The sequence below is a fragment of the Martes martes genome (genome assembly GCF_963455335.1).
Source record: "Martes martes genome assembly, chromosome: 4".
NCBI lineage: Eukaryota > Metazoa > Chordata > Mammalia > Carnivora > Mustelidae > Martes > Martes martes.
The window spans coordinates 166873505-166931611 of record NC_137891.1 but is presented as its reverse complement, the minus strand read 5'-3'; the positions used below and the strand labels follow the sequence as shown (position 1 = coordinate 166931611).

The 58107-nt window shown below is 48.3% G+C and overlaps 1 protein-coding gene across 1 annotated transcript; it reads left to right on the top strand.

The window, feature by feature from the left end:
- Positions 1-8973: 8973 nt before the first annotated feature.
- Positions 8974-47559, top strand: AZIN2 (antizyme inhibitor 2; the record flags this gene model as incomplete). The annotated part of the gene is made up of 9 exons (XM_080800749.1): positions 8974-9078; positions 10609-10782; positions 17742-17914; positions 18819-18953; positions 19703-19868; positions 21231-21393; positions 22575-22687; positions 41741-41955; positions 44557-47559. The coding sequence occupies 9 exons, from the start codon at positions 8974-8976 to the stop codon at positions 44693-44695; spliced, it is 1383 nt and encodes a 460-aa protein (XP_080656875.1). The 3' UTR covers positions 44696-47559.
- Positions 47560-58107: the final 10548 nt, after the last annotated feature.

Here is a 58107-nt window from a genome sequence, read left to right as displayed (position 1 = left end):
GGAAGCACCCCCTCCCCACTCTCCTTCCATACTGATCCCATCTTCTATCTGGGGGGGAGGGGTAGCTCTAGACCCAGGCCTGGCCAATCAGAGACAGGGCTGAGGAGACAGTCCTGGGGTCCAGGGCTGGTGGCAGGGTAAGAGCGCACCTGAGGAGGAAACCAGTCCCGAGGAAGGCAAAGCTAAGACCCGAAGCAAAGTCTGCACCTGAACTTTGTGCCCTCCAGTGGCTTCAGTACGTGAGGCAAAAAGAAATTCACTTTTTGCTTGAGCTGGTGTGAGTGGGATTTTTTCTTACTCTCAACAAAAAAAATGTGTTGACGGCTCCCAGGTGTCGGGGACAGCCTCTCTGAAGAAAGGACATTTACGCAGGGACCTGGAGGATGAGCAGCAGTGGGGCAGGTGAAGAGGTGGGGAAAATGACCCCGGCAGAGGGACCAGCAAACACAAAGGCCCCAGGAAAGGAATGGGCAAAGCGGTTTGGAGAAGCTGTGGGACAGTGGCCATGGTGGTGGCAGGGAGAGTGAGGAGCTGGGCAGAGAGGAGGCTGGAGGTGGGTCCCTCACGGAGGGCCTCACAGGTGTTGTCAAGGATCGGGGACTTGATCCCACTAGTAACAGAGAAATCTGGCAGACTTAATTTGCATTTTGACAATATTTGCATTTTAATAACATGCTGGGGGCTGTGTGGGGACTAGATTGACAGGAGGGAAGAGTAGTACAGGGGGATTATTTGGAAAATTATTGCAGACCTCCAGGCTAGAGATGACGAGCACGACTCAGAGTCAGGGCAGTGGGCAGTACAGAGACTGGATGGCTTTTGGGGCAGCTAGGCTCCCAAGACGGCCCCGAGGAACCAGCCTCATCCCACACTGAATCTGGGACAGCTCTATGACCCACTTTAGCCAACAGAACGCAGAGGAAGTGACACTGTGCCTTTCAAGGGCAAGAAGCCTGGTGTCCATGTCATCAAGGACAGCTATGTGACCTCTGTGAAGGAGCCTACCCAAAGGACCCAGAGTCTCTCCCAGACTCGAGGTGAGAGTAGAAGCCTCTGGCTCCCTCTAGAGTAGATTCCATTGACCCTGACTCTGACCTATCACCTGAGCACAGTCTCCGTGTCTCTGATTGGTGCGTTCACTGGAGGCCTAAGGATGTGGGGATGTTTAGTCAGCAGTGGGGGAGGGGAACAGAGCGCCCTGAGGTATGACATGGCTGCCTGGTTCCACTCTGCCTGGGCGTGAGTGAGCAGTTTTCCAGAGGAGAACATGACTACTACGGTAATTTAGAAAGAGGCCCAGCTTGGGTCAGCCTGGCATGACTCAGTGCTCAGCACGTGGGCCTGGGTTCCAATTTCTTGGGGAATGGAATGGAATTCCACCACCCACCCCCCACACTGGGCTGACTCTCCCTGAGCCTCTGACCCCTGGTGGGTGTCCCTTAGCCCATGTCCCCAGACAAAGCTCCCTGTGGAGCTGCTTCTCCCACCCTGCCCCAGCAGGGTCCTTCTGATACATTTCCAGATTTTCTCCTCTGACCTCCTGCACCCCTGGCTCGGGGTAATAATATTAACTGCTACCACTTAGAATGCATTTGTGAATGTATGTGCCAGGCACTAGGCAAAAGCTTTTACATCCTCGTGAATTCCTTACACCAGTTCTAGGAGGTAGGCATGCTTGTGCCCAGTTCACAGGTGAATAAAGGGAGGCTTCACGCAGGATAAGTAAGTTTGCCAAGGTCACACAGCCAGGAAATGGACTGAAGCTTATCCACCCCTGAAATGCATTCTCTTGTTATCTAGAGATGGTACAACCATTCAGCCCAGGATGGTTTTTGCCCATCCTGCCGCTGGGGATGAAAACCTGCTGCCCTTCTTTCAAGAGCACTCAGCTTTGACCTCTTTGCCGGCTGTGCCTCAAGTTCACTGAAGCAGGTGTTCTCAAAGTGCAGTCCCTGGGACAGCAGCCTCAGCGTGCTCTGGGAACTTGTCAGAAATGCATATTGTCAAGCCTTCCCCTGACTTTCCGAATCTGAAACTCTGGGGCGAAGCCGAGCCATCTGCTCCCACCTGAGAGCCGCTGGAGACGGTGGGAGAGGCCACAGCCTTTTCCATCCCCTCCCAGTGGCTCCAGGGATGGTAGCTGGAGAAAGAGTTTTCCCCTGAGTAGTTTTTATTTGGTTGTTGTTGTTTTCCTATCACATTTTCCAGAAATGACTCAGGTCCGGCTTGAGAGAGGGTGTGTGAATTCCTTAATTGTCACACACTATTACTATTTTTTCACATTTCTGTTCAGCCTGAAAGAGAGTGGAAATAAACATAAAGAGATCCAAACTACCAAATTCAGCATCTCAGCACCTCATTTGTCTAGGGAAGAGGTGTGACGATAATCCCACAGGCAGTCACCACACTCGAACCTCGCCTCCTCAGTGCCTCGTCCTGGGCCTCTGTCCCACCTGCCTCTGTGTCAGGGGACACAGACACCTCACTCATAACTAGAATTCTGGGTCCCCAGGGATGGGGGCCAAGGTCTGTTCCCACATGACCCTGGGCTACATGGTTCCAGTTTCCTCACTGTAGAGCCTTGAGGTGGAGTCCAGACTCTGCCGTCTGCCTGCTGTGTGGTCTTGGGGAAATCACTTGGCCTCTCTGGGTTTCAAATTCCTCCACTGTGAAATGAGAGTAATAATTCTCACTTTGCAGGCTTGTTGTGAGGATGGAGGAAATGTATGTAGCCTGGTGGTGCCTCACGCTCGTTTTGGGACCTTGAGGAGATTAGCCTCTCCTTCGTGTTGCCTCCCCTCTAATACCAACGGCACACACCGCATCAGGCGGCTGTGAGGTTAGGGGTTATATCCATCTTATAACAAGGCCACGTGATGGCAAGGACTCTGGCCATGTTATCATTAATGCATACTACTGTGCCTGGGGCCTAGAAGACGCTCAATCCATGGTGGCTACTGGTATTACTGGTTTCCATCCCGAACTTGAAGACAGCTCTGACCTTGCGATGCCAAAGGTTGCTTCCAGCTTCTGGTTGCTTCAAAGTCTCCATCTCACTGATGCCTCCTGGGAATTTGCCGTTCGTGCCCTTTCCGCCAGGTCAGCTCGTGTCTGACTCTCCGTTCCAGCCTCTCTTGGGTCTCCTGTTGTTTGCTCTTGACCTGGTCTTCACCTTCTTTGTTCTGGCTTCCTGCCCCATTCCCAGGGCCTGTCTTATAGGCATCAAGTATGCCAGACCAGAGTTAAGTCCCAGCTCTATTACTCACTAGCTGTGTGACCTTAGACAAAGGATTTAACCCCAATTTTCTCATTTGTAAAGTGGGACTAATAGGGACCCCTGGGCGTCTCAGTCAGTTAAGTATCTGCTTTGGGCTCAGGTCATGATCCCAGGGTCCTGGGATCCAGTCCATCAGGCTCCCTGCTCAGCCAGGAGCCTGTGTCTCCCTCTTCCTCTGCCTCTCCCCTTGCCCTTCCTCCCTGCCGGCATTCTACCTCTTGTTCTGTCTCTCTTAAATAAATAAAATATTTTTTAAAAAATATTTTATTTATTTATTTATTTATTTATTTATTTGAGAGAGAGAGAGGGAGAAAGAGAGAGTTAGAGAGTGAGCATGGGGGGAGGGGCAGAGAGAGAAGCAGACGCCCCGCTGAGCAGGGAGCCCAATGTGGGACTTGATCCTAGGACTCTGGGATCATAACCTGAGCTGAAGGCAGACACTTAACCTACTTAGCCACCCAGGTGCCCCAAATAAATAAAATCTTATTATTATTTTTTAAATAAAATCTAAAAAAAAAAAGAAAGAAAATAAGGTCTTTACATAGGTAAATCAAGTTAAAATGAGGTCATTTGGGTGGGTCCTTACCCAATATGACTGGAGTCCCTATTAAAAGGGGAAATTTGGTGGGACGCCTGGGTGGCTCAGTTGGTTAAGCAGCTGCCTTCAGCTCGGGTCATGATCCCGGCGTCCTGGGATCAAGTCCCACATGGGGCTCCTTGCTCGGCAGGGAGCGTGCTTCTCCCTCTGCCTCCGTCTGCCAGTGCTCGCTCGTGCTCTCGCTCTCTCTCTCTAACAAATAAATAAATAAAATCTTTAAAAGGGGAAATTTGGACACAGAATCAGATACAGATACAGGAAGATGATGTGAAGAAGCACAGTGAGAAGACAATCATGCGAGCAGGGGAAGAGTCTCCCCTAGGACCATCAGAGAGAGAGCATGGCACAGCGGACACCTTGAGCTGGGACTTCCGGCCTCCAGAACTGTGACAACAAATGTCAGTTGTCTTAAGCCATCCGATCTTTGATACGTTGGTACAGCAGCCCTAGGAAGTTAACAAATGTGCGATTTGGTGATGGCGACCTGAGCGAGCTTTCCTGGTGACCGCACCGTCCAGCGCTGGTCCTTAACGTCGGGAACAATCACAGGGAGATGGGCACCAATCAGTCGGTGTTACTGGTTATATGTTAACTCTGGGAATGCTCCTGCAGCCATTTTGGGCCATGAAGCCAGAAGCCAGGAGATGAGGATGGCAGAGTTAGAAGAGAGGGGGGAGCCTTGGTTCCTGATGACCTGTGGAGCTGCCATACCAGGCTTGGCTGCCCACCTCCAACGTTATATTAAAGACATAGCAGAATAGACCTGTGTTTGTTCATGGCCTCGTGAATTTTTTTTAAAGATTTTATTTATTTATTTGTCAGGAAGAGAGAGACAGAGAGCACAAGCAGGGGGAGCAGCAGGCAGAGGGAGAAGCAGGCTGCTTGCTGAGCAGGGACCCCCCATGCAGAACTCGATCCCAGGACTCTGAGATCATGTCCTGAGCTGAAGGCAGATGCTCAACTGACTGAGCCACCCAGACGTCCTGCTTTGTGAGTTTTGCCCTCTTATGTTCCTCAGCCAAGCCTAAATTGAACTGATGTCCAATCCCGTGAAGCATTGGGAACCCTGAATGAAATGATGAACCAGAAAGTATTTTGTAAACTCTTCAGTTCTCGACACATGTAAGGCATTTTTATTTCTGCGGTGGTTGTGACTATAATTATGATTGGTTTAGGAAGAATGGGTTGAAATAGCCTGACATGATCCTGGCCAGAGAAGAGAGGCTCTTTGTCCTGCTTCAGCAACATGTTTCTGTGGGCTGTGCAGGGATAATAGCGATACAGGAGCCTGGCAGAAGAGGAGCGACCAGCCTCTTGTCTGGATGCCAGCAGGATGACTGGGTGATGTTTGGTGATCTGGGGCCCAAACGCTCAGGCACTGGTTGGCAGGAAAGCATAAAGGCTGAATTGGAACAGATGGGTTTAAATCTGGACTCCCCCTTTACTTGCGATGTAACCCTGGGCAGGTTGAATAACACAGATACTGAACTTCTCTGAGTTTCAGATTCGTCATCTATAAAATGCGAACAATTATAGCCCCTATGACATAGGGTTGTCATGGAGATTCAGTGACATCACATACCCAGGAGGGAAAAAGATAAATCTATAGCTTATCTGTATCCAGCCCAGGGATACAGATTTTTCTGCTCTGACTACTAACCCACGACAAATTACAAATGGACAGGGTGGATCGGGCTTGTTCCTTCTTACCTTTTTTGATTCATTGAGTAAGAAGACTGAATGGGCCCACTGTGCACTTAACCATGTACCAGGTGATGAAAAGAGCTAGTGAGGCAGACTTAGACCATAGTATCCAAATATAGCCAGCTCAATGAATAATTAAAACAAAATACAGCCAGTTTGTTAGAGTGTCCACACCCTTCTCTTGCTGTCACCTTTTCTTGAGGGGTCCTTTTGAGGTTTCTGCCATAGCTATGTTGGATGCTTAGTCTCAGGAAGACCTCAGTCACTAATTCACCTTATGGTGCAAATGACTACAAATCTCTTAAACTACAGACCTGCAAGGATCTGCCGATGACCCATCCCGTCAAGAGGACTGCCCCTGAAAGGCTGCTGCAATGCATAGAGAGCAAGACAGTTCCAGGCAGAAGGGCCTGGAGAACTCACTCAGTCTGAACCCTCTCAGTTCACAGCGGGGAAACCAAGCTAGGCAGAGGGAACCTTGGTCGAAGCAGAATGACCCAACCAAGGACACTCAGCAGTCATGTGGTCAGGCTGAGTGGGGAGCAGAAAATGGGTCTTCCACACTCCCACAGTCTACACCATATGTATGCTGAGTGCCTTCCAGTTAGGTTGTGCATGATGCCCTAGGGAGGTACTGAGGCAGGACAAGAAGTGCTTCTGGCTTTCAGGAAGCCTACAGCCCGACAGAGAACATAAACACGTATTTTAGACTAAAGAGCCTTTTGGTCCCATGGATTTGAAATGCTGCCCCCATTACCTATCAGATTCTATAATCTGCATGAGACTGTTCTAGACTCTGTTCTGTTCTGCTGTCTCTTCCTGCACAGCACCATGTTTTAAAGACTATAGCTTATAAAATATTTTGATATCTGATCTAAGAAGTCTTCTTTTTTTCTTTTCTTTCCTTTCCTTTCCTTTTCTTTCTCTCCTTCCTTCCTTCTTTCCTTCCTTCCTTCCTTCCTTCCTTCCTTCCTTCCTTCTTTCCTTCCTTCCTTCTTTCCTTCCTAAGAATGTCCTGGCTATGGGATGCCTGGGTGGCTCAGTTGGTTAAGCTGCTGCCTTTGGCTCAGGTCATGATCCCGGGGTCCTGGGATCGAGTCCCGCATCGGGCTCCTTGCTTGGCAGGGAGCCTGCTTCTCTGGCTGCCTCTGCCTGTCTCTCTGCCTGCTTGTGTGTACTCTCTCTCTCTCTCTGGCAAATAAATAAAATCTTAAAAAAAAAAAAATAGAATGTCCTGGCTATACTTGTACAATCACTGTTTCAGATGGACTTTTGAAGCAGTTTTTGAATAACACAGATACTGAATCGTCTTTGGCACTCTTGTTTACAGCAGGCACTGGATACTTTGAGGAGTCAGGCCCTCATTTCCTGCCCTTGGGAGATCACACAATAGCTGGGAAGTGTAACCAAGCAAGAAGTGTAAAGCAACAATAGGATTCTCATGCTCTGGTAACAAGAGCCAGATGAGTGAGGAGTGCACACAGATATAACCGCTGTGAGTTCCATTGTCCCTCCAGCCAAGGAAAGTCTTGGACACTCAACAGGGAAGGTCACATTATACTGTACTTTGATAGGTGAGCAGGAGTTTGTCAGGTGTAGAAGAGAAAAAAAATGCATTGAGTTGAGAGGAAGTCAGAGAATGCATCTTGGAGGAGACATTTTATTTGAAAGTGAGTAGGAGTTTGCCTGATTCAGAAGGTGGGATGAAGGGAGAGATTGCCCTGAGCTGGGAAAGTCACGTTTTTTAAGACATTTTAGCTGGGTTTTGAGTTGGAGGAATCAGAGAAGATGCTGGGAGAGGTAATTAAACAAGAAGGATTTTATTAGAAAAGTAACACAAGGAGATGACATTTGACCTAGGCTTTGAGGGATGAAATGAGGAGATCACCAAGAGGAGAGAAGAGAGGCACCCGCGAGAGGAGGTAGTCAGAGATTTCCCAGAGCAAATAGAAAACCTCCTGGCTTCCTGCCCGCTCGCTAAGATCCATGATCCAGGACCTAAGCTTCCCAGCGTGTAGGCGCTCGAGATTCTGAGGTGGCGGTTCTGCAGTTCCCATTTCCCAGTGTGGGGTAGCTGTGCAGCCCGCCCAGCTGGGAGGATTGAAGCTTACTCGGGTTTGCGGAGCAGGGTGGCAGAGCTGAATGCTTTATGTCGGAATCGACCAATAGGATGGCGGCACCCGGTTGCCCGGGCTACGGAGGCGGCCGAGAGGGGCGGGGCCTGGGCGCCAGGGGCGGGGCCTGGGCGGGGCTTATATAAGTAGGCGGCAGGGGGCAGGCGGGGCGTGGGGTCGGTGGCTGCTGGGCGGGCGGGGCGCAGGCCGCGGGGCCCGAGCCGGGGGGAGCGGGCGAGCGGAGGCGCGGAGGATCCGATTCACTCGCTGGGGAGACCTATGGGCCGAAGCCGTGTAAATGCGTTTTAAGGCGAGTGCGGGGAGTGGCTCGGGGAGCCTCCGGGGGCGGACGCCCTCGGCTCCAGTGCTGACCTGCCCCCGGCCCCCTTGCCTCCTCTCAGCAGGGGCCTCGGCTCCGCAACTGCCACTCCTCCTTGGGGTGTTGCACAAGTTTCGAGGTCACCGGCGACCCCCCCTAGCAGCGCGCCTGGCTCTGGCCCCCGCGAAGGAGGACGGGGCTTGGTAAGGTGATGTGGGGGGCGGGTCCTTGGCCCTGCACTCGGGAGGGCTCACCCGGGCAGTACCTCAGACTTCGGTTCCCGCCCGGGAGCCCGCGACCCCTACCCACCATGTGGCCCCATGCAGGCTTAGAATCCTGGCACGTCAGGACGTGCCCGCCAGCTGCCCCCCTCCCCCCCATTTACAAACGGTGAAACTGAGGCTCGGAGAGGGGACAGGGCATAGCCAAGGTCACGGAGCGGAGGGGGGACTCGAACCTAAGCTCCTGCTCTGGGGCTGAGACTCCTTAGTGGGGCCACCCCCAGCCTTTTTAGTTGGGCGTGGTCAAAACTGGGGGTCCCCTGAAAACTTCCCCACCCGAGCTTCTTGGTTTTTCTGCTCCCTCTCGTTCTTTCCCTTTTTGCTAAAACCCGAATTTCATAACTGGCAAGGATCTCTAAAATATCCATCCGTTTTGCAGATGGGAAAACTGAGGCTCAGAGAGGCAGTGACATCTAGGCATGTTATGCCTTGTCTCAGTCCAGGATTCCTGATCGTCCCCACCCTTCCCAGGGGGCCTAAGCTCTCCAGGCTTGAGCTGGCGGTAGGGTGTGACAGAACTGGGCCGCCGGCTTGGGGAGGTCAGAGGGGCAGTGGAGGGCAGCCGTCCAGCGAGCCCCCTCACTTTACTCCCTCTTCCCCCGCAGTGTGTTGCATACTTTCTAAGGCGGCGGGCGGCGGGGCAGCGGCTCCATCCAGCCCAACGGCTCCTCCTCCTCGGCATGGCTGGCTACTTGAGCGAAACAGACTTTGTGATGGTGGAGGAGGGCTTCAGCACCAGAGACCTGTTGGAGGAGCTCACTCTGGGGGCCTCACAGGCCACCGCGGTGAGGGACGGGGAGTTGGGGTGGGTCTCTTATTCCCCATGCAGGCCCAGCTGCCTTTCCTGGAAGGACTCCTTCATATCTGGCATTCAGTCTTTGCTGTTGACCAGAGATGGGCTCATTTGACCCCCATTTCCTTGTTTTTGCCCCAAACGTTGTCCTTCTTGCCTGCCCTGCCCTGATGAACAGCACCACCACCTTCTACCCCGCCCTCTAGGTCAGAAACCTGGGAGTCTGGCTTGCCCCCCTCCCCAGGGCACCACCAAGCTCATTACACCACCAGCCTGCCCCCCCGGGGTGCTCTGCTGGGCCCTGGCTTTGTAGTTCAGACCTCATCTCTCTGGGGGCCCACTAACCTCGTCCCTGCCTCCTCTCACTAGCCACCCCCAGCCCAATCACAGCCATGCTCAAACTCAGAATCGGTGGGCGGTCCCCAATCGCTTGCAAGGTCAAGCCGGAGTTCTGCCTTCAGAGCCCCGCGGCCGCCTGGCTCTGCCCAGAGCGGATCATGCTTGATCCCCGCCAAACCACTGCCGCTTCCTGAAGATGCCGTGTGCTGTTATCGCCCCTCGGCCCAGGCTGTTCCCTCTGCCTGGAATGCCCTTCTCCCAGCCTGTCTCACTCTTACCTATTTCCGTCCTTCCTCCTTACTCATCAGTGTCACTTTGTCCTAATCTCCCGGGCTGATTTTGTATTTCCTTTTCTCTGTGGCCTCTACCTCGTTGTGGAGAAACTCCGGGAGAGCATTTATTGAACGGGCCTGTCATCGCTCGGAGGGTTGGTTGCCTTCAAGACCCAAGCGCCTACAGGGCCAGAGCCCTGTCTGGTCACCTGTGTCCCTTAGCATCACGTCAGACACCAAGTGGGCTTCAGTAAAAAAGTGTAGCGTAAAAGGGAAACTGAGTTCCAGTGAGGCTTGAAGTAAATGCTTTCTTACCCGGAGCCTCGTACAGGTTTTGCCCTTAGCAAATCTGTGGTGATCCGTTGCTCACAGGCAGGGGTCGCAGTGGAGGTGGGACTCATGCAAGGCTTCAGCGGGCGCCTACGTGTGGAAGGCCGCGGGCCGCAGGCCATAGCTTTGGCCTGCAAGGAATCTATCTTTTTCTGGAGAAGACGAATGTATATACAGCTCTGATACTTTGAAAGCATGTGTTACATGCAGCGAGAGCCCTAAAGGCAGAGTGGCGTTATTGTTTCGCGGGAGGTAGCCTGTGAGGGGAATCTTGAAGGTAGACTGGGAATTTGCCAGATCCGAGTGGGGGCAAGTGTATTCTGCGCCAAGGGCATGGTGGGAACGAGAGCTCAGAAGGTTTGAAGCTGGAGCTGGAGCTGCAGCGAGGGGAGGAGGGGACTTGAGCCAGATCACAGAACCCCCAGTGCAGCTGGCCTTCTGTGCAGAGAACGGTAGAAGTAGAGCCGGGTGGCTTGGTGGCCAGAGTGGGGCCTGGGGCAGGTTCCCTGGGAAGATGGCAGATGGCACGCACCAGGAGGGAGGTAAGCAGGGGGGGTCTCACATTCACTCTTCTCGTGCAGGGTGACGTCGCTGCCTTCTTCGTGGCCGACCTGGGTGCTGTGGTGAGGAAGCACTTCTGCTTCCTGAAGTGCCTGCCTCGAGTCCGGCCTTTTTACACGGTCAAGTGCAACAGCAGCCCGGGTGTGCTGAAGGTCCTGGCTGAGCTGGGGCTGGGCTTCAGCTGTGCCAACAAGGTGAGCCCCTATCCGCCCCCCACCCCTGCTTACTGACCCTCTCTGCCTGCTCAGCACACAGGAGGCTGGGGTGCTGCCATAGGCCCCCACCCCCTGGGACAGGCCACCCACTTGGAAGAGGGCTTGAAGGCTTGAGGGAGGGAGAAACAAGCATGGAGGTTCTGAATGGGAAGTGGTGTGTGTGTGTCTGGGCAGGTGGGTCACCTTATTCATGGAGATTTTCAGGCTTCTTGGCTTAGAGCTCTGCATGGTATCCTTCTAATTAAAACAAGACAAAACAAAACAAAAATACCTTCTTATCATCGTTTTTTTTTCTTTTATAGTCTTAGTAATGTGTGACAGTACCTTTTCTCAACTAGTCCTTTGAGAATTCTGTTGTGTTGCCAATTTTGCTGCCTTTCTAATGAGATTACTACTGTTGTCTGAATTCCCCTCCTGCTCTCTCTAGATTTACTCTGCTTACTTACTATCGTTCTCTGTTCGTCGGACTGCAGTGTGCGGGTCAGTGTGTAACTAGGGTTGGCAATCCAGTGTTGAGTAAGACAGGCTCTGTCGTCTGCGGGTTGAATGCTTCGCTCATCTCTTCTCTTCCTGTTCTTAGTTGATGACAGTCTTCAAGCGTATAAAGTTTCTCAGAGTACTGCTTTGGACACATTTAGTCATTCAGCAAACCTTCCTTGAGCACTACCAGAGGGCCCATTTCAGGTGGGGATTTAGCAAGTGAACAAACCAAACCAAACCAAAAAGGCCCTTTTTCATGGAACTTGCTTTCTAAAAAACAAACAAGTGAAACGATGAAAATCTATGTTGTTTTAGATGGTCATTGCTAGGGAGAAAGTTAAAGTGGGGAAGGGAAGTAGGGAATGTTAGGAAGGAAGATTGTACTTTCATGTAGTTTGGCCAGAGAAGGCTTTGCTGAAATTTGAATACGGACCCAAAGGAAGCAAAGGATCAAGTCAGGTGGGTAACTAGGGGACGTGCTTCCAGGCAGAGGAAACAGCAAGTGTAAAGGCCCTGAGGTGAGAACAAACCTGGTGGGCGTTGCTTTGTGAGGTTGTCATTACTGTTATTTTTTTAATGGTTAGTAATGATTGTTTTGAAGGGAACTCGTTTGAAATCCTGTCTGGCAGTGTGGCTGAGTGTTAGGAGGAGGAGGATTCTAGAAAGGGACCCTGGAGGAGAAGGGAGAAGAGCTAGCCTGGGCAGGATGACAGGGTGGAGGGATTCTGGGTGGGAAGGAGGTGTGCACCATGGTGGGATGGTGAGAATAAGCAGGTTAACCTTTCTCAAAGACAATGTTAATGCTCTGAGTGATAGATGAGTCTCTTCCTATTGTCATCGCAAAGCCTCTTGGCATTAGCTCTTCCTTTGCACACCTAGCTTCATGCGTGTCTCACGTCAAGCCCATGAGGAGCGTAGGAGAGAGATCGCCATTTTACAGTGGAGACTGGGGCCAACTGTGTGCAGCTTGCTGGTAGCAGAGCCTGGATGTCCCCCTGCAGGCCTGCCATGCTGGGGCTCGGCTCTGGGAGAGGAGGGAGGGGCTCCTTTCCAGGCTTCTTGGTCTAGGGGTGAAGAAAAGGAGCCAACCCCCCTGACAGGTCCTATGCATCTGGAAACCCAGAGGTGGGACACTGTGCTTGACCATCTGGCCTCAGAGCTGGCCTCCAAAGAGCAGAGTTAGAGGGGGTTAGGGCTTAGACTTTGAAGTCCGCAGGGACGTTAAAAGTATGTACTGCTGTTGAGTGCTTCTGTCCTATCAGGCATTTTGCCAAGTGTTTTCTGTACATGATCTCATTTTATTCTCACAACAACCCTGTGAGGTAATTATTATTACCCTGATTCTGACAGCAGCCCTGTGAGAAAGCACTTAACAGACCGGGAAAGGGGTGCAGGACATAAGTGACTCACTGGGGAGTGGCCACGTGTATAGTGTGGCCAGTGGTAGTGTGGGGTCTCCAGCTGTCTCACTGCATCTGTCCATGTCCTTGGGGAGGGGATGGCAGAGCTAGGCCCCAGCTGGTGACGATTGCCTTTGCTAACCCCCAGGGCTGAGAGGGGCCATGGCTCCCTCCCTGCAGTTGAGATGATCCCACTTACTGAGAGGTGGCTCTGGGAAGCACAGCTTTTCTTGGAAGGCCAAGACTGCCCTCTTCTGGTTGGCCATCATTAGTGGCTACACTTAACATCACCATGTCCTTGGCCAACATTGACCTAGGATCTGGTGTGAGCGGTAGGCTGGGTGTAATTATGCCATGGACAGGTCAATGGCACAGGCCATGCCTTGCGTGGGGCTCTCGTCCACCCACCCACCTTCCCAAGGACCTTATGTCATCTCCCCTGCCCCCATTCTGCCTTTTCTTGCTGTCTCTATCAGCATCCTCCCATCTTTTTTTTTTTTTTAAAGATTTTATTTATTCATTTGACAGACAGAAATCACAAGCAGAGAGGCAGGCAGAGAGAAAGAGAGGGAAGCAGGCTCCCTGCTGAGCAGAGAGCCCGATGCGGGGCTCGATCCCAGGACCCTGAGATCATGACCCGAGCCAAAGGCAGACGCTTAACCCACTGAGCCACCCAGGTGCCCCAGCATCCTCCCATCTTAAAAAGACTTCCAGGGACTCCACACCACCTCCTGTGCAGTCCTGTGCTCTCTTCATGGCCAAACAGAGCTGTCTACACCCGCTTGTCTGTGTGCACCTGGCTCTTACCTCTAACCCCGGCATCTGAGCCATGCGTCCCCATTTCCACTGTCACCACTCTGAGGAATCTCTTACCAACTTCCCCAGCGATCTCCCAAGACTCAGTAAGCACTTGATTTTAAACATGCATTTTAAATTATTTGAAGAATACATTGATTCATTCACGCACACACATCATGTAGGCCATCAGCTTTGTGTCTCCAGAGATAATCACCATTATCTCTGTTTGACTTTGGTGGGTATATGGTGTTTAAAAAATGCATACAAATATGATCCATAGAAAATATACAAAACATAAAAGATGTTTATGTGGTGGGGACTGTGTCGCAATAGCTTTAAGCTTGGCAGGTGTTGGAGATCTGTCCGTGTAGATGCATTTAGACCCTGTCAGGGGCACTCTTTGGTTCTCTTATTATCCGGACTCTCAGCAACATTCAACACGTGACTGTTTGTTTTTGGGGTAAGAACACTTAACGTGAGGGACTCCTGGGTGGCTCAGTTGGTTAAGCATCTGTCTTCAGCTCAGGTCATAATCCTGGGGTCCTGGGGTCGAGTCCCACGTCAGGTCGCTTGCTCAGTGGGAAGTCTGCTTCTCCCTCTCCCTCCGCCTCTCCGCCTGCTTGTGTGAGCACATGTGCCCCCCCCCCCGCTCAAATAAATAAAATCATAAAAAAAGAACAACACTTACCACGAGATCTACCCTCTTAACACATTTTTAAGTGTACAGCACAGTATGATTGATTGTAAACGTGGTTCAGCAGATTTCTAGAACTTCCTTCATCTTGCAGGACGGGAACTTTATACACAGTAAGAGCTACTCCCCATTTGGGACAGATTCTTTTTAAAAACACTCAACGATAACCTATGTTCCTAGTTTAAAGATTCCAGAAGTAAATGAGAGGAACTGGAGTGCTGCTCTGCACCTGCCCTCCCTGCCCCACCCCCCCCCCCCCCCCCGCACCTGTGAGAGTTGACACCCTCCTTCTGTATGGATAGGAGTCACAAGATAAGGTTTGCCACGACAAGACTATATAATCTAGGTCTTGTTCCCCTTCTGGATGAGTCCTTGCTCCTCCCCTCTCTGCAGGTCCTGGGTGCCCGACTTCCCTCTCTCTCAGTGGGAGAGCGCCTTCGGATTCTGTCTCAGTCTCCCTTTCTCTTGTAAACTCTCCCTCCTCTTAGGGAATTTCATCTCCTCCCACTGCTGTAGATACCATCAGTATGCCACCACCTCCCACATTTCGATCTCCAAACCAGACCTTATATATCCAGTGGCTGCCTGGATCCCAGAGGTCACCTAGAACCCAGTGTGCTCCAACGCTCTCACCATCTTCCCCTTGGAGAAGGGCTGCTTGGCCTGCTGGGTGTGGAGTCAGACAGCCCCAGGAGCTAGCCACCACCACGCTTGCCAGCCCTGCCCCTGGAGTACCTCTCTCCCATCTGTTTCCTCACCTCGGGAGATTGCCACCAGTCCCCCACAGAATCCTCTCGGTCCTTCCTGAGTCTGTGCTCACATGGTAGCCAGTGATGTGCATTTAAACCTTGCAGTTCAAGTGCAAATCCTACTGTGCCATTTCCCTCCTCGAAACCCTTCCAACGGATTCCCTTGAGTCGCAGGATAAAATAGAAATCCACATCAGCCTTCTCGGTCTCCCTGTTGGCTCTGCCCACCTCCCTGACACCTTGTCTTCCCCCCACGGTGCTCCCCCTGCCCAGGCCACTCCAGGGTCCCCTGGTCCTCGACCAGGCTGAGCACATTCTGCCTCAGGGTCTCGGCAGCACCTTCTTCCTGCTACCAGAAAGTTCTTTCCTTCCCTCTGGGCCTGGACGAGGCCTCCTGTGGAGCTCAGCTTCACTTTCTGACCTTCAGAAAGGCTGTCCTTGATTCCTCACATCCAGGTCCCCCGTCGGGCTCTCTAGTATCCCATGCCTTTTCCCCACACTCTGCTCGTGTTTGTAACTCCTTCGTCATTCAGTGCTCATTTGTTCTTGCCTCTCCCCCCCCCCCCACCCAAGAAAGCTCCATGGGGTCAGAGATTTTCTGCTTCTCTCACCACTTGTTTTCTTTAGCATCTCAATTGATGCTCCAGGAACACTTCTCCGCTTTGAGGTTGAATTCTCCATCGCAGTACTGTGCTAGAGAGCTTGTGTACCGAAGTCTGACAGTCCTGGGTTAGAATCCCAGCTTTGCCGCTTACCAGCTGTGTGACTTTGGACAAGTCACTTTACTTCTGAGCCTCTGCTTCCTGCCTCATAAAATTATTATGAGACTTAAATACAAATGAATATGAAATATTTAAGGTGATGGCTGGCCTGTGGAAATCCTTCAATGAATAACAGTCGTTACTGTGTGTTTATAGCTAAATCACACGCCCCAGATTGCCACCGTGGCTTCCTCCTCATGTGGTGAAGTCAGGAGCAGAAACACATTTGCACGTCCACTCGGACTCAGGGTCTTTGGAAGCCAGCTGTGAGGGCAGCAGTTCCAGCTCCATTCTGCTCTCTTCCTTAGTGTTTCTGCAGGCAGGTGGGCTTCTCTGAGCTCTGTGTGGTCCTCTGTAAAGTGTGGCCAATGCATATGTCACAGGACAGTTACAGGCATCATGCGAGATAATGCACGGAAGTACCCCATGTTGAAAAATTGCTACATTAAATTAGAGACTTATTATAAACTCAGAATGGCTAAAAATGGCCCTGTGTCGCCTACATTTTTTCGGAGATGGCTTCCTCTTCATTTCCTGCCCTCCATCATAGAGAGTCAGACTTGAGTTTGAAAGCTGGCTCTGCCCCCTGTCTGCTTTATCTCTCCGCTGAGTACCAGTTTCCTTCTCTCTAGAATGGAGTCAGCACCCCTCAGACACTGATTAGTGCAAGGAGTAGATAAAGTAGTGAATCCAAAGCAAGGGTTGGCCGATGATGGATGGTTATCAAAGCCAGGCCACTGCCTGATTCTCTCAGGTTCTATCAGATCATAGCCGTGCTCGTTCACTTGGGCCCTCTCTCTGGCTGCTTTAGTGTTGAGCAGATGTCAGGGAACCTCTATGGCCGGGGTGCCTGGGTGGCTCAGTCCATTGGGCACCTGGCTCTTGGTTTTGGCTCAGGTCATGATCTCATGGTCATGAGATCCAGCTTGGCCTCAGGCTCTGTGCTTGGCCTGGAGTCTGCTTTGGATGCTCTCTTCCTCTTCCTCCCCCTCTGCCCCTCTGCCCCTCTGCCCAGCTGCCCCTTTCCCTGTCTGCTCCTCTCCCTGCTCATGGCTTGCACATGAGCACACAGGTCCTCCTTCTTCCTCTCTCAAAATAAATAAAATCTTAAAAAGAAAAAAAGGAACCTCCGTGGCCCACCAAACCTAAACTATTTGTTCTCTGGCCCTTTTTCTGACATCTCATTCAGTGCCTGCTTGTGGTAGGTGCTCAGTGACAGTGGTTGCTCTCGTCACCACCATTGTCTGTACCATTAATGCCGCAAGCCAGTGGAACTGTGTTCTGTAAAGGTGAGGAAGAGGAGGCCCCTCATGGAGAAGGGCTGGCCAGAGTCACCCAGCAGAGCACCATGCACACAGCAGGCCTTGGGATGTGGGATGATCTGTGTCAAAAGGACTCTTGGTCTGGTGAACTTGCCAGTACATCAAGGAATATTCTTCTTTTTTTTTTTTTAAGATTTTATTTATTTATTTGAGAGAGCATGAGCGTGTGAGCTTGCACAGGTTGGGGGAGGGGCAGACAGAGAGGGAGAGGCAGATTCCCCTCTGAGCAGGGACCCCGGGATCATGATTTGAGCTGAAGGCAGATGCTTAACCAACTGAGCCACCCAGGTATCCCCACCAAGGAATACTCTTTAAACATTAAGTCTGTCAGGAAAATGTATCGTGCCTATTGTTAGGCCTATCATGACTCTATGTAATGTCTTTGAGTGAATTAGAATATATATATATATATGACTTTGTGAGGCTAAGATGCTCTACTGCAAGGAAGTTATAATAACTATATAAATCTATCATGGATTCTCTGTGACTGGGACCTCCCTCACCTCGGTTGTACAGTGCACCACCTGCCCAGCTGTCTGTGGCAGCCTTGTCTGTCAAAGAATGGCGAACTGGCATGAGTCCTGATTTCCGCATATCTGTTGTGTAAAAATGCTGCCCACTTCTTAGGGACCTCCCCAGGCATACTATGACTCTGCCACTCATTTGTGCATCCTCGACTTCTGTGGATCTGGTAGACCCTGAGCCTCCTCACCATCACCTTTGGGATCCCACAGGCAGAAATGGAGTTGGTCCAGCGTATTGGCGTCCCTGCCAATAAGATCATCTACGCCAACCCCTGTAAGCAAATTGCACAGATCAAGTATGCCGCCAAGCACGGGGTCCGGCTGCTGAGCTTTGACAACGAGATGGAGCTGGCAAAGGTGGTAAAGGGCCACCCCAGTGCCAGGTAAGCTGAGGACCGCTCGTGGGGAGGCCTGGGCTGAGTGTGAGGGCAGAGGAGGAGGGAGGGGGAGCACTGGAGCTGAGGACCCTGAGCTGGCCCGGGCCATAGTCCCAGGAGTCTGGGGCGGGCGCTCCTGGGCCAGACCCAGGGAGCTGGGGCCTGATGAGGACCAGGGCAGAAATACCCGTGACAGCCTGGGCAGAGCATAGCTGCGGTATTCTGGAGGTGGGCCCGGTCAACAGTGTATCTGGGTGAACCGCTTAAGCAAAGAATGCGAGGAGGTCAGAAGCAGCCCCGGGGTGTTTGAGGAATGAGCAGAAATGTGGGGTGGCCAGAACAGACCCTGTGTGAGGGCAGAGGGCAGCCGTGAAGGCTGGTCAGTCACGGTCCCAGGGCAGAGACCTGATGCACGTGGGCTTTGGCGGGGGTCAGGGCTGGATGTTTTGCTCCGGCTTTGGCTTTTGAGCGGTCGCCTGATGCCATAGGGGCTCCAGGGAGGGCCACCTTGGGGTGATGGGGGACTGTTCTGGTTCACCCAAAGCATCTTCCATTTTGTTGGTTTTACGTGATATCGGGGTTCTCAGTAAGACTGTGTTTAAAAAACGGTTCCCCTCATACAAGAAAAGTTGGAAAACCCTGGCCAGTGTAGAGGCTGATTTGGAGGAAATGGAGCTACCTGGGAGAGCTGGTGAGGTTGGGGCCAGGGCAGCGTTCACAGGGCTGGGCTCAGGGATGTTTAGGGAATGGACTGGACAGGCTCCAGAGGCTGACTGGCAGTGCAGGTACAGGAGGGAGTCAGGGCCCTGTGGGGTGGGTGGCTCTGAGCTTATGCCCCTGTTCTCCGAGAGGATATAATTGGGGTGGGGGGTGGGGTCCCCCCGCAGAGGTGCGCTGCGTGTCTCCTCAGGATGGTTCTGGGCATTGCAACTGATGACTGTCACTCCCTGAGCCCCCTGAGCTTCAAGTTTGGAGCTTCACTGAAATCCTGCAGACACCTGCTTGAAAATGCCAAGAGGAGCCACATGGAGGTAGTGGGGGTGAGGTGAGTGCCCGGAAACCCCACCATCCCTGCCAGCCCCCTGCCTCTTTCCCAGAAATTAATCAGTTCTCTATGAGATCTTCCTTCAGGGTCTGCAAGGAGGGCCTGTCCTCAGGCATAGAATCCTGCCATTGGACAGTTTCCTCTCTTTGGAAAGAAAGTTCAGAGTGTCCCACTGCCTCAACTCCATGGTCCCCAGATCTTGTCCCCAGAGGCTCCAGGAGGGAGACCTGGCTTGGCAGGAGCCATACACACCTTTGCTCTGTCTCTTTGCATGCAGGGATATGGAAGAAGTCATGATAATGACCTAATAATATAGTTTTCATTTATTCTGTGCTTAAGATATGCCAGGCACTGTGCTAAATGCTTCAGGTACATTATTGCACAGCCTTGTGGGATCTTAGCCCCACTTTATAGCTGGGGAAACTAAAGCACAGTGCTGGCTGGGAGGGACCTACGGACACAGCTGACTCTGGGGCCCTGCTCCTCATCCCAGGGGGCTCAGCCCCAGTGGCAGCATGAAGGGATGGGAGGGACACCAAGTGCCAAAGGACCTTGGATCTAGTCTCCTGTCCACACCTCACTTGCCCCATGACCTTTGGCAATGCATTTAACCTCTGGGGCCCTCAGTCACTGTATCTGCAGAATGGGCATGATGCCCATTGTGCCTGCCCAAGGCTGCTCCTGGCTTGGGCTGTGGCCAAGGCACCTGGGGCCCTGCATGTAAGCCGAGGGTCTTCCTCCCTTCCCAGTTTTCACGTTGGCAGCGGCTGTCCTGACCTTCACGCCTACGCTCAGTCCATCGCAGACGCCCGGCTTGTGTTTGAGATGGGTGCTGAACTGGGCCACAGGATGCACCTCCTGGACCTTGGTGGTGGCTTCCCTGGATTGGAGGGAGCCAAAGTGAGATTCGAAGAGGTAACCCTAGGCTGTGTGGGAGGTGGGGTTGGTGTGCCCGGTGCTGTTGAGTGGGTCCTAGGTGGTGCATGCCATGCTAGGTGCTTTTCCCGGATCAGCTTATTATTAGCCCCATGTTACAGCTGAGCAAACTGAGGCTCCTCAAAGGTCACTTTCTGGTCTAAGGCAGAGCTGGCAACACACCCAGCTCTCTCTGACTCTAGTCCATGCGTGTATTTGAAGCTTAACCAGGCCTATTTGCATAAGTTCTGAAACTCTCTGAGGGCCTGGCCTGCTCTATTCTCCCTTAGGTGAGCTGATGAGAAATCAAACGGGAGGACAGGGAAAAGAAAGGCCCACCTTCTGTCTGCTCCTTTCCATGTGAGATGAAATCAAGAAAAATGTCCCCCAGCAATCCCCACTCCAACCACTAGGGGTCGCCTCTCCCTAGTAAGAGCCAAGTCCTGGGCGCTCACATTGGGACTGACCCTAAGAAAATAAACCCCCACGGGCACAAAGAGTTAGCCTCAAAGGGGAGCATTGTAGCAGTGTTCATAGCAAAAACCCAGTGGACTTTCGTGGTCCATCTAACACTCGGGAATTGGTTAAATGATGGTACATTCATATGACCTCCTTGTGAGGTCATTCCCAGAGTCTGTTGCATAAAACAGGTTATAAAACATGTATAGCCTTGTCATATTTATAATGAAAAACTGTGTTTGTGTAGAAAAAGAATTAAAGGAGCTACTCCAAAAAGTTAACAGTAATTAACAATCTGGATGATAGAATTAAGGGTGATTTTGATCTTTGTTCTTGTATTTTCTGTGAAAAATGTGTCCTTTAACAGATTGGTCACTTATGAAAGAAAGATATGCATCAGGGCTTCTAGAATCTGAGTACCAACTATTACGTTAAGAACACCTCTTCCCTTGGGACGCCTGGGTGGCTCAGTTGGTTAAGCGGCTGCCTTCGGCTCAGGTCATGATCCCAGCGTCCTGGGATCGAGTCCCACATCGGGCTCCTTGCTCGGCGGGGAGCCTGCTTCTCCGTCTGCCTCTGCCTACCACTCTCTGCCTGTGCTCGCTTGCTCTCTCTCTCTAACAAATAAATAAAAAAAAAAAAAAAAAAAGAACACCTCTTCCCAATTTGGGAGTGTTAAGGAAGTTGATTGACATAAGTGTAAGGGTCTTCACACTGCTCCGTCTGCATCCTGCCTTCCCTGCCAACTGTCAGGAGTCACCAGTTGGGGCCTTAGCAGCAGCCAGATGCTTCTTTCTGAAATCAAAGACGCTTTCAAGAAATAGACTTGAAGCTATAGGAAGTCCTCAGTACGTTAACCCCACATTTCACACATGTCATTGTCCCCCATCCCTGTCCCACCAGATTGCTTCTGTGATCAACTCAGCCTTGGACCTGTACTTCCCAGAGGGCTGTGGCGTGGACATCCTTGCCAGGCTGGGGCGCTACTATGTGACTTCGGCTTTCACCTTGGCTGTCAGCATCATCGCCAAGAAGGAGGTTCTTCTGGACCAGCCTGGAAGGGAGGGTAGGTTCCAGGTGGGCAGCAGAGCCCCATTTTTTCCCGAAGCTAGGGACAGTGGCTGGCTGAGCAAGGTCTAGTTTTAGGGCATGGAGAATCTGGAGGATGGATCCTTGCCTTAGGGAAACTTATATCCAAGTCCTCTTAACCCCCGAGACACTTGGTGTCAGTTTTTCCTATGTATGTTTATACTTTATGAAGATTGAGGTCAAAACAACCTTAGGGAGAACAAATAGTTTATTAACCGATAGTACAGATAAGAAAATTGAGAGCCAAAGAGAATATAAGTAAATTGCTTAACAGTAAAAAGTAAAGCCTGCATTCGACCCCATGTCTGTCTCCTCTCTAAAGGACAGGTTCTTACTCATCCTACTGCTGCTCATAACATAAGGAAAATAATTAATGACAACTTATAATTGTCTAAGCCTATTTTATAGATGACAGAACATAGGCCTGGAGAGGTTGAGTCACTCGCCCAAAGTCACAGAGCTGGTAGAGGCAATGCTTGAATCCAAGTTCAGGCTGGGCTGACTCAGGGTTCTCTGCCCACACTGCAACGTCAGCACTCTTTCCTGCCCTTCCAGAGAAATCAGTCCTTCCAGCAGCCCCTTGAGTGAGTGGGGTCAGAGGCTCTGATCTTGGGGCTTCACCTTCTGCTCCGGGGTCCCAGGCAGGGGAGCTGAGGTCTGTGTGTCTTCCCCTGAGAATCCACTGGGAGGGGTGGTGCGCTCCAGGTAGAATGTCTTGTGTGTGTGTGTGTGTGCAGAGATGACATTCTTCTGGCTTCCTTTATAAATCTGGCTCACTACCCTATCTGGTCCAGCCAGGAGACCTGCTTTCTCATTTCAGCTCATGCTGTCCCATTGTGTGCCTCTGAGTGAGCAGCTTAACCTCTTGGGGTCTCGAGCTTGGGTGAGCTGCTCTCCGGCCTTTGCTGGGGCATCCAGGGGCTCAGCTGCAGGCAGGAAGTGTGTCCTGCGCAGGGGTGCCCAGCTGCAGGGGTGAGGGTGCATCACATGAACCTTGTGTCGTAGGAGGCAGCAGGACCCACCCCAGAGCTGAGGAAGGGGCAGCCTTTGGGCTTCGGTTACCCATCATCCTTGCCAAGCCTCCCAGTGTGCCAGCGCCCCACTCCCGCCCCCTCACACTGCTGCCTATGCTGCCCCTGACCCCTGCCCTCCCCACAGAGGAAAATGGTTCCATCCCCAAGACCATCGTGTACCACCTCGGTGAGGGCGTGTATGGGATCTTCAACTCAGTCCTGTTTGACAACACCTGCCCTACCCCCATCCTGCAGAAGGTAAGCCTACCCCCACGTGGGCCTGTTTTCAATTGTGTGTGTATGTGTGTGTTTAAATAACATTCTGGGGGGTGTTTTTATCTAATTTTTAAAAAGTAACACATATTCATTGTAGAAAATGGCAGGATGACGAAGATCACCCAATCCCACCATGTAGAGATAGACCCTTTGACCATTAGATTTCTTCTTAGTCTTTAAAAAACTGTACTCTGTTTTCAGAAATAAAGTTGGATTGTATTCCTTTGTAACTGCTGTTTTTCCACTCATTATGGGGTATAGCTCTTTCCATGCCATTAGCTCACCTTTGACAACTTGCATTTTGAAGAATATGTAGTATTTTAACCCATCTAACCTATGGCGGGTTTGCTGTTTTGAGTGTTGTGAGTATATCTTGACATCCATCTCTGGTCAAGCCCTAGAGTGAATTTCTAGAAGCAAAAAGAAACAGTTCATCTTTGATGGGTTTTTCCAGGGTGACCAGGGAACAGGCATGGACAAAGAGGGGAAAGACGATCAGACACACTGTTGTATTTTCACATCTCCAGGCCTTTGTGTGGCCCTTTTTCTGGAAGGGAACTTCAGCGTCTAGAGGGACCTAGACCATCGTGAGCTCTCGGGGTGTTTTTGTTTTTCTCTCTTTTTCCATCCTGTCTCGTTTTTCAAGACCCACTCAAAGGTCATCTCCTCTGTGTAGCCCATCCTGCCCCTTATCTGTCACAGGCAGAAGGAGCCCCCCCAACCCCAACGCCCACCTCCACGTGCCCATGCCACGACTTGAGTATATCCTCATTCCAGAGCTGGGTTGTTCAACGTGATTTCCTCCGGCTAGTCTGAGTAGGCCTCCCTGATGTGCTCAGGAATTCGGTTTTCCGCCGTGATATGCTAGCCCTGACTGCATTCTTGTGGTTTCCCACATCCTACTGCACTGAGAAAGGACAAGGCCGGCCTAGGCCAGCCACGCCCCAGGTCACACAGCAGGCAGCAGCTGCTTCCCAGGTCCTGTCCCCCTCCAGACCCCATCTGCCTTCCAGTACCCCTCTTCCTGTCGCAAGCCGTCCCTGACCCACGCCCCATTCCCTTCATCAGTAACTCAGATGAGCAGGACTGTGGGCCCCGCTCATTACCACACCCCCCATCCAGGGTTGGTTTTCTCGACCTCATCAGGGTTGATTAATCTCTGGTTGGTATTCCTGCCTTGGGCCCCAGGATGTTACTGCCCTGCTTTGTGATCAGTCCTGTTTTCCTCTGGACGCTGTTAAAGTTTCTTCCTTGGGGCTGTCAACCACTTACCAAGTCCAGCTCTGTGACCAGATCCGGGGTGGGGTTCCTGTCTGGTGGTGGAGACAGATGACCACACACACAGTAAATGAGCTACTGTTGTGGTGGGCGTGTGTCAGAGGGACCCGGCCTGCCTGCGGTGGCGTCTACACCTCCTTCCCCAAGGAAGGTCCCCTTCACGAGTCTCGGTGGCAGGTCTGCATCCCTGCTCTTCGTTCCCCGGGACTTTGTGTTTGGACGCCAGGCACAGAGAAAGTCCTATTAAACATAATCAGTCCTTGGTTCAAAGTATACTTCTTATTACCGGAGCCTGCCTGGCTCTTTTTTGTTTGTTTTCTTTCTTCCTTTTTTTTTTTTTTTAAATTTTTATTTATTTATTTATTTTTTAAAGATTTTATTTATTTGACAGGCAGAGATCACAAGTAGGCAGAGAGGCAGGCAGAGAGAGAGGGGGAAGCAGGCTCCCCGCCGAACAGAGAGCCCGACTCAGGGCTAGATCCCAGGACCCTGGGATCATGACCCGAGCGGAAGGCAGAGGCCTCAACCCACTGAGCCACCCAGGCGCCCCTCTTTCTTCCTTTTTAAAAACTCAAGAAACATTTGGGTATTCTCGCTATGCAAAGCTCCTTACTGAGGCCTGCACAGGACAGTAGGTGAGACAGAATTGTCTGTGCTTTGGAAATGCTGTCCTGCTGGGTACGGGAGTGTGCGCCTGTGTGTGTGTGTCTGTATGCGTGTGTGTGTGCGTGCGTGTGTGCAAGTGGTGAGCTGTATACAGGCTTCAACAGTGTTGTGAGAAAAGCACAGAAAACTACAGAACAAGTGTTATTGGAATTTTTTCAAAAATATTTTGGTATATTGGGGTGCCTGGGTGGCTCAGTGGGTTAAGCCTCTGCCTTCAACTCAGGTCATGATCTCAGGGTCTGGGATGGAGCCCTACATCGGGCTCTCTGCTCAGCAGGGAGCCTGCTTCCCCCCCTCTGCCGGCCTCTCTGCCTACTTGTGATTTCTCTTTCTCTCTGTTAAATAAATAAATAAAAGATCTTTTTAAAAAATTATATTTGTATATATCTTTAAAAGGAAAGGACTTTAGAAAAGTCATGATGCCATTATCAAATTAAAAATAAACAATATCCCCCATCATCCTGCCTCATAAATGGTTTTTCTAGTTGACTTGCTGAAAGCAGCAGCCAAAAAAAAGTCCATATACTGCATTTGGTCCAATGTCTCTCCTTAACCTACTGGTTTCCCCAAACTCACTCCTGGTTTGTTTGTTTGTTTGTTTGTTTGTTTTAATTATTTGTTGATGAAACTGAGTTGTTGGTCCTAAAGTTTCCTGCATTCTGGATTTTTCTGATTGGTGGATTCCCTGGATTTCCCTCTGGTGTTATCGACTATGTTGTTGTGTGCCCTGTATTTATTTCTTTGAAACTAGGTAGTTTGATTTCATGGTTTCGGGTGGATTCCTAATCAGTTTTAGGGTAAAAACATTTCCTGGGAAGACTTGTCTTTCTTTTTAGTGAAATAAGCATTCTTACATTATTTATTCTTTTTCTGCCGCATTCCTTTTGTCTCTTCCCATGGAAAGTACCCACTGTTTTGACTCAACTGCTACCGTTTTTTTCCATATGGATTTTTTCTTTTTTTTTTAATACAGTTTTTTTTTTTCCTATTGTGGTAAGAACATTTAACAGAAAATCTCCTCTTGTAACAGATGGTTAAGTGTACGATGCGTTACTATTATCTGTAGGCACACGTGGTATAGCAGATCTCTAGAACTTGTTCATCTTGTAGAGCTGAGATTTTATGTCCATTGATTATTGACTTCCCAAATCCCCCTTCCATCAGCCCCTGGTATCCACACTTCTAGTCTTTGTTCCATGAGTTTGACTGTTCGATACCTCAAATAAAAGCAAGTGTGCAGTGTGTGTCTTTCTGTGACTAGCACATTTCAGTTAGCATCACGTCCTCCATGTTCATTCATGCTGTGCATGCTGCAGTATTTCCTTCTTGGATAAAGATGATAATATTCCATTATAAGGATAGACTGCATTTTAAAAATCCATTCATCCATCCTTGGACGTTCAGGTCTTGGCAGCTGTTGACAATGCAGCAATGAATATGGGACTGCTAATCCCTCCTAGAGATCCTGATTTCAGTTCTTTTGGATAAATACCCAGAAGTAGGATGGCTGGATCACATTGAATTTTTTGAGAAACACCATCCTGTCTTCCAGGAAGCGTCTGCATCATGAGGCATTCCGTCCAGCGGCATAACAGCATTCCAGTGTCTCCACGACCTTGTCAATACCAGTCGTCTTTTGTTTTTTGATAATAGCCTTCCTAACAGGTGTGAGGTGACATTTCATTGTGGTTTTGATTTGTGTTTCTTTTATGACTAATGATATTGAGCCTCTTGTCATGAGCCGGTTTGCCATTCATCTGGCTTCTTTCATGTAGTTTTGTCACATCAAAGCTTATTCCTCAATGTATTATAATTTATTTTATTTTATTTTACTTTACAAAAAGGATGTTATGACATATGCAACATTTTTGGACTTCTTGAAAAGTGTACTCTCACAGTCTAAGCTGCGTCACTGCTGCTGTGTGTCCCTAAGGCCCACACCGTGGGTGAACATGCTGCGGCCAGTCTGTTTGCTCTCCTCTGTAGGCGCTGGGCTGTTTCTAGGTCTTCGCTACTGTGAGATCTGCCACTCTGAATACTCTTGTTTGTGACTCTGTGGAGTTGCTGGGCATAGATAGGGCACCTGATTGTTCTGCCTCATGAGATCATGCCGGATGGTTTTCCAAAGTGGTTGTACTGCTTGGTGATCCCCCATCCCTGGTAGAGGCTGGGTAGATCCGCGTTTTCCCCAGCGCTTGGCATCATCAGACTTTCAACATTCTCCTGGTGGAATGGATGTGAAATTGTTTCTCCTGTCTTGATGTGCATGTCCCTGATTACTAATGAAGTTGGATATCTCTTTGTGTATTTATTGGACACACATATTTTCTCTTCTGTCAGAGACTTTGTGACCTTCCCTTCAGTGACTGCTCTTTGCGTCTGAACCTCTCCAGCCAGCGGCCTGCACTCGCTACCCTTGCTTCCTCGGCTCTCACTCCCTCTTCGAACCTTCCCGGTGGGATATCGATTGCGTGAACCTTCCTGGTGGGATATCGATTGCGTAGCTGTACAGAAGATGCTCTTGAAAGTTCCTTGCACGTGGCCAGCCCAGGGGTGGCACTTCCATCTTCAGCAGCTGATCTTTCTCCACCTTCTTGTTCTCAGCTTTGCCTCCTCTCCTCGGTCATTCCCACCTTCTCTCTCCAGCACTTTCCCCATGGTGTCACCCCCTGAAGGTTGACTCTCAGGCCTCCATTCTCCATCTTCTTCTCTGCCTACCTACATGCATTTCCTAGGTGAGCTCTTCCAGACTGAGGCTTTCAATATCTTCAATGGTCTCATCATTTTTGTTTTTAAAAGATTTTATTTATTTATTTGACACAGAGAGAGAGAGAGAGAGAGAGAGATTACAAGGAGGCAGAGAGGCAGGCAGAGAGAGAGAGGAGCAAGCAGGCTCCCCGCTGAGCAGAGAGCCCGATGCGGGGCTCGATCTCAGGACCCTGAGATCATGACCTGAGCCGAAGGCAGAGGCTTAACCCACTGAGCCACCCAGGCACCCCGGTCTCATCATTTTCAAATTTATATCTCTAGTCTGAATGGTTCCCCTGAGCTCCAGACTTGTGTATCCCTCTACCCACTTGCCATTTCTGCTGGATATTTCACAGGCACTCGAATTTAACTTGTTCGGAAATGAACTCTTGATTTCCAACCCAAACTTCTTCCTTCCCAAAGTTTTCTCCTAGGAAACCACCACCAGCCAGCCAGCTGTTCAAGCTGTAACACTTTGGTATTGTTCTCGATTCTTGCTTTTTTCTCTTCCCACAGGCAGTTCACCTGCAATTTTTCAGTACAATTCCAAAATACACTTGGAATCCATCTAATTTCTTCCCCGCCACCAGGGCAGAGTGCAAGCTGCCATCACCCCCCTTCCTAGGCTAGCGTAGCAATCACTCACTTACTGGTCTTCTCGTCCTGACTCCTGCTTCCTACTATCTAATTTCCACACTGTAGACAAAGTGATTTTTTAAAAAAAGAGATTTTATTTATTTATTTGACACAGAGGGCAAGTGAGAGAGAGTGAGAGACACGCACACGTAGGCAGAGCGGCAGGCAAAGGGAGAGGGAGAAGCAGTCTCCCTGCTGAGCAAGGAGCCTGATGTGGGACTTGATTCCAGGACCCTGGGATCATGACCTGAGCCAAAGGCAGGCACTTAACCAACTGAGCCCCCCAGGTGCCCCCAATGTGATTTTTTTAAATACCCAAAGATCATCTCTCTCTTCTTCTTAAAACTTTTGGTGCCTCCCTGTTACTCTAAGAATAGAATCCAGGCTCCTCACCGTGACTGGCAGGGCTCCTGCCCACGTCTTTAGCTGCATCAGTCCCCACTGAATCCCTCTCTCACTTGCTCCAGTCCCAGTGACCTCCTTTCTGCTCCTGGAACAACTAAGCTCCCTCAGACCTAGGAACCATTGTATTCGCCTGCCCGAACACACTTCCCCTTGCTCCTGAGATGACTTCCCTACTCTCCTCTGGTATGTCTCAGGTTGGATGTCACCTCTTTGGGGAAACCTTTCCTGATGGCTCATTCTCAAGGGCGTTTGCTCCTCACTATCAGATAATACTGTCACCCTGTGGATTTTCTTCGTTAATACGTCAGAATCTGTAATTATTCCTATTGGGTTTTGTTTCCTTGCTTATCATCTGCCTTCCCCACTAGTGACAGGCTCTGTGGGTGTGGCCACAAGTGTGTCTACTTGTTACCTTTGAATTCCTAGCACCTGGCGCAGTGCCTGGCACCTAGTAGGTGCTCGATAACTACTTGTTGAATGAAGGATGAATGAATGCATCACCCACTATACTGGGAGCCCCTCGAGGGCAGAAATTGTTTCCCCAGTATAGGACCTGGCACATAGTAGGTGCTCTATGTTGGAATGGAATCAGTCTTTAAAAATTATGGGAGTGGGGCACCTGGATTGCTCAGTCCGTTGGGCATCTGCCTTCGGCTCAGGTCATGGTCTCAGGGTCCTGGGATCAAGCCCCGCATTGGGGTCCCTGCTTGGTGGAAGTCTCCTCCTCCTTCTTCTTCTCCTCCCCACTCATGCTCTCTCTGTCTGTCTCCCTCTCAAATAAATAAAATCTTTAAAAAAAATTATGGGAGCAACTTAAATTTAAAGGAAAAAGGAGGAAGAAGCTCTGCGGTCCTCTACCCCAATTTATTCATAATGTCACCCCTCTTCCATGAGACACACCAAGTGGCACATGGCTGTGAGCCTCACACTTAGTGGTGGCGGCTGAAGCCACCGTGCACTTACTGTAGCACGTGCTGTACAAAGCACTTTACGTGGCGTTACTCACATAATCTTTATAACAGTTCTATATGGTGGATACTGTTATCAGACCCATTTTACAGATGAGAAAACTGAGGCATGGGGTGAAGCAACTTGCTCAAAGTCCCAGCTTTATAAAGGGTATTAATCACAGCTAATAAAGGGTAGAATTTTTATACTGCAGACTGTGAGGTGCCTGGGGGTAGGGTGCATAGCCTCTTTGTTTTTGATTAGCTGGGTGTCACCAGAGAACAAGCTCTTTGCTACTTTCCTGTGAAATTGTTGCCTCCAGATAAAATCTTCTCACCACTGGGCATTTGGATATTGCTAATTTTTTTGGAAAATTTATTTATTTATTGGAGGGAGAGGAGGGAAGGGCAGAGGAAAAGGGGAAGGGTAACAGACTCCCTGCTGGGTGCAGAGCCTGATGTGGGGCTCGATCCCACAATGCTGAGATCATGACCTGAGCTGAAACCCAGAGTTTCGCTCAGCTGATTGGGCCATTTAGGTGCTCCAGCCATTGCTAATTTTTGGTTATGTTCATTCATGTGTCCATGAGTCATACCTCTGTCTAGGATGCACTTTGTGAGTCTCTGTGTGGCTGACTCAAGTTACACACTGAAAGTGGGTTCCCTTTAAAAAACTGTTTTATGATGAGCCCCTAGAATAGAATTACCAGGTAAAAAGATAGGAGCCTTTTTAGGTCTCTTGATACATATCGCCAGATTGTTTTCCTCAAAGCTTGGCTCAGTCTATACCGTTAGCAGCTGCATGCATTTCATAATAAGCTCACTCTCCGTGCATGCTGTGACTTTTTCTGGTTGGCTATTTTATCTGAAATGGTATATATCTCAGTATTTCTTTCATTTCTGTCTTCTTGACAAGGATAAAGCATTTTATTGTTTTATTTCCTTTGATGTCAATATCTTTTTATATTCTCCAGTTACCTAATTTGGAGTTTTTTCTTACAAATGAAGATGAGCTTGCATATGCAAATGTGTGGGTGTTTCATATAGTATTTGATACAAGTAGCTTTTTCATCAGTCTGTTGGTTTTATTCGAGTTTTGTGATTCTTGGTTTTTCTTTCACAGAAGTTTCAACATACTCTCATGTGTCTTAACTAAGTGCTCTGCAATTAATAGTGAGGGAATTTGTTCCTCTGTACCTTTTGTGCTCTGTGGGTTATAGACCACCTTTATGTTATACATATGTTTTCCATTGTAGAAATAGAATGTGTTGTGCTCACTTTGGCAGCTCATATACTAAAATTGGAACGATACAGAGATTAGCATGGCCCTGTGCAAGGAGGACATGCAGATTTGTCAAGTGTCCCATAAATTAAAAGAGAGAGAGAATGTTTATTGAGGAAAATCTAGTACAGACAGCCATATAAAGTGATCCCTTAATCCCACCATTCAGAGATGATTATTGTTAAAATTTACTTTGATTCCTTTTTTTTTTAAAGTGTCATAGTACACACTGTTTTTAACTTAAAAAAGTGTATATTGGGAGATGTGTTTTTCTTTAAATACTGATATGTTAGGTGGACTTTTTAATGTATAAACACTTTAAATGTTCATTGAGTGGTCTAAAATGTCATATACTTAGGGTTAAAGATACAATTTAGTAACTGTGTATTGGCACCTCTTAAATGCAAGGTAGAGTGGGGTGTGGGGAGGGACCCAGATGGGGCAAGTACCCTGGGAATTTTATAAGAATCTTGGGAACCGGGGCGCCTGGGTGGCTCAGTGGGTTAAAGCCTCTGCCTTCAGCTCAGGTCATGATCCCAGGATCCTGGGATCGAGCCTCGCATTGGGCTCTCTGCTCAGTGGGGAGCCTGCTTCCCCCTCTCTCTGCCTGGCTCTCTGCCTACTTGTGATCTCTCTCTCTCTGTCAAATAAATAAATAAAATCTTAAAAAAAAAAAAGAATCTTGGGAACCAAAAATTCAGGATACAAGCTTCCATCACTCCACTCTGTCTGGATCCCCTCTCTCTGTTGACAGGATTGGGCTTTCTTACTTGCTATTGTATTTTATTCTAGTGATTTGTGGTTACAAAATGTGATTCTGTCTTGTGTATTGTAATAGCGTTTGTCAAGCATGGATCTGATTAGTTCTTAAGAATTCTTAAGAAATGATCTCTAATGCTTTTTTGTTTTATTACTGCTTTGCTGTACTGTACACTAGTTTTATTTTTTTCATCTCTTGTCTTTATCCTGTCCTTTTGATATTTTTTTTTCTTTGTTCAGCCTATTCCATAGCATTTTGGCAATAGCTTTGTGCTGTGTTTAGAAAACTGGTGGGGTGCCTTCTATTTCCAGCAATGTGGTGGTCCAGATACTCTGAACAGCCTCCCCACTGACAACAAAGAAAACTGCATCCTGACTTACAAGAAAGCGGGGGATCCTTCAGAGGTCAAAATTAAGTGAAAGCAGGCATCTCCACTTAGAGTAAAAGCCAGCCTATTCTCCACCCACTAGCCAGAGGGATTCTTTTAAAATGTAAGTCAAATCATATCAGGTTTTATTGAAACTGCCTAAAACCCTGTGCTGGCTCCCGTCTCACTCCAAATTAAAGCCAAAATCCTCCAAGGGCTTCTAAGGCCCTTTGTGATCAGCCCCTGTCTCATCTCAGATTCTCTCCCTCACCACACTCCCTCCTGCTCATCCCATCACGGTCTTGGCAGCCTCCCTGCAATTCCTCGAGCTCCCCCAGGCATGTTCCTGCCTTAGCACCTTTGCACCGGCTTTTCCTTCTGCCTGGATCACATTTCTTCCAGGAACCACACAGGCTCACTCCTTAACCTCCTTTGCATCTTTGCCTGAAGGTCAACTTCTCAGTGAGGCTTTATGCTTTATTTAATCCTGTCACCTGCCCCTCCCCCTGCTCTTTTCTTTCTTTTATTCAGTACCATTTATTATCTCCTAATTTACTATATAACTTACTTCTTTATTTTATTTGCCTCCCTCCAGCTGGACTGTAAATACGATGAGGACAAGGACTTTGTCTATTTTGTTCATTAGTGTATCCCACACATGTAAAATTATGACTATTCAAATATGTGGTAAATGAATTCATTAACTCAGAGAGAAAACTTAACTCTGGAACTGACTTTCTCTCTGGAAGTGTATGTTGAACCTTTGTGGCATTGATCTTTAGTTTTGATAGCTGTGTTGGTTCCTAGGGGCTCAGTCAGGATGGAGACTCTGATAGGATCCCTTGCAGTAAGCTGGGAACCACCCCCAAAGGTCCATCATCAGTGTAAGGGTAAACCAGAAAACACCTATCCCACAGAAGAGGACAGCAAAAAAACACATGTCTTTGGGATCTTGGTAGTGGTTGGAAGAGGACACAAAACTGAGACTTTACAACCCTAAGCTAGCCTTTTCTTGGGTTTGTTGCCCAAATTTATATTAATTGTGTTGTCTGAAAAACCTCAAGACTAGAATTTATTATATCTTGCAAAAGCAAACACGTCTCTCTGGAGTGGAAATCTTCAGCCTAGACTTTTAAGAATTCTCACAAGTAAAGTGCCAAAGTACATGAGTTAGCAGTCAAAAACCACAAAACACAAAGAAACAGGTCACCATGAGGGAAAGCCAGCAGAAGTAATAAACAGCAGAACCAGACCTGAAATTATTTCATGTATTAGAATTCTCAGATGTTAAAGATAAAACAGAATGTTTACAATGTTTAAAGAAATAAGAAATTGAATGTGACAAAGGGATACTTGTGTGGCTTGGTTGGTTGGGCCTCCAACTCTTGATTTCAGTTTAGGTCATGATTTCAGGGTCATGGGATCAACTCTTCATTGAGCTCTGCATTAGGCTCCACACCCAGTGTGGAGCCTGCTTAAAATTCTCCCCCCCTCTCCTTCTGCCCCTGCTCCCCCACTGTGTGCTCTTTCTTAAAAGAAAAGAAAATGTGAACAAAGAATAAGCAAATATAAAAATATGAACTAGCAGATTTTTTTAAGTGGGCTCCATGCCAACATGGGGCCTCAACTCATAACCCCGAGATCAAGACCTGAGCTGAGATCAAGAGTTGGCTGCTTAAATAGCTGAACTACCCAGGCACCTCTCCAGCAGATTTTTTTTTAAAAGGTTTTATTTATTTATTTATTTGACAGAGAGAGAGACACAGTAAGAGAGGGAACACAATCAGGAAGAGTGGGAGAGGGAGAAGCAGGCTTCCCGCTGAGCAGGGACCCCAATGCAGGGCTTGATCCGGGACCCTGGGATCATGACCTGAGCCAAAGCAGATGCTTAACGACTGAGCACCCCGGCGCCCCACCAGCAAATTTTTAAAAGGATTAAATAGAACTCCTAAAAATGAAAAAATATGAAAATTGAAATAGTGCACAGAGTAAGCAAGCTATTAGAGACAGTTAAAGAGAGAATTAGAGAATGGGAAGATAGAGCTGAAGAACTGATGTCAGTGTAGCACAAAGACAGGGAGATAAAAAAATAAGAAAGGCACAGGAAGTGGCAGACAGAATAAGCACACATCAGACACAATGTCTAATTATAGTTTCAGAGGAGATTGCATGAGGATACAGAAACCCTACCAGTAATCTGAACAGGAAAATTTCAGTATAAAGAATTGTCAACTTTAAAAATGGTTAATTACTAAAAGGGGCAAAAGCAGTTACTGCGGTTAGTAAGAGAGAGTGAACAAGGAAGCAACTTGGAGTAGGGCTCCTCCCTCCAAGGCTGAGGTCGAAACCTTTGAAGAAAGGCCAGGACCATCACAGAGACACACAACCTATCAGTGGCAAAGAAACTTGTCTAAGGGTGCCCACCACAACTGGATCATAGGGGTGGTCTGCTGCTGAGTGGAGGGGAAGCTTGCTGGAGGGTTCAAGGTTCAGTTCAAGGCTGAACTGAGGTGAAGGCTACCAGACTCTCCTATGCTGAGCCATGGAGGCCACACAGAAAGGAGCAGGCTAAAGAGGGAAAGTCTCTTCTTCTTGATATGCCTTACAGTGTCCTTCTAGCAACCTCTGTTGACAAAGCCTAACACAGAGATACCTGGCAAAGAATGTTCAGCTCTAGTACCACAAAGAAGGACAAAGAAGGGTGGATTGGGGACTGAGAGGCCAAAAGTTAATAACTGGCAGAAAGTCAATAGAATGGGAGAAAGGAAGACATGTCTTCAGATTTAGGAAACCCAACAAATCCCACACTTAGACAAATAATAGTGAAACTGAATACTGAAGACAAAAAGAAGATCTTAAAACTAGTGAGGGAAATGAGACAGATAGAAGAATGACAGACTTAGAGCTTTTCTCTATAACAATGGAAAGTGGGAGATACTGGAATAGAAGCTTTAATATACCAACCTAGAATTTTGTATCCAGCAAATTGTTTTTCAAGAATGAGAATGAAATGTAGGCATTTTCAGACAAGCAAATACCGAGAGACAGAGCTTCGCTAACAGAAATTCTAAAGGATATATTTCGGTCATAAGGAAAATGACTCCAGAGGGATGGTCTGTGTTGCAAGAAGGAATGGTGACCAAAGGTAGCTAAATATGTGGGTGTATCCAAAGGATCATTGACTGTCACCACTTCCACCACCAATAACATTTAATTCGTGGGGTTAAAAACAGTATTCAGGGGTGCGTGGGTGGCTCAGTCATTAAGTGTCTGCCTTCGGCTCAGGTCATGATCCTGGGATCCCAGGATCCGGCCCACCTTGGGCTCTTTGCTCAGTGGGGAGACTCCTCCCTCTTCCTCTTCCTGTGCCTGCCACTCCCCCAGCTTATGCTGTCTCTCAAATAAATATATAATATAATGGATAATAGATTTTACATAATAGAAATATATATCTATATAAGTAGATGATATAATTGCCAACATTGAAGGTAATTAAAATGGTTTAGTTTAAGATAATCATATTAAAAATGGGCAGAAGATATGAACAGACACTTCTCCGATGAAGACATACAAATGGCTACCAGACACATGAAAAAATGTTCATCATCACTAGCCATCAGGGAGATTCAAATCAAAACCACATTGAGATACCACCTTACACCAGTTAGAATGGCCAAAATTAGCAAGACAGGAAACAACGTGTGTTGGAGAGGATGTGGAGAAAGGGGAACCCTCTTACACTGTTGGTGGGAATGCAAACTGGTGCAGCCACTTTGGAGAACAGTGTGGAGATTCCTCAGGAAATTAAAAATAGATCTTCCCTATGACCCTGCAATTGCACTGCTGGGTATTTACCCCAAAGATACAGATGTAGTGAAAAGAAGGGCCATCTGTACCCCAATGTTTATAGCAGCAATGGCCACGGTCGCCAAACTGTGGAAAGAACCAAGATGCCCTTCAACGGATGAATGGATAAGGAAGATGTGGTCCATATACACTATGGAGTATTATGCCTCCATCAGAAAGGACGAATACCCAACTTTTGTAGCAACATGGACAAGACTGGAAGAGATTATGCTGAGTGAAATAAGTCAAACAGAGAAAGTCAAGTATCATATGGTTTCACTTATTGGTGGAGCATAACAAATAATATAGAGGACAAGGGTAGATGGAGAGGAGAAGGGAGTTGAGGGAAATTGGAAGGGGAGGTGAACCATGAGAGACTATGGACTCTGAAAAACAACCTGAGGGTTTTGAAGGGGCGGGGTGGGAGGGTGGGGGAACCAGGTGGTGGGTATTAGGGAGGGCACAGATTGCATGGAGCACTGGGTGTGGTGAAAAAACAATGAATACTGTTACGCTGAAAATAAATAAAAAATTAAAAAAATGGTTTAGTTTAGACACCAGCATTTAAAAAATAGACAAAAAATATAGTTGAGAGCACAGGAAAACCCCATATATATCTGGAAACTTGATTTTCGACAGGGCTTGCCAAACAGACCACTGGGGATTGTTTAATATATAATGCCGGGGCACCTGATTGTCCTAATGCAAAAGATGAAATGAATCCCCATCTCAATGCACATGTGAATATAAATCCCAGAAATCCATATAGGAGAATATCTGTTTGACCCTGAAACAGGGAAGAAGAATAAAGAATCTCTTACAAACCAAAAAAGGAAAAGACTGATGTTTGTCTACATTAAAACAAAGCACTTTTGTTCATCTGCTAGTGAAAGGAAAGAGGCAATCACACCCTCGGAGAAAATATGGAAACACATGTACAACTGGATAAGAAATCAGTACACAGAATTTATGAAGGATTCTTTTTTAAAATATATATATATTTTTTGTTTGAGAGAGAGAGAGCGCGCACACACCGGAGGAGAGTTCGAGGGAGGAGCAGACTCCCAGAAGAGCAGAAAGCCCGATGTGGGACTTGATTCCAGAACCCTGAGATCATGACCTGAGCAAAAAGCTCAGATTCTCAACTGACTGAGCCACCCAGGCACCCCTCTATGAAGGGTTCTTACACAAGATTCTTAAGAAAATAAGAAGAAAATCAGTAAAAAATAGAAAGCAATAGAAACATAGACAAAAGGCTTTAGTAGGCAGTTCACAGAAGAAGAAATCCAAATAGAAAATGAAAAAGTGCTCAACCTCTTTGGTAATCAAGGAAACACAAATTCAAATGAAAAGGAGACATAATTTTCCACTGACTAGATTAGAAAAAAATTAAAGGCATGACAATATCAAGAGCTGGTGAGGGTATAGAGTAGTTGGATCTCTTAGACACTGACAGGTAGGAGCTGGTGTTTCTATTTTGGGAAACCAGTTGGCATTATTCATATAAAGTTAGACATGTGTGTACCCTACCTTCCAGCAAGTTCTTAGATATGTGTTGTAAAGAAACTCTTGGCATGTGTATTTGAGGAAATACATAAGAGTGTTCACAAGAGAAAATTTTTTAGTATAAAACATTGGAATCAACATTAACGTTTGTTGGCAGGGTAATAGATAAATAAATTACAGTGTATTCCACATAATGAATTTGATGCAGCATATTGTGAATTATGGCTACATATTTCAGTTGGATGAATCTTGGGAATGTGCGTTTCAACAATAAAAAAAGCAAGTTGCAGAGATTATGTACTCTACGGTTTCATTTTACATAAATTTCAGAACCGTACTAAATACTGTGCCAAACAGAACAGGAAGAGTAATGAAAACAAAATCCAGGATAACGGGTACCTCTGGAAGGGTTAGGGAAGTAGCATGTCACTGGGGTGGGGCCACATGGGGGTTTCAAAGATCTTGGAAATTTTATATTTATTTAGCTGGTGGTGGGTACATAGATATTCATTTGATTGTTATTCTTTATATCTTACATGTACAGAATTTTTTGTAGGAATTAAATATTTAACAAAAATTGAGTCTGTCATTATTACTTATTATATTCTTTGATAGGCTCACATTTATTCTTTTATCATGCCACTTCTAACATTCAGAAAAATATCTTGGGGATTTTAATTAGTAGTAGCCTACTTAATCTATTTATTAAATTGGGGAGCATTCTCTTTTTTGCTTTATTAACATTTTCCAGCTGGGAGAGGTAGAGCTCTTGTATTTTATTTCTCTCATTAAGGTTTTATTATTCTCTTTGAATAAGTTATTGTGGCTCAAGTACATCCAAGAATTTAATAACATAATGCTTTCATTACTATTGTGAGTGGAAACATTTCCCTGTGTTTCTGAGCTGAGACAATGGCTTGCATGCTGAGACACTGATTTCCCCCCAAAACTACCCATTCCCTTTGGATTTTCCAGGTAGGCAAACAAGTCATCTGCATTTTATATATTTTTTTCACTTCCTATATATTATACTTCTTCATTTCTTTTTTCCCCGCCAGTAGCTATTGCCCACAGAAACATGATATATAAAGTAGGAATGGTGACAGAAAGCATCAGACTTGGAAGTCAGAAGACATGGGTTCGAGTCCCGACTTTACCATAGAGTAGCCGAGTAACTTTAGGCAAGTTAACTTAATCTCCCTGAGCCTGTTTCTCCCGTTTCTTCATTGGGAAAATGAAAGGTTGAACTTAATTACTAAGGTTGGTTCTGGTTCTGAAATGAGGCCGTTCTAATGCATTTCCATTAAGTTGGACTTGCTCTTCATCTTAAATATTAGTCTCTCTGCATTGCAGGGTTTGACTTTGTAGTTTTAATCAAGAATAGATGCTATAGGCTACGGAGTGTTATCTTCACACATACCGAGAAAATGAGATTTGAATTGTAGATTCCTCTTTGCCATATTATGATGAAGCCAGTGGTCGCCTTGTTCACATTGTTCCTGTCTTCCAGAGAGAGGTAAATTGTCTGTATTGCTCCACATAGAGGAAAATCACTGAAGGTGATTCTTTGGCTACGAGGGCAGATTGGGTTAGTTACGGTTTCATTTTAGATTTTCCTGTATGTTCACAAGTTAAATTCTGACCATATGTTTTTGTTCTCCCCCCCCCCCTTGTGTGTGCTGCCTTTGTTCATTCCATTTTTTTGTTTTTAAAATATTCTTGTGCTCTTTATGTAGAATAGAGGTTATTGATTTATTCTTTAAAAGTTGGGGAATTATTTAAGGACTCCATCAGGGCCAGAAGATATTTTAAATGTTTTACCTTGTTTCTTGCGTGGATCCACTCACTTAGTGGGCCTCTTTGAGGAGGGCACCCAGTTGGGTGCAGCTGGACGGCCCCTTGCCTGGGACCACTCGGAGTTCTGCTACTAACTCCCTCCAGAACCTATAACAGGTCACTTCTGTTCTCTGACTTTTCTCATCTGTAAAATGGGGACTGCAGCTGCCGCCCAGATGGGGTGTGAGGCAATGGTGGGGGTGCTCTGTAAACTCCCTGCCCTCTCTCTGGGAGGGGCCTGATAGATTGGGCAGCTTGTATTTTTACAGGTGTTTGTCCGTTTCCACTCAGTTTCCAGACTCATAAAAAGAGCTAAGACTTAACAAGCCTGTTGCCACATGCCTTTAGAATATTTATTTTGCAGATTTTTTTTTTTTTTTGGTTTCCTTTTTTCTTAAAGACAGGGGAGGGGGAGGAGACTTTAAAGATGTATTTATTTATTTATGTCAGAGACAGAGTGCACACAAGCAGGGGGAGCGACAGGCAGAGGGAGAAACAGGCTCCCCCCGAGTAAGGAGCCCAATAGGGACTTGATCCCAGGACCCTGAGATTCAGACCTGAACTGAAGGCAGACGTTTAACTGACTGAGCCATCCAGGCATCCCAAGGCGGGGCTTTGAGTAGCAAAAGGGTAGCTTTGCATTATTTCCTGTGAAGTTAAAATTTTTTTATTTATATCACTAATAAGAAGAGAACTCTTATTGTAACACAAGGGTGTCTTTTCTTCTTATTTTATTGTGAAAAAACTTTGGAACCTCTTTCCTCAGGATCCTCATGGATTCATTTATACAGCATTTCCTCCCCAAAGCTTTAAAAGTTAGCTTAATGCTTTTCAAGAAGTGGAGCTAAGGGAAATAATTCAGAGCAACTGAGATTAATTTTACTTAGTAACAGAAAGCTCATAAACAAGAATGTTAAGTTATATGAACAAGGATATATTTGTCTCCCTTTTCTAGAATATATACTTCCCAGCCCCAAGATTGAAGCCTGGCATGCAGTAGGTGCTCAAAAAGTATTTGTTGAATGGCTCAATTAATGAATATGGATAGCTTGAATTTTTGACTTTAATATGTGCATGCTTTTCTTTACTAATGAGACTAATGGCTTATTAGCTTCTTATCATACACATGAATATTTTTTCTGCTTATGCAACCTGTGGCTTTTCTTTCTCAATTTTACTCGCTCCTGCGGCTGGCTATGGTATTGTAATACTTTTTCTTTTTCCCCTGTCGGTCTTCTCCACTACCTCCTTCTAGACTCTTCAGATGGCTTCCATTAATCTCTTCTTCCTTTCTTCCTCCCTCCCTTTTTTTCTTTCTTTCTTCTGGTTCTTTTTCTTTCTCATCACTCATGTATTTCCTTTTCATTCATTCATTCATTCATTTAAAAGGTATTATTCAAAAAAGCACCTACTCTATGCCAGACTGCTAGGAACAGGGGAGATGGGGGTGAACGAAATGGTCATGATCTCTGGGGTCATGGAATTTAGAGTCTGACAGGGAAGACAGGCCTGAACAGATACATTTCACAAATACCTAATTATAAATTATGACAAATGCTATGAAGGCTAAGCTTGTTGGGGGGAGCGTGGAGCCTTAGGAAAGTCTTTCATGAAGCCGTTGTAGCTGAGATCTAAAGGAAAATTAGGAGTTGGCAGGGTTGGGGCCTCAGGGAAGAGCAGGGGGAGGGCTAGGGTTGGGGGAAGGGAAGTGAGGTTTCCCTAGAAGCCCAGAGCAACTGGCTTAATGGAACACGGTAGCGCAGCGGGATGAGGGGACTCAATGGCACAGTCAGGGCTTTCTCATATCCGTCTTTCGGTCAGGACTCCTCCTCTAGGACCTGCCTGGCAGAATCTCACACTGTGACAAATTGCACTGGTTGTCGGCAAGTGGTCTGTGTTACAGATTGCTTTTCTGCATTTTTAAGTCATCTAAAAAAAAAATTTAATTTTATGTCATCGGTAGTTCTGTCTTTGGGCAAGTCACATAACCTCTTAGAGCCTCGGTTTTCCAGAAATGGGAGGAGTTTTGTCTACCCCTTGGGGTCCTCTGTGACCTCTGCTGGGTCGCCCTGTGATTACCTGTTGGAGGCCCATCTTCCTCCCCAAACTGAGAGCTGAGGGTGGGGGAAGGTCTAACTCACCTGTGTGCTCCTGGCTCCTGTGACAGGGCCTGGCATGGAATGAGGGCATCTGGGAGACCTTCACAGAAGAGGAAGCCCCAGGGCTGAGCCCGGAGGCCAAGCTGAATTTGAGGGAGGGGGAAGGGCTGGAGAGATGTGGACAGACCCCAGGTCTGGAAAGTGGCAGATAGGTCCGTGAGGACCAAAGCAGAGAGGAAGTAATGATAACAACGATAATGATAGCGCTATCTCACTGGCCCCTTGTTGCATGCCAGACACTGGTCTAAACGCCCTACATACCCTCGTTTATCCTTTCAGTGACCCTATGAGTTAGGTACTATAATTATTTCCATTTTACAAAGGAGCTTACCGAGGTTCGGAGGGATTAAGTACCTTGCCCAAGGTCACATATCTAGTAAGTGTTGGAGCCTGGATTGAAGACCAGGCATTGTGGCTTCAGAATGTACAAGGCAATGAATGCAAAGAAGGAGGAGGGGCTTAAATGCCAGGCTAGAAGGCCCCTTCAGTCTTTATTGTACTGGTTATGGGAGCCATGGAAAGCTTTTGAGGGAGGGAGTGCTCAGGCTGTGCTCAGGGTGCCAAGGAAAGCTGAACGTGACTGTGCCTCTCTCCTGCAGAAATCATCCGCGGATCAGCCCCTGTACAGCAGCAGCCTGTGGGGCCCTGTGGCCGACGGCCAGGACTGTGTGGCGGAGGGCCTGTGGCTGCCGCAACTACACGTAGGGGACTGGCTGGTCTTTGAGAACATGGGCGCCTACACCGTGGGCATGGCTTCCCTCCTCGGGGAGACCCAGACCTGCCGAGTCACCTATGCCATGTCCCGGGTGGCCTGGTAAGGGGGCCCTGCTGAGAAGGCAGTGGGGGAAGAGAAGGGAGCAGGTGGGGAACGAGAAATCTGAGACCTGAGACTGGTTTCCACGTAATCCAGTTTGACGTGTAGCTCTTGGCTATTGATTCCAAGGGAGGCCTGCGCTTGGCACCTGGCCGTGGCCATGAGAGAGACAGAGCTTCCCTTGAGCAGCTCAGCACCCTGTGAGAGACACAGAGCAGCAGACGGGCCTCCTGATAATACGGGGGCCGGGGCGGCGGCGGGGGCGGGGGGGGGGCGGTGCGCCGAGGTCGGGCTGTGGAACCGGAGAGCCCTCCCTGATGCCCAGACTGACCTCCCAGAGGAAGGAAGATATGGGAGTCAGCCAGCAGGGGGCAGCAGGGGGCTCCAGGCAGAAGGAACAGAGAGTGAGCGTGCTGCCTTCAAGAAACCACCTGAGGTTGGTTGTGGCTGGAGAGGGAGCAGGGCTGGATCCACGAAGGGCCCTGAAAGCAGAGTGAAGGGCTTTGAGCTGTGGGAATCATGGACTGATATGAAGCAAGGGAGAGACGTGGTCTGGTTTGGATTTTAGAAAGAGCACTCTGGCTACTGGGGGGCACTAAGGGAGGACCGGGGCAGATGTGGATTGAGCAGACTAGTTGGGTGGCTGTTCTGTGGCCTGGGAAAGACTTGCCTGCTGACTGAGCCTCCTTAGGAAATGCACACCACACTCCCCCTGCTTGCCTGACTGGGCCGGTGCTGGGATCCAGTGAGGCAAGAGGGGCACGAGCCCTACAGAAGTCACGTTTGTTGAACCCTCCTGTCAGGCCTCTCCTCTCCACTGCACAGAACCAGTGCTATCACAAAGAGGGAGGTTTGGTCAGTGGTGAGGGGACTGCTGTGGGAGTGGGGAGGGACAGAGCGGTCAGAGGGCCTTTCATGCTGGGCCTCAGGAGTGAGTGCAGCCTGTGCTCTGGGGGACATGCTGGATGCTGGAGCACCCCGCCCCCCAACAGTGTTACCAACCCCCAGCCCTCACGGGGCTCAGTCTCAATGGCACATTTCATTCATCCAGTCAACAGACCTTTGTTGTATCTGCTCCCCCCAGGGACAGAGGTTTGGGCCAATGCAGCTGTTGTGACATCAGGGGTATTGTGACAAGGCTTGAAAACTTAAAAAGCCAACCACACAGGGCTCCTTATCCCATCCCTGCTCCATCATAGCAAACACTGGGAGATGGGGTGCAGGAAATCCCTTTATTCTTTGCTAGAAACAAAACATTTTTATGTATTAAACTGGCTGTGCCAGAAAGTATCAAAGGAGCCCCACCCAGACATCCTGCTTTAGAGCCTGGCTCTGTGCCGAGTCCCAGGGCGGTGAGAGCACCTGAGCCAGCGTGGTGACCTGCACACACAGACGCTGGTGCAGAAGCAGGAAGGTCACTCGGGAGCGAGGGACAGCAGGGTGGCGGGATGGTCAGGGCTAGGAGTTAGCCAGGTGCGGGAAGGCAGATGGGGGGTTGATGGTCCGGGCTGAGAGATGTGGGGGTTTGAGTCCAGTGCCGTCAAAGAACTGAAAATAGTTGCATGTGGCTGGAGTGGCCTGTGCAGAAGACTGGATGGCGAAGGACCCTGGAAACCCAGGTTGGACTTGATCTCAAAGGCAGTAGGGAGTCTGTCATGGGTGCCTTTTAAGAAACTGGACCAACCCATTTTGAGAAATAAGGAGATAGACAGAGGGGACTTGGCTGGGGAGACTCCCGCTGGAAAGAAGAGCCTGGCCACTGACTTCCTGTTGAAGTGAACACATCAGCAAAGAGGGAGGCCTCCCTGCAGGTGGGAGACTGGGCTGGACAGGGCCTGAGAGCAGACCGAAGCTGCTGGTGGCTCAAGGGCAGGAATGAGCCTCCTGGAGAACTGAATTGTCTGGGTTAGAATTGTCTGGAGGAGGCAGGAGCAGACCGGCTAGAGACGGTGGTGGCCCTGGGAGATGGGTACCCACCAGGAGGTTCAGAAGCTGGGCTCGGCAGGGATGGATTCGGCAAGGAACAAGATTCCAGACTTATGGCTGAGCAGCTGGTCAGACGGTGGGGCCATTTATCAACCTGGGTAGGTAGGTTTGTAGGATTTTTTGAGGGGGGCCAGAGATTATTTTTTTTTAAAGTCCTAAGCCTGGGGTATAAAGAGTGTGGGCTTTGGACGGAGAGTTGTGTCGAATCCTAGTTCTCCCACCTTCTAGGGATGTGACCTTATGCAGGTCACTTCTCTCCTGGCCTCAATTTCCTCATTGGTAAAATGGGGATGATAATGCTGCCCTTATGCGGTTTGGGGGAGGACACAATTAGATGCTCTAAGAAAGGTGCCTGGCACAATATGTGGCCTGTAGTAAGTACCCAGTAAATGTGGGTCCCATTTCCCTTGTGGAGGTGGGCCACAGGGGAGAAGAGAGCGCTGGGGGAAGAAGTCAGCAGACCAACCCCCATTCCTGCCCGAGGCTGGGCTCTGGGGCCAGGGGGGAACCTTATATACAGAGGGGGCTGGCTCTTCTGATGCCGGGGTCTTCTCAGGAGACCCTGGCCTGTGGGCCCCATGCTGGCTGCCTCCAGTGCCCCTCTCTCGCCCACAGGGAAGCGCTTCGAGGGCAGCTGCTGCCTACAGAGCAGGATGAGGACACCGAGGGCATGTGCAAGCCTTTGTCCTGTGGCTGGGAGATCACAGACACCTTGTGCGTGGGCCCTGTCTTCACCCCGGCGAGCATCATGTGAGCGGACCCCGTTTCCCCCCGAAGAACTCCAGCGGGGCCACAGAGATGCCTCTGGGAGACGTGAGGAAAGCAGCAAGCAGGGGCACCCTTTGGCCAGGACTCTGGTGCTCGCTCTGCTTCCCCCCACGCTCCGCCTGTAGTGTTTCTGCCCTGTAAATAGGACCAGTCTTACACTCGCTGTAGTTCAAGTATGCAACATAAATCCTGTCCCTTCCAGCTGTGTCTGCCTCCTCTGCAGTGCAAGGGGCCTGGTCAGCCAGGTTGTGGGGGTGTTCTCGGGGTCTCCCTTGGTCTCCTTCCCACCTTTGTAAATATGAAGCAAATAAATATTTAGGTTTTTTTTTTTTTTAAATACTCCAGTGGAATCTAGCAACTCAATTCACAAAGCAGCTTGGGCGAGGCCAGGGCCAAGACTTTCCCACCCAATACGGATGACCCCATGCCCTCTGCTTCAGTCCTGACCCAGCTGTGGTGTGGGCATGGTCTGGGTCTCCCATGGCACCTGGCTTCTCTGACTCACCTCTGTGCTCTGCAGCGGCTGCCATGCCTGGTGTCATGAGGAAGAGTGAGGTGTCAGGGGTTGAGGCAGGGGTCAGAGCTGCCATCCTTTGGCCCTGGAGCTGTAGCTCCCCACTGGTTGAGGGGCCTCTATGGAACCCAAGACCCAGCCTAAGGCCTGGCCCAATGTGGGGGCAAAGAGCAAAGAGATGGGTGTCAGAGATGTTCTGAAGAGACCCTGCACCCTTACCGTCCTTGCAGGTATGTAAGGCAGTAAGAGTAATGCAGAAATGGGGAGGCTGGTTTTGCTTATCCAGGCAAGAACTACCAGAGCAGGGCTGGCCACAGAGCACAGAGGGGCCTGATACTGATGTCTCCTCAACTGGAAGTTCAATGTCACTGCTGGGGTCCCAGGCAATGCACCTGGGGGGAGTGAGCTGCTTAGCAAAGGAGATCAGATTTTAGAGTTCCCCTAGCTGCTACAGGGGACCTGAAAGATTTTTCTTCTGTAATTAAGAAAAACTGAAATATAAAACTCACATGCCTTAAAACCCACCCTTTCCAAGTACAGAATTCATGGTTTTTAGTATACTGAGTCTGTACAACCATCACTACGGTCCAATCCCATGTTCATTACCTTGAAGAGGAAGCCTGTGCCCATTAGCATTCACGCCTCACTTCCCCCTTCCCCCAGGTCCTGGCAGTCACTACTCTACTGCCCATCGCTGTGGATTGGGCTGTTCTGGACATATCATTATGAATGTTTGATACCCTCACTTGAGTTTCTGTCTGGGTAGGCCTGGTACATGAGGTTTTTTCCCACACTGCCAAGCAATTCTCCGACACCAGCTGGGTGTCCCTCAGTTCAACTGGATTCTGACACTATCTGCCAGAGACAGCTTTAGATCCCTCAGGTCAGGGGCTCAGTCCTATAAGACCGCCCCACTTTCCCCCTACTTCAGACCCTGATCTCCAAGTCCAGGTCGTGACCTGTGTTTGGACCAATGGGCTATAGATTGGAGGTTCCAATAACCCGCTTCCTTGGGTTTAATGAATTTGCTAGAGTGACTCATGGAACTCAGGGCAACCCCTTCCTTACTATGTTCCTGTTTTATGATGAAAGGATGTAACTCAAAAGAGCCAGAGAAAGAGCTGCACGGAGCAAGCCCTGGAGACGGTGCAGAGCTCCAGTGCCCTCTCCAAGCATCAGTCTCCCAGCATCCCCATGTGATCACCAGCCTGGAGGCTCCCCAAACCCTGTCCTGTGCGGCTTTTATGGAGGCTTCATTACCTAGGCAGGACTGATTAGATCATTGGCATTGGCGACTGAACTCGATCTCCAGCCTCCTTCCCTCCCCAGAGTTGGAGGGTAGGATGTAACAAAAGACACCTTTGTCACCCTCGTCACTTGGGAAATTTTAGGAACTCCGTGCCAGGAATGGGGATGAAAACAAAGCACACATCTGTTATTGAAAGTCAGGATATCATACCTGGTCCACCCGTTTTAGCGTCTCAGCCAGTCCTGGGTCCTGCGTTTAGCTCTGAGGTCCCCTCACAAGGCAACATGTTCTGAGTGAACTGGGTGCTTGTCAAAATCAGAGATGCCTTTTCTGGGCTGAGCCTAGTTTGTGGTACTTTGACAATAAGCAGGCTGAAAGGTCAGGACCCCAAGAGATGCAGGGACCAAGCAGCTAGGGTCCCTGTATTGCCCGCTGGTTCTCCACGCACCACCAGGTTTTGCATCTTACCATGCCAGGCTCTGGCCTCGTGCGTGAGGCTGTTTCGAAGACTTCTCATGTTTTGATGCCTTTTTGATGCCAAGCAGATCCGGACCGACCCGCTCATGCTTGTTTGGTGGAGAGGGAAAGAGGGCAGACACAGGTTCTGCCGGAACTGGCCATCTGCTTCCAAAGGCAGCAGATGTGCTGCTAAGAGCGCTGGCTGCAGGGAGATCCAGGCATAACTCATTGCCTTGTCCACGACCAGTTCGCTGGGGAGAGGCTTCTGTGGCTTTTTTTTTTTTTTTTTAGAGAGAGAGATCACAAGTAGGCAGAGAAGCAGGCAGAGAGAGGGGGAAGCAGGCTCCCTGCCGAGCAGAGAGCCCGATGTGGGGCTCGATCCCAGGACCCCGAGACCATGACCCGAGCCGAAGGCAGAGGCTTAAACCACTGAGCCACCCAGGCGCCCCAAGGCTTCTGTGGCTTTTAAAGTGACAGCAGCTGGCACAGATTTGGAACAGATTTCTCACTGGAGCCTTTCAAATGTTTCACGTTCCATTTGCAGCAAGAGTGTGAAATTTATACTTTTCTGAGAAACACAGAAGTTGCTGTAACTTGCTTGAGAATAATAAACAGTCATTTCAGTTGGTTTGGTTTGTCATTTCCATCTTTTTGTGAGGGGAAGGGTATTAAACAGGTGGAGGATGTTAAGGCCCTCAGGCCTCTACAGGGGAATCTGACCTGGGGTCCCTGGAGCCCAGGCTGCACAGGCATTTGCCTCCCTAAGCAGCCACTGGCAGTGAATTTGAATGCCATGCTGGCTGCCCCAGAGGTCACTTTCCTGTCGGCCTCTGCCAGACCCATCCTGCCCTGGGACCTCACCTAAGGGACACCCTCCTCTCAACACCTCCCCACAACCCATCTGTGCCTCCTGAGGCTGCTCCTGTGGACCCACCTGCTCACTCTGGGAGGTTCACGGACCTGCTCCTGCCACTCCCAGGCCACGCTGCCACCCCTCTCACCCAGGGACTCGCCCCCTCCTGCCCCTCCGCCGTCCACTCTGCTCAGAGATGGATCCAGTCACTGCCAGGATTGCCATTTCATCGAGAATAACATTTAAAGTTCTCATCCAACTACTTCTCTGACTCCCTCTCCTCCTCCCTTACTCACTCCTCCCCAGACATTCCTTGAACACGCCATACATCGCACCCATGCTGGGCCTGCACTTGCTGCCTCCCCTCTCTGACATGACCTTCCCAGGTTATCGGTGGGGCTCACTCCAAGATCTCCTCAAATGTTTTCTCCAGGCAAAGGCTTCTCTGATCAGTCTTTAGAAAACGGCACTTTCCAGGCTCTCTCTCCTCCCTTAACTGGTTCTCTTCTTACCTATCCGCACTCACCACACTCCATTACATGTTCTTCTGCGCATCATCTGTCAGCCCCTCCAGAATGTGAGCTTGGCACCTGGAACTTAGTTTTTTTCACTGCTAGGTCTTCATTACTCAGAACAGAGTAGGTGCTCCAAAAGCATCTGTCAAATGGACAAGCGAATGAGTCTAGCATCTGACCTGTCTGAAGCTGTTTCTTCCTTTGTAAAGTGGGGTTGCTAAATATATTCCCCTCAGAGGGCTATTGGCATAAAGTACTCAGCTCAGGGCCTGGAATATTATTAGGTGCTAAGTAAATGATGTTGAAAGGTAATTCCTTGAACATTTACAGTGGCCGTGGCCTGTAGTAGACGCTGGTGATGCAGAGCTGAGTCCTCAAGGATCTCACGGTGCAGTGGGGTCATAAAGGACCCTGAATGAGAATAAGGACTCTGACCTTAATTCTGTAGGCAACAGGGAGCCCCACAGGCTTCTGGAATAGAAACATGACACTATCTTTGAGAAGATAATTTGAAGTATACTCCAAAAGAGGCAGAAGGAGAAGAGCTGGTGGGCTAGTGATAGCATGTACTTCCTTCCCCCCACCCCGGCATGGTTAAGGTGGGCCCCGCCAGGGAGCCTTATGGAGGTCCCAGCAATTCAAGTTGTCATCTCTGTCTATGCCTGTTCTGGAGAGACACTGTGGCTCTCTGGGTGTCATCCCTCCCTTTGGAAGCCCACCTGCCCAGGTCAGCTCATGCAGTTGTAAAGGGACCACAGGGAAGGCAACAGGATGGGAGTTCCCACTCAACACTTTGCTCCCATTTAAATCCTCTTCCTGGCACTTCTGAGATGAGCAGCTTAACCTGTGTAGATTCAACCAGCAAAATTATCCAATATAGCCTCCTAGCAGTCAGAGGGATCTTACTGAAACCTGACCCTGATCTTGTCAGTCCTCCGCTGAAAGCCCTTCGGTTGATTCCCACTGTGATGACAATAAAAGCGAAATTGCCTGAGACCTCTGCCCATCTCTCCAATCTCAGCTCATGCCATTCTGCTCTCACCATGCTCCAGGCTACTGCCCTCTTTTCAGTTCCTCCCATTTACAGAGTTCTTTCCTGTCTCTAGGCCTCTGCCCTTGCTTTCTCTCTGCTTCTCCTGGGCTGACTTATTCTCATTTTGAAGGGTCAGCTTAAATGTCACATTCTCAGGAAGGCCTCTTCTAAATACCCTTAACAAGGCAGCCCACCATCTATGTTAGGTGGAGTCACATTTTATAGGAATTAGATCATTGAAGGCATTGAGATAAGAAATGCATCAAGATTATCCCTGAGAGTCCTTAGAGCCCCAAATAGCTCCAATCTCTGTCACCCCTTCAGGTCTTTGCTCAAATGTCACCTTCTCAGTGAAGCCTTCCTGACCACCAGTCTTTAAAACAAACACTCCCACCCCAGCATTTCATAACCCCTTTGTTCCTTTACTCTTCTCCCTCTGCCAACCCCCGCCCCATAGCTCACCATCTGACATACTATGTATTTTATTTAGAATTAAGCTCTAAAAGGCAGAGATTTGTTCACTGCCTGTCCTCAGTGCCTAGACTTTGCTCTATACATAGCTGTTCCACAAGTAACTGTTGAATGAAGGAATCCTTCAGGTCTCAGCTTAGGTCTCTCCCTTTCGGCTAGGTAATGCTTCTTTAAGCATTCACAGTCTCCTTTATCTATCTATCCCTATTAAAAAACTGTTGAGGGACATCTGGGTGGCTCAGGCGGTTAAACATCTGCCTTTCGCTCAGGTCATGGTCCCAGGGTCCTGGGATGGAGTCCCCATCCGGCTCCTTGCTCAGCAGGGAGCCTGCCTCTCTTCCTTTCTCTGACAAATAAAATGATTTTAAAAACCCCAACAAACAGAACTGTTGATCACAAGGTAATTTTCTCTGCATTTGTTAATCTCACAAAGACAGGGAGCTTCTCCTGCCAGTGTCACCTGGAGCCTGGGTTTATGCTTGGTAGAGTAGGTGCTTAGTGTCTTTTGAATAAACTAGTCTTGGAGGGCGAAGGGAGAAGGGTGGGCATCTGGCCCCTTCAGCTCAGCTTCAGAGCAGCAGCCTGGACCCGCAGAGTGCCGACCACGTACTGGCACGGGCTGGGGGTCCTGCAGGCCACCTCAGCATCGCACGCAGCCGGAGTGAGGGCAACACACGGGTGAGCCTTAGCAGAGAACGCATACAGGACGCCTCCGTAGCTATTTCTACTCTTCCACTCAGCTGGGTGACCCTGGCCAAGTCCTGCCGGATAGATGTGGATTCAGACAAACGACGGACATTTTTTTTTTTTTAAAGGAAACGTTACGTCCAGACAATATGTGGGCTATTCTTAGAGCCGTTACTTGCGGTTTACCTGAAATTCAGCTCTAACTGGGCTTCCTGCATTGTATTTGCTAACGCTGGTAACCTGACCCTGCCTGTCTCTGGGTTTCGTTTTCCCCATCTGTGAAACGGGGCTATTTCTGCAAGACCGGCCTCGAGGGGCTCCCCAAGGCGGAGCAACGGCCCCCCGACCGCCCCGCCCCCGGCGCCGTCCGTCTGCTGAGTCGTGTGCGAGCGCGCTGGTTTCGGGAGAGTTTCTCGCCGAGTGAATACATGCAAGACCCTTCCTCCCGGAGCTCGGTTTTCTCACTGAACAAAGTATGGGCGGAAACCATTCTCTCCGCCACGGCCTCATCAAACCTCAAACGCGCGGCTTCCAGGCCGCTGCGGCCGCGGATTTCCGGTAGCGTGACGTCTCTTCCGTGCCAGAGAGCCTCCTCGACTTCGAGCCCTGCGCTCTCGTGCTCTCTGCCGGCCCGGAGGAGGAACTGACTTTACCAAACGGAAGAGAGAGCGGAGTCCATTGGTTGAAAGACGGATGCCGCTACCAGTCTCCACCAATGGACAACCGAACCCTCGTCGTAGGCGGCGCTCCCACAGGAAAGGGGTCAGCCCGGGACGAAAGCGGCGTGGGAAGGCGACGACCGGGTCTCCGCCGGGCGAGAAAGGGTCGAAGTGACACCGGAAGTGGGCTTGTTACCCACCCGCTACTTCCGCCTCACTTACAAAGCGGGAGGATCCTAGGGGAAAGGAGCCGATTGTCGTAGGGCGCTGGGACGCTCGGCTCAGGTGTCCGCCCTGCCCATCCGTTTCATGTCTGAGAGACAACTGATGAGTTCACGCAGAAAATCAGGGACTTTGAACGCATTCTTGACCTGGAGGACAAGCTGTTTTTACGTTTTAAAATAATAAAGATTTCTGAGTTCTGACTGTGTGACTTGCCCTGCTCTTCCCCCCGCCCCCCACTCGCTTTATTTCATTTAATCCGCACAAGCCTGTGAAGTTATTTTGACGGATTCCCCCCCCTCACTGCCTGTATTGGAATCCTGGTTCTGTTGTTCTTGCCCGTTTCCTGGGGCAAGTTCCGATTTTTTGCCACGGTTTCTGCGTCTGTGAAATGGAATAGTTGCACTTATTTTATACGGTTGTTAACGAACATTTAAAGCACTTAAAACTCCATCTGACTTGCTAATATAGCAACTCCTTAGGTTACTTCAATTTACGAGTTAGGAGACTAAGGCTTCGATAGGAAGGAGCTTGGCCAGAACAGATAGTATTCCCTGAAGGCAGACTGGGAAGCCTCTCGGCCTGCCCTGGGGGAAACTCTCAATCCTATTCACCCAGCTCTGTGGAAGCTTGCGGGGACCACAATTGCTTTTACAGTAGCCTACGTATCTAGTAGGACCCTATTACCAAATTGCTGCTCTCTGGGCGTTTTAATAACGTCAATTAAGATGGTGAAGTTCAATAACTTGTTCTGTACATCTCCAATTAAGAGGGTGAGGCTCCAAGATCCATCTGCTAAATCCCATTAATATGAAAATCAGCGAAATGAACTTCTGGTAGCGCCTGGGTGGCTAAATCGGTTAAGCCGCTGCCTTTAGCTCTGGTCATGACCTTGGGTTCCTGGGATTGAACCCCACAGTGGGCTCCCTGCCAGCTGGGAGTCTGCTTTTCCCTCTCCCTCTGTCCCTCCCTTTGCTCGCTCTCTCTCTTAAATAAAATAAATAAATAAATAACATCTTTTTAAAAAATGACCTTCTGAACATGTTAAGTTTAAGATCATGTGAGATGTATGAATGGGGATAATAATGATTAGGTGTGGTAGGTGCTGTTAGTGGAAAGCGCGGGATGCCCAGGGTGGTCTGATTAGGGATAGATGTAACTGCCTGCTAAGGTTAGGACAGAAGCAGTGGGCTTTGATGGATGGGTAGGAGCTGGCCAGGTAGAAAAGTCAAGGGAGGTTGAGGGGAGCATTCCAGACCAGGGAAATGGTGTGTACAAAGGAATAATGGTGTGATAATTTAGAGTCCTTTCTTGGGAACTGGAGTACTGGATGGAGGATGAGATGCAATGGAGGTCGGGGCATATTATGAAGCTTATGTCCTTGAGGTACCAGCAAGTTCACAGAAGTTACTGAGCAGGAGACAGAAACGGTCAGCTATGTACTTCACATGGCTCCTTAGGAGGCAGTGAAGAGGATGTGGTAGGCAGTCTCTAAGATGTCACCAATGATCCTGAACTCCAGTATTCACAACCTGGTGAGATTCCCTTCCCTAAAGTATGGACTGTGTTTATTGATTCCATGACTGTGTTTATTGATTCTATTTTATTCTAATGAATAAAATGGGTTAGAAGCGATGGATCATTATTTCTGAGATTAGATTGCAAAAATTATGGCTTTTGTCTTGGGTACTCTCTTTTTCTCTCTTTCACTTGTTCTTAGGGAAGACATATATCATGGTATGAGCTGTCCTGTAGAGAGGTCTATGTATCAAAGAACCGATGTCTTTGTCCAATAGCTAGCAAGGAATTGAGGACTTCTAATAGTCATGTGAGTGAACTTGGAGGTGGATCTGCCCTCAGGCAGGCCTTGGAATGATTTTGGCCATGGCCAACACCTGATGGCATTCATGTGACAGACCCTGAACCAGAGGTACCCATCTAAGCCACTACCAGGTTTCCAACCCAAAGAAACTGTGGGATAATATGCTTGTGGTTTTAAGTTTTAATGAAATTTTAAAGTAATTTGTTATGCAGCAATAGCTAACTAGATAATATAGGGAGATGAGAATCAAGGAGAGAAAGCAGGGAGATTAGAGGGAGACTGTTGTTGTAGGCCAGGGAAGAGATGATGAGATTGAATCGGGACTGTGGCTGTGGGGTGGAAGAGCAGGAAACAAATTTGAGATATGTCTGGGAATAAATGAAGACATTTGGCAATGGAGTTGGATGTGGGAATGAGGGAGAAGGCAGAGGAGAGAATAGTGTCAGTGTTTGGTAATAATGTGGGGGATGGTATTAGCTAGAGTTGCTTGCATGCTGGCCATGTGGGTGAGTTTAAAAAGTAGTTCCTTAAGATTTCTGGCAACAACAAGGTAGATCAACAAGCAGACTCTGGGATGGACAAAGAGAAAACAACTACTATGGTCTGGGGAAGAAATGTTGTAGTAAAATAGAGTCAAGGTAGCAAGAACTGGAGGGAACTCTCTTCCCTGAGTTAGATTTCGTTGTCAAATTGTATGGGGTGCTACTCTCATCTTCATCCATTCATTCCGCAAATATCTAGTAAGTGCCTTCTCTGTGCTAGGCACTGTTCCAGGCACTAGGGACACAAAAATGAGCACAAAAGTCCCTGCCTTCATGGCATTCATGTCTTGCTTGTGGGAAGAGAAACCATATTTAGTTTCTGGCTGTCACTTTCTCCAACACTGCTTCTGTTTTATTCTTTGATGATTTCAGTGGACACAGAGATGGTCCTTCCAACATTCTGTCCTCTCAGTTTCTTGCTTCAAAGATCTTGTCTTCTTTTTACCTCCGCCACTCACGCATAGTCATTCATTGACCTTGCCATGAGTCTGATTTTCTAAGCAGCACATCATGTCTTTCTGGTTATTCTCTCTCCTGCTCTGAATCCATCAATCCTTCAATGCCAGGAACGGAAATCTAGTAATCCCATACTTTGCATTTCCTCTGTTTGTTGACGTTCTCTCTTCCAGCTATATCAGTCAGGATAGACCAAGTGGTAATGGAGTACCAATCTCCAAATTTTAGGCTTACATTTAAGATTTACATTTTAAGCTTTAACTCAATAAGGATTTATTTCTTGCTCATACACCTTGAACCTTGTGGGTTCAAGGGGCTCTGCTTATTGTAGTCAGAAACCCAGGCTGACAGACAAGCCCACATCTCAAGTCATGTTGGTCACTATGCCAGAGGGAAAAGAGAACTCTGAGGGTTTTGTTGTCAATTATATGCTTCAGCTAGGGTCTCTTACTAACTGGCCAGAACTAGTCACATGGCCATGCCTACGTCAAGTGAACAGGAAAGTGCATTTTTACCCATTTAAAAATGAGGTGGAGACGTGGGGTTTGAGAATTGGAATATTTATGAACAGCACTTAAAGATTCCTGTGACAGCTTAAATCCCAGGGCCAAACTTTTTTTTTTAAGATTTTATTTATTTATTTATTTTTAAAAGATTTTATTTATTTATTTGACACAGAGAGAGAGAGAGACAGTGAAACAGTTAATACGAACAGGGGTCCTGGGAGAGGGAGAAGCAGGGTTCCCACTGAGCGGAGAGCCTGATGTGGGCCCTGATACTGGGATACTGGGATCATGACCCGAGCTGAAGACAGACACCTCGTGACTGAGCCATCCAGGTGCCCTTCTTGTCTCTTTTCTGTTTGTTGTATTCTCTTGGCAAAACCATAACCCTGGTTCAATACGACTCTCTACCTTCACTCATGCAGCTGAAATCACTGCACCTCTCGGAGTTGCCAACAACTCCCTAGTTGGGGGAGGGGGAGTGATATTTCTGGCTTTCAACTATTTCATGATGGGGGTTGGGTGTGGGCAGGAGCATTCAGAGAAGGCTTTCTTTCTTTTTTCAGTATTTTTTTAAGTGAGCTTCACACCAAATGTGGGGCTTGAACTCATGAATCTGAGATCAATGGTCTCATGCTCTACCAACTGAGTTATTCAAGCACCCCTGGAAAAGACTTTCTTGAGGGAGGAAGGAGACATTTGTTAATTGATTCCCTGCTGTGAGGCATTCTGCATGTGTAAGTACCATGGACTACAGCCTTAAAAAATTGGGAGGATTTACTTCTTTGGTTGTCAGAGAGAAAAGGAGAAATATTTGGGATGGGGTGTTGGGGAGGAGTTATGCAAAAGCGTGTGGGTAAGAAATTGCACTTGTGTGTCAGGGTAACGGTGATGATGAGGCATGTTGTGTCTCTCTCCCAAGCATCTCTTGAATTCAGTTGTATCTCAGTATTCCTGCTGCTGCTGCTGACAAAGCCTGCCATCATCATCTCTCATCTCTCATCTGGATGACTTTAACTCCGCCCAGCTGATCTCGCCAACGCTAGCCTTAGCTCCTGTCCAGTCTTTTCTTTAAGAGGAAGTCAGAATGATTTTCCTAAAATCAATCTTCTGGCTTGAATCTCTTTGGGTGATGCCCACTGCTTTCAGAATGAAGCCAGGACTTTTCAGCTGCCCCTCCATGGCCCTGAGGATCTAAATCTGTGCAGTCCATTATGTTAGCCTCCAATGTGGCAACGTGGCTATGGAGTGCTCAAAATGTGGCTGGTCTGATTTGAGATGTGCTATAAATATAAGATACGCCCCAGATTTCAAAAATGTAATTCAAAGAGAATGTAAAGTATCTCAATGGCAGTTTTTAAATATTGGCTACACACTGAAATATTTGTATATATTGGGTGAAGTAAAATATATTATTAAAATTAATTTCAGTCACTCATTTTTTTTTTTTACCTTCTTCAGTGTGTCTACTAGGGAATGTGAAATTGCATATGTGGTTCATATTATGCTTACATTGGACTGTGCTGATTAAACCTACATACCCCTCCAGTTTCATCTTTCTCCACTCCCTGAATTTTAGTTAAGGTTATTAAAAATAACAGAAACTGACTTTGAAAAGAAACAAAAATTCAAAGCTTAGGGGAATTGATTGCAAGGGGCTTTTGACTCAAAGGAATTGTTGATTAACCAGTCTGGGGGCCATATCAGCAGAGGTTCACAGACGATACTATAACTCAGCTCCATTTCTGGGTCTTACATTCCACATTTCAAATTCCTATGAAGAGAGAATCTGATTAGATCAGTTTATTTATTTATTTTTTAAAAGATCTGTTCATTCATTTGAAAGCATGCGCGAGAGAGAGCAAGCATGAGTGGGGGAAGGGCAGAGGGAGAAGAAGGGAGACTCTCAAGCAGCTTCCCCACTGAACATGGAGCCTGACGGTGGGGCTGATCTCAGGATCCCAGCTGAAATCAAGAGTTGGAGGCTTAATAGACTAAGTCACCCAGGCGCCCCTGATTAGAACAGTTTAAATCAGATGTGTCTATTCCTGGATCAAACCATTAAGGACTCATTGTGAGCTGCCTATTGCACATTTCCTCCCTCTACCCTCCAGCCATTATGTTCCTAAAAGGCAGCATGAGTTCTGTAACCTCTAGGAGTCACCAAACTTTTTCTGTTAAGAGCCAGATAGTAAATATTTTATGTGTTGCAAGCCATAATATCTCTGTCACAACTATTTCATTCTGCTGTGTACAACAAAAGTAGTCATAAAACATAAGTGAATGGCTATGACTGTGTTCCAATAAAACTTTATTTATAAAACCAGGAAGTGGGCCATATTTTGCCAACCCCTACATTGCACTTTCTCTTTGTGCTACCTTTTCCACCTTCTTTTCAACAATTTGCTAGTCATTCTTCAGTTCTTGGTTAAGATGCCACTTCTTGGAAATCTCAACTCTCCTTCTGTCACCTGTCTCTCTTCTCTATGCTTCCACAAACTCCTGTACCCCATCCAAGCACTTCTCATTATCATTATTCTGCTCCAAGAACAGATTACTTGTCTGGGTCTCATTTGTCAATATGAACACAGCACCCAACATACTTGGTTATCATTGAATGGGTGGAAAGAAGCCATGAACCTGTGCTGGGCAGACAGAACAGATGTCTGAGATCTTAGGGCACTAGTGAGAATTCTGGGCTTTTGTGTTAGCTGTGTGATACCCTTTGTTGCCCCTCAGAATCTAGAGATCATGAAGTGGATAAGGTAGAGGGGAGGCTCCAGGGTGGGCAGGGATTCAGAGTCCTGGCAATTTACATGCCATCCAAGCCTTGCCTGTCAGGGGCTTAGGGCCATGTTCTCCAGAAGAACCATCTAACAAGCAGAAACCCCATGACCTCAGGAAAGCAGAGGTGTTTTAAGATATGACAAGTGGTGGGGTACCTGGGTAGCTCCATTGGTTAAGCATCTGCTTTCAGACCATGATCCCAAGGTCCTGGGATCAAAACCTCCATCAGGCTCCCTGCTCAGTGGGGAAACTACTTCACTCTCTCCCGCTCCCCCTGCGTGTGCTCTCTCTCTCTCTGTCAAATAAATAAATAAAATCTTAAAAAAAAATAAGACGACAGGTGGAAAATTCTAAGGACAGCAACCCTTAGGTAATGTGATAAAGCCACAGCCCAGCTGGGGTGAAACTAAATGCTCTCATCTGGTCCCTGTTCCTGTTCCTGTTCCTTGGTGAGGTTCCCTGTGGAGGTCCCACCAGGTCAGGGAAGGGGATTTTCAGGGAGATAGGGGGCAGTGTGTGGCCAAGGGCAGCCTTGGTCTCACAGTCACCCAGAGCGACAGTTAAGGGGCTGCAGAATGGGCTTCCTTGAGCCAAGGGTTTGTGAGTAATGTCCAACAGAACCTGGA